We start from the raw sequence: 70,537 nt of genomic DNA on the forward strand, positions 1-70,537 counted from the left end.
ATGGTGGCTTCTCTTGTTGTGGAGCATGGGCTCTAGGCGAGCAGGCTTCAGTAGTTGGGGCTTGTGGGCTCAGTAGTTGTGGTGCAAGGGCTTAGTTGCTCCCTGCATGTGGGATCTTCCCGGATCAGGACTCAAACCTGTGTCCCCTGCATTGGCAGGCAGATTCTTAACCACTGTGCCACCAGGGAAGTCCCTTTTTTCACTTTCTTGATGGTATCATTTGCAGCACAAAAGTGTTTAATCCTGAGAAAGCCCATTTTCTTTCTTTTATTAGTATTATTATTTTTGTGGTACACGGACCTCTCACTGTTGTGGCCTCTCCCGTTGCGGAGCACAGGCTCCGGACGCACAGGCTCAGCGGCCATGGCTCACAGGCCCAGCCACTCCGCGGCACGTGGGATATTCCCAGGCCGGGGCACGAACCCGTGTCCCCCGCATCGGCAGGCGGACTCTCAACCACTGCGCCACCAGGGAAGCCCAATTCTCTTTCTTTTTAACCTCATTTATTTTAGTTTTTAAATTGAAGTATAGTTGATTTGCAATGTTTCAGGTGTACAGCAAAGTGATTCATATATATATATATATATATATATATATATATATATATATATATGTACACCAGTTCAATTTTGTTTGGTTATTCATGCTTTTGGTGCCATATCTTAAAAAACATTGCCTAACCAAGATTTACTCCAATGTTTTCTCCTAAAAGTTTGGTAGTTTTAGTTCTTACATGTAGGTCATTGCTCCATTTTGAGTTTCTTTTTTGGTATGGTATGAACTTGGGATCCAACTTCATTCTTTGCAGGTGGATCCTGTTTTCCCAGCATCATTTGTTAAAAAGACTGTCCTTCCCCCACTGAATAGTCCTGGCACCCTTGTTGAAAGTCAGTTGACCATCTATGTGAAGGTTTCTTTCTGGGCTCTCTTCTATTCTATCCCATTGATCTATGTACCTGTCCTTATGCCAATATAAGGCATAAAGCTTGGGAGTGACTGTTATGCAGCCATGGTAACTGGAACAGGAAGGAAGCAAGGAGCGGAGTGACTAGAAGAGGTCAAGTGTAAGATGGAGGAGAAAGGTGGCTGAAGGAAGAAGAGACAGGAATCTTCCTTGCTCCTTGTTGAGTCTCCTTAAGCCTATCTTTTGCTTAAATTTGCCAGCCTTGCACATGCACAAGCAGTTTCTTCTGACCCCAGGGAATGGGCCATGAAGGCTGCTCATTTCTGGGGAACTGCAATCTCGTGTGTAACAGAACAAGTAGGCCAACCTACAAAGGTTTCAGGCTTGTCCTTCTCCGTCCCATCCTTTTAGCTTGAAGCCTTTGGCTGGGGGCATTGTTAGGACTTGTATAGACCTTGCAAATCTAGCAGATTTGGGGATGGGAGTGAGAGAGGCAGAAGTTCAGTCTTGGGCCAAACAGCCAGGCTCACAGTTACCTCCAAAATGTGTTCAGGGTGATGCTCCCACCTGCTAGCGAGATTAATCTGTAGAGGTAAGCCAGACAGATAAGCTATAATTGCAAACTCTTATCATTTTCCTTCTAGGATTGTGGACATAGGATGTGCCTGAAGACCAGAAACTATTTGTTATTTTATTTTAAGCATCACACAGGCTTCAGTCAAAAAAAAATTTCTGCTTCCAAAGTTCATATCCTTAGCATTCCCTTCCTTCCTTCCTTCCTTCCCTCCTTCCTTCTTCCTTCTTCTTCATCTTCCTTCTCCTCCCCCCTCCCATGCCCTCCTCCTTCTAGTAACCATTTCCCTTCCTCCACTGCCCCCCCTCCACCCCACAGAGGTAACAACTATCCTGAACTAAGTATGTATCACTCTTCTTGCTTTTATATCTTTAGTAACTGTTCAGAAACCCATTAAGAGTATAACACGGTACTTGGCCTATTTGGAAATGTTACAGAAATATGTCATGCTGTACACATTCTTCTGTAACTCGCTTTCTATTTTGGTCAATATTACATTTGTGACATGCGTCTGTCTTGGTTGGTGTAGCTGGGGTCTAGTATCTCTTTGGTTGACTATAAACCAGTTTATTTATTCACTTGCCTGCTCAAAACGCCACCTTCCCAGAGAGGCCCTCTCTGTCCTGACCAGTCATCTAAAGCAGACTCTTTCTTTCTTCTTCTTCCTCCTCTGCCTACTTTTAATATAAACACCTTGAGGAAAAAAAGCATTTTCCAAAATCATACTGGGTGCCTGCTAACTCTGGTCCTAGTCCTCTTTTATAGCACGTGTGGCAGAGGACAAGTTGTATGCGTTTGGGTCGCCCAAGAAGTAGATGCCAAGATGGGATTAGATAGGAAAGCCAGTCGTCGGCAAGGAAGCAGGAAAATGAAAGGAGAGCTTTCAGACCTCAATCAGGTCAGACACTCGTGGAAGGAGAAGGGAAGGAACACTCTCAGAGTGCAGTGTAGTGCCAAGAAATCTCCAGCCAGGTTGTGCAGAGTCTTGAGCTAAAGTCAACCAGTGGAGGAACCCCACATCTGGCCAGAATGAGCGGCCTTTGTACTGCTGCTGTGCGCAGTCACTGGCTGGAACAGCCTCCGACCCCCGGGGAAATGTGGCCTTGGCCTGAACGTGGTAGTCGTTCCAGAGGAGAAAGACAGCTGGGGCCTTCCATGAAATATGCTCCCTGAGCTGCAGGTCTGAACAGTGCGCTCTCATGGCCGGCACAGCAACCCTCCCCAGCAGCTTGGTTCTGGCTGCCTGCCCGCAGGGACTTCATGCAGGGACAGCCTGCTCAGGGTGAGGCCTGGCGGATCAATCCTCCCGTTTGTCCAAGCCAGAGGGCTCTGGGAAGGAGGGTGCTGTGGACTGAATGTTGGTGTCTCCCTCAAATTTCATATGTTGAAAGCTTAACCTTCAATGTGCTGGTATTTGGAGGTGGGGCCTGTGGGAGGTGATTAGGTCATAAGGGTGGAGCCCTCATGACCGGGATTAGTGCCTTTATAAGAGGCCAGAGAGCTAATTAGCCCCTTTCTGCCATGTGGGGATACAAGGAGAAGTTGGCAATCTGCAACCCAGAAGAGGGCCCTCTCCAGAACCCAACCATGCAGATACCCTGATCTCGAACTTCTAGCCTCCAGGACTGTGAGAAAGAAATTTCTGTTGTTTATAACGTCCCCAGTCTATGGCTTTTTTTTGTAGCAGGTCGAACAGACTAAGATATGGAGTGACTTCAGTGTGAGGGGGAGAGACACACCCTCCCCCAAACCAGACCCAAATCCAAACCCCAAACTCTGAACCTGGGCTTTGGGAGGGGCCTTAGTGGGGAGAGGCTGCAAAACCTTTTGGGCCTTCTGTTTGTGACAGAATCCTAAGACCTTTTAGAAAAGGAAGAAGAGTGTTTTAACCTGTCTTCGTTTCATCTCTCTCTGCAGAAGCAGTTATGAGAGGCATTGAAAAAAGTCTGAGATGAAAATTACATTTTTTTCTTTTTTTCCCCCCTCAAACTTATTATTTTGAAATTTTTCAAACCTATAAAAAGTTGAAAGAACACTTTAATATACCCTTTGCCTAGATTCACCAATTATTATTTTGCCATGCTTTTGTTATCTGTGTGTGTATACTCTTTTTGCTGAATCATTTGAAACTAAATTACAGACATCATGATAATTCACCCCTAAACACCCTAGCATACATCGTCCAAGAATAAGAGCATTTTCCTACATAACTGCAACGCCATTATCACTCCTAAGAAAATTTACATTTATTCAATAATATCCTCTAATTTATGGTCTTTATTTCAATTTCCCCATTGACTCTGTAGTGATAGAAACCACATCAGTGGTTGTCTGAGGTGAGGGGAATGTTGAAAGCAAAGAGGCACAAAGGAACTTAGATTCTTGACTGGGAGTGGTGGTTACATGGGTATAAAATTGTCAAAACTCACAGAACTATACATTTAAAATGGGTGTCTTTTACTGTATCTAAATTATACCTCAATGAGATTGAGTTTAAAAATTTCCCCAATAGTCTCAAAAGTGGTTTGTTGTTTTTGTTGTTGTTTTTTGCTTATTATCCAATTTATTAGTCAAAAGTGTTTTATAACTATTTTTTCCCTGATCTAGGATACTATCAAGGTTCATGCATTGCATTTCGTTGTCTTGTCTCTTCAATCTTCTCGAATCTAGAACATTCCCTCCTGCTTTTGTTTTTCATGGCAGTGTTTAAAAAATAGAAATAAAAGAAAGCCAGGCCACTTGTCTTGCAGAATATCCCACATTCTGGATTTATCCATTTCCTCATGATTGGATTCAGGTTCTGAATTTTTGACAAGAACACTGCAGAGGTGATGCTGTGTCCTTCTTACTCTTATTCATCATGTTGGGAGGCATATGGTGCCAGTCTCTTCCTCTACGGGTGAGGCTCACCTTGTACGTTCCGTGCTACACACTCAGGGTCAGCCATTTTTTCAAGCAACCCCTGGTTCTTGATAGTGGAGAATGGTATTTAGATACCAAGAACTTGGTCCTGGATGTGTTCATTGCTACTGAGGTATTAATGTTTTTTAGGCCCTTTTAGTGGGCAGACAGAGCTTGTATTTGTTTAAATACTGAGTTGACAATTCAAATCCAACATCACAAGGTTCTTTCTCCCTTCTGCACATTCCATATTCATACCTCCCTTCTCACACAGAAGTTCCCAAAATTACCAATGTATTTATCATTTGCTCTATCTTATAATGCCTATAAAATACAATTTCAATACAAACATCACTACACGAGATCTGCTAAGTAAAGTTCATGATATCTTTGCAGTTATATTTGTCCTTAGAATATATTCCACTAAGGATGTATGCTCTGTGTGGTAATGTCAATGGGATACAAAGTTTCATTTGTTCCTATTTATATTCAAATTCAGCATTTATCTTTATTCATCTGTTTTTGGTTTTTGAATATTTAAAACATTAAAAACTATATAATAGGTGTACACAGAGTCTTGCCCCACCCCTGACTGAGCTTTTGCCATTGAGGACTAGCATGTGCCATAATTTCTCTCTCTGCCAGTTTTCCCAGTGACCAGGTCATCACCAGATGGTAGAGATACGGAAAACAAATTTAATCTGCAGGAATTTACAAATTGTATGTGAAGAGACAGGATCATTTCAGGGTCTTTTTATTTATTTATTTATTTTTAAGTATACAACTTTTTAGAAAGGGGAAGCATTTATCTAGTGCCTACTACCTGTTGGGTATTGTGCTTGGTGCTCTCATTTAATCCTCACAACTCTGAAAGACAAGTATTGATGCTCATTAAAAAAAAACCAACAAAAACCTTTTAGTGTAGAAAATTTCAAATACAACCCAAAGTAGAAGAGTATAGTGCAAATAAACCCCCATGTACCCATCATCCATTTCAACAATTACCCACTGATGATCAGGCTTGTTTCATCCATACATACCTCCCCCTTCCCCCGCCTCCTGGATGATTTTGATGCAAATCCCAGATATCTTATCATTTCATCCATAAATATTTCAGCATGTATTATTAAAAGATAAGGTCTCTACCAAAAAAATGTTCAGTGTTCCTATTTGCCTGTTTTTCACAAATATTTTCTTTTTTTAGTTTGTCTGTTCAAACTGGACTCTAAGATCCATATTTTGCAGTTGGTATTTCTCTTAAATCTCTTTTAGTCTATAGGTTCCCCCCTCCGTTTTTTTTTTTTTTTCCCACTTACAGTTTGAAGAAACCAAATCATGTGCCTTACAGAGCCTCAATCTGGCTTTTTCTGAATGCATACCCATAATGACCTAACATGTTCTTCTGTCCCCTGTATTTCCTGTAAATTGTAAATAGATCCTAAACATGCACTGTCCAGTATGGTAGCCACTTGCCACATGTGGCTACTGAGCACTTGAAATGTGGCCAGTCCAAATTGAAAAGTGCTATAAAATATAAATTGGATTTTTTTAAAGTTTTAGTAGAAAAAAACAAAAGTAAACTATCTCATTAATAATGATTTTTATATTGATAACATGTTGAAATGGTAATGCTTTGGATATATTGAGTTAAAATATTAAGATTAATTTCATCTGTTTCTTTTCCCTTTTTAAAATGTAGCTACTAGGGAATTCCCTGGTAGTCCAGTGGTTCAGACTCCACGCTTTCACTGCTGAGGGCCCGGGTTCAATCCCTGGTTGGGGAACTAAGATCCCATAGGCCGCCTGGCGTGGCCAAAATCAAGCAAAGAAAAAAAAACCCTCTAAAAAAAAGAAACAAAAACCCAAAACACCTCTAAATAAAAAATGTAGTTATTAGAATATTCTAAATTACACAGGTGACTCACATATTTCTATTGGGCAGCGCTGGTCTAGAGGCTCATCAGTTTCAGGTTCAATCTTTTGGCAAGACTACTTCATAGGAGGTGAAGTGTTTGCTTATCAGGAGGCTCAGAATACCTGGTTGTTCCTTTTTGTGTTTTCTTTCTATTTTCGGTAATGTTGGCATTCATGAACGGTCATTGCCTGGATCTACCATTTCATTAAGGGTTGTAACCTGGTAACACCTTATATTGGCTGTAATACTGTTGTAAAGCAAAACATTTCATGTAGGAAAGGCAGGGAAATGCTTCATTTTTTCCCCTATATTTGCCAGTATCAAATGATGGGGTTTTCCCTATCATCCCTCCAAAGAGATCAATGAGTTTGTTGTTTTATATATACCATTCATTATGAACTCATGGATTTGAACATATTTAATGTTTACCGTACTCCCCCCTTATCAATGGGGGATACGTTACAAGACCCCCCAGTGGATGCCTGCAACTGCAGACAGTATCAAACTCTATACCCAGGGGCTACGATACCGCGACAGTTGATCTGATGACCCAGTTGCCTACTAAGTGACTAACAGGCAGGTAGCATATACAGCGTGGATAAGCTGGACAAAGGGACGATTCACGTCCTGGGCAGGACTGAGCAGGACGGAGCAAAATTTCATCCTGCTACTCAGGACAGTGCACAATTTAGAACTTAGGAATTGTTTCTGGAATTTTCCATTTAATATTTTCAGACCAAGGTTGACTGTGGGTAACTGAAACCTCAGAAAGCGAAACTGCAGATGTGGGTGGTGGGGTAGGGAACTACTTTATATTCTTTGCAGTTATCCTCACTGATGCTAAAAGTGGCCCATATTTATAGGGGCTTCTCCAAGTTGGCTACTGAGTCTGACACAGCCCTACCAGCTTATATTGTGTATGTCCATACTCCCTGCCAACTCTCACTGGGATCAACCATTTCTCAAAGGAACCTCAATTCTCTTTAGTGAGAAAAGGTATTTAGAAACCACAGTCTGGGAGTTGGTGGTGCTCATTTCTATTAGTTATTATTTCTAGGCATTTTCAGTGGACAGAAGGAAACCTTTTTTTTTTTTTAATTCATCATGAGTGCATACTGATACTTCTAATTCAAGTTCAGGACTACACAATTTCTTTTTCTTTTCGTTTCTTTTTTCTTTTTTTTGGCCACACCACGTGGCTGGCGGGATCTTATTTCCCCAACCAGGGATCAAACCCGCACCTTCAGCAGTGAAAGCATGGAGTCCTAACCACTGGACTGCCAGGGAATTCCCAAGGACTACACAATTTCTATTTAACCTCACCAGACCTATATTTGTATCTCCTTTCTCCCATGCTAAAAATCCCAGTTCTTGACCATGCCAGATACTTTTTGCTTCATCTCACGACACAAACAGGACAGTATCAGCATAACAATGCTGACACTATTGCCAAGGATAGGATTAGTGAAAATAATCTAAACCGTTTCTGTACTTTTTTGTCCTTAGGGCAAGGGATTATACAATCACTTTATTGTGTTTTAAAGTCACTTGAAGTAGTTCCTTTCCGTGTGGTTATGCTTCCGACTGGATAGTTAAGGTTAGTTTCACTTTGCTTTTTGATTTGACATTGCTTTTGGTTTATAATTATGTAAACTCTAAAGTCAAATCGGTATTATACGAACATTCAGAGAAGTGAAGCTTCCACCCCTTTTCCTGGCAGCTTGTTCTTCTTTACCCAGAGGTAACCATTTCTAAAGCAATTTAGAGCTAGCTCTCAATTCCTTGTACAGTTGCATAGTACCCACTGTGCAGATGTACCACTGTTACTTCAGACAGGGCCCGGCTGATGGTGATTTGGGTGTTTTCACCCCTTTGCTGTTACACTATTGGGCCAATTTGATGAGACTGAAAGAGGAAGATGCCCAAGTGCACACAGATGCTAAGCATATTAAGATTAGATTTGGTGGGAGTCGTAGAAAAACTCAAAATAACAGTGGCTTCAACAGAACTGTTTAGTTTTCTCAAACATAAAAAGGTAGGCAGAGCAGGGCAGGGCTGGTATGGTGGCTCTGTGCCACTAGGTCCTCAGGTACCCAGGCTCCTCCAAATACATTGAGTGCTTGACTTCCATGCTTCATGGTCCAGGGTGGGTGCTGTGGCTACAGCAGTCACAACCACATTGTAGCCAGGAGGTAGGACCAGACAAAGGGAATGACCTTGACCTTTAGAGGCACCTTCAGAAGAACCATACTTCTACTCTCCACCTTGGTAAGCAGTATGAGTGAATCTATACCTGGGAGCCCGCTGCAGCCAGTATGACCTCATTTATACCATATCTTCACTGTGCAGAGCTCTACACCCAGTGGATGCACTCCCTCTGCTCCCGTTGTGGGGGGAGGGCGGGGGGCGTGTGCGTCTACACCTATGGTACCTCCTCTTTACCCATGGCCACAACCTTAAATGTCTCCTAAACCAAGCCCATTACTTACTTCCCCTGCACCCCTTAAACCTGTGGCTCCCACTTATTTTTTTGGCTTTATTAATAAAATGATCTTCATCCAGGATAGAACCTCAGTTGGTCTCAGGCCCCCCCTGTACCACCAGCACAAATGCAAATACAAACAGCCAAATATCTTGGAGTTTGTCACTGCTTTTATTTGGGCTCTCGGGAGCCCCTTATTACCTATAGAAGTTCAGGCTCACTGGTGTTCCTTCGTTTCGATCATTCCTGCAGGTCTTGCTATTTAGTCTTTCTCTCCTGTTGTTTGAGATGATTTCCTAATAAACAATATCCAGCAAACTGTGAACACTGGTTTTAACTCTGGAGTGGGGAATGGGAGGAAGGGTTGGCTTGGGATGACAAGAACCTCTATTTCTGAAATGCTGGGATTTTTTTTAAAACAATGAAAGTGTATTTTTTTATGATCAAAAAATTAGTAAATCAAGAACACTGTTGGTTCCCTTTTGTCTTCAGGATACATCCCAAGCATCATTTGGTGCTCACCAACAATGGGCTCTCTCTCATTTCCACCTCTGACAGTGCTGGATTTCCCCATTCCCAAACACGGCTCACTTTTCCCACCTGCCAGGTCACAGAGCTTGCAGGTCCCCTCCCTCTGCATACTTTACGACCCCACTCAAGTACATCATCTCCATGGCGCCTTCCGTCTGCTCTGCCTAGGTGTTCTCAGGGTTTATTGCAAGACTGAAAAGCACTAAGGGCATTCTGATCCCAAATGGATTTGATACAAGGAATCAGAAGCTTATAAAATCTTTGGGAGGGCTGGAGGAATGTGAGTCAGGGATGATACTGGAAGCACTGGATTTAAGAACAGTCTGCTGAGGTTGTCATCCAGGCATCACCACAGTCACTACTGTGTCTCATTACCCACAAAGCTGAAGACCCAGTGTTGGAAGGCTGATCGAGTCACTAAAACTGGCCAGCATGTCTCCCTAACCCTTCTTACCAGCAGCAAGTAGAACAGGAAGATGCCTCTACCTCGCTCTGCCTTCCAAACCAACCATTCAGAATCCTAGCGGCAAGGGAGCCTAGTAGTTTTCAGGTTTCTAGACTCTGCACTGAAAGAAGGAATTAAAAGGATGTAGGATGGAAATTGATAGTACCCAACAGGGATACTGCTGCAAGAAGTAAGAGCAGTAGAGTAGCTGAGTGGTCAAAACTACAAGCCTTGACTATTGGGCCAAGCAGGTTTGGACTTCGTGTTAAAAGGTAACAGAAAAACACGAGGTCTGGAGGGAGAAGTGACACAATGGAAGTCCTGTTTCTGGAAAAAGTATTCCTAAAGATAAAGGGTTGGCCATGATGAAGCTACTGTAGTCCATCAAGGTCAAAGGCAATGTAAAAGCCTACTACGGCATCAGAGGAGTTAAGGTTGAGAAGGATCTGAGAAACATCAACATATATTATATGTCTATGAATTGAGTTTTCAGGATAGAACTTCAAATTGTCTTCAGAGTCTCACTCCCCTGAAATCCTCTAGTCTGTTTCAGTTTATAGAGACTATAAATTGCCCTAAAGTTATCTATAGGGAACCGACCATCAACACCACTTTAAAACAAATTGTGACAACAGTAATGTTTTAGGAAAATACATAGGAAACAAGGTACTTCCATTTTCTCCTTTCCTCAACAGGTTTATTGCCTTTTAAGAAAATTTTTGTAAAATATAAATACAAAGGCAGAGAATTTACTTACAAAGTTAAAACACAGATTTCAAACATAAACACACAATTCAGAAAATTTTAGTTTTATGTACAATTTCAAGCAACCTCAACATATTATGTTAGTTTTCAGTATTTTACAGGGTACAGAAAAAAATAGCTCAAAGTCTTCTTTAAATAAGAGCATAAAATGTTTAAACATATAAACAATCCGGTTTGATGCGTGAAAACTAATTTCACAGCTTTTAAATTAGGATATAAAAATTTCATACAATTAGTTGTTGTGTGTGGATATGGTTTGAATTTATATTACACACTACTGGATCACATCCAATAGCACTGACCTGGCCTGAGCAGGTACTCTGTAAACAAAACATAAAGTTACAACGTCGCCAAGTGCCTTCCCCGAATTCAACCCCCCAAACCAACCACACGGTTCTGACCACACTCTCAACAGTTATGGCCTCTGTCGTCGGAGCTTTGTATGAAATTAAGTCAAAGTGTGGAGCTCCTTTTCCTTATTTTTTTTTCTCCTTAAAAAAGAAAAGAAACAATTGTTCCGAGTAAAAACAAACATATTCCAAAGCATGTGTACATTGAAAAGTAAAGAAACTTTATTAACAACTTCATAAAAACTGACTTAAAAGTTTAAAAAGAAAAAAACATGTTTCAAAGTCCTTCCGACTGGAGTCGTGTCTCTTATATAAAGAAGAGATATTTTCATATGTAATAGTGTCCTTTCTTTACAGAAATAGTCGTATTATGACACATATGCACAAGGATTAACACTATGACACACTGTACACGGCGGGCCCCGGCGAGCTCACTAGTAGTCGTCTGAGTCCATGTCTCTGGGGTGGATCCACTCCACGGATGAGCCCAGCAGAGTCTGAAGCTCGTTCGTGAACTCCACCAGATCTAAGAGCTCCTTACTTTCCGGATTAAAGGACTCCAGGTCTTTGGGGCAAGAGAATAAGAGACTTGCTGACACTTGCCGGTAGAACTCAGCCTCCGCGATGGTGACAATTTCCACATTTGGGAAATTGCAGCGGAATATGCGGGAGGACATTTTCAGTTTCTTGAGCAGGTCTGAGAGCAACAGCCAGTTCCGAGGCCTGCACCAGAGAAAGGACGGTGGTTTGAGTTTCCGGCAAAATGAGAAGCGCCCCCAACTATGAACTACCCGACTCCTGGCGGTGAAAGGGCCTGCTGCTTCCACTTTGATTACCCCACCCCCACCCCACTTCTCACTGTCCTTAGAAGATCTACTTCTTTTTTTTTTTTTAATTTTATTTATTTATTTATTTTTGGCTGCGTTGGGCCTGTTGCTGCGCACAGGCTTTCTCTAGTTGTGGCTCGCGGGCTCTAGAGCGCAGGCTCAGTAGCTGTGGCGCATGGGCTTAGTTGCTCCGTGGCATGTGGGATCTTCCCGGACCAGGGCTCGAACCTGTGTCCCTGCACTGGCAGGCGGATTCTTAACCACTGCGCCACCAGGGAAGCCTGGAAGATCTACTTCTAGCGGGGAAACTCTGGACTCATGTGCATGTGTTAAGAGACCACCTAGGGCGGATCAGCCAACTTAGACAAAAGCAGGAGCAGCGCCCCTGAACGAGCCTCGTTGCAGGCCACCCCAGTGCTGCCTTGGCTCTGGCCACAACTCAGGTCACCCCTCTCCAAGTAAGTGCACCCCGTTCTAGTCACTGGGGAAAACCAGTCTGTATGCCAACCCAAGGGAGATGGCAAACACCTCTTTGACCTCTCCTCTCCTCCGGCCCTCACGGAGAGAGCATGAGAAACACTCGAGGTCACCTGGCTTTCCTTTCCTTTCCCACACCTCCAACCCGCCCCTCAATGCTGCCGGGAGTGAGGCTTTTTCGAGAAGGGAGGTGGTACAATCCTTCCTGATACCCTGCCATGCTTTATGATCTCTATCCCGAATAGAATGTCACCACAAAGGCAGACACGTTCCCAGCCTCAGAGTCCAAGGAGGATGCTACTCCTTAACCACTGGGGTCAACACACAGCAGAGCAAGGTCTCCTGATGTGTTCACTCCGAAGGGTTGGTCATGGGGCACAGTGGCCCGACCGTGGGGACAAGACTCGATCTAAGCAAATCTGAAGACACATAAGATCCCAGGTGCCACATATGGCTTTCTCTAATCTTATACGAGAAGAGGGTACATCAGTATCGTCCCGTGGACCTCACGCGCCTTGGAAGGCCCCTACGGTAGCCGTTTGGGGAGGATCCCTTCCCCAAGAGTTTAGTGACTGAAACTGTGCAATTGCAGTCGCTGACTCCCGTGTCCTTTGGGCTCTAGGGGTGTGTTCCAATGAGGGCAGTTTTCTGGGGAGCCCTCCCACCCCCCAAACTTTTCTGGAAAAGTTCTACTGCATTATGTGAGGTCGGTGGACACTTGGTGAGGAATTCACTCACCCCCCAACCCATCCACCCTCATCTGCTGAAGGGGATTTCTAACTCCTGCCACCCCATAGAGCAGCTGGGCTGGCTCTCGACCACACGCTGGCCACGCTCACCCCTGAGCGACGGACACCTGGACGTTATAACACGGCAAAAGGGGGCTTTCGGAAAATTCAAATTCGAATAGGTCACCATAGGCCTCGTTGCTGTCATCCTGGTCCTCCGGTCCTGGGGGATTTGCTAAAACATCGTAACCACTTTCATCATCTGGTTCTAACCGGGGGGGCAAACAAGAGAGAGGTCAGTAAGCTGGAGCAAGGTTCCAGCTGTTCTCCAAAAAGGACCCCGGAAAAATTCTTTCCCAAGCAAGCCCTGCCCACAGCACCAGCACCTCCCCCACCCCCACCAGCCCAACTGAAACGAACAAGGCTGCTCACCACACACAGAGCTGCCATAGAACTCCCAAGAGCAACCGGGGTCACCGTCGTCAGGAGCCTGCAGGTCATTTAAATAGTCTGGAGAGAGAGGGGGAGGGAGAGAGAGAGAGAGAGAGAAACAAGATAACGCCTGCTGGTAAGAGGCAAATGCTGCTGGAGTTCGGGAACATCTCACGCTGGGGCTGGTGTCACCTCCTGACAAGTCCCACTGCACACACCTCCAGGTATCTGACTGAAACCTCCCCACGCGTCCACCCGCCTTCCTGAGGGACTGCCCGCCTCACCGCCCCAGCCGGCCAAACAAAAGCTAGCCTGGCTAGCTAAGAGTTTTCCAGCCACCCTCCCCCCCTGCAAAACTCCAAGTATGTATCTCTTCTTTGACAGACTAACGTTGGGCTGCTTTTCCCAGTAAAGGGTCACTTAGGGTAAACGGGGGGTGGGGGTAGGGGGAACCCAGGTGAAAGGCTGTGAAGTCACCGTCTAGATGCTTGAACAAGACCGTGTCTTGACCTCTGCCGTACCTGTTAAGAACTTCTCCAGAAGTTCGCTGTGGGTCATTTTCATGATGGTTCTACCTGAGTACGTAGCCAGGGTAGGATCAGCACCGTAGGAGAGGAGCAAGCGGACAATTTCGAGATGATCATTCTCGACAGCATCGTGGAGAGGCCTAGGAGAGGTGCGGGGGATTACACCTGTGCACGCGACGCTTGCTTCTAGCGACACGGGGCAAAATCGAGCGTGTGCGGCCAAGCCTCGTAGGCGCGCTATTTCACCGAGGAGGTGAGTGTACGGTCGCTGCGACAAATTACTCTGTTATTTCAACACATAACCCTTTATGGGACAGGTGAAGGGACCATCTCAGGCCTAATTCTTCAATGCAAATCTCTCTTAATGCACGGCCCAAGGAGGAACTCAGGCCACGATGAAAACGTTTCCAATGAACTTAAATAGTGACAGACTGTAAGAAGGTAACGTACGGCGGGGTGGGGGGAAGAACCCCAGCATCACGGAAGCAGATACGACAAGCCATTGTTACACCATTACAAACAAAACCCAAAAAGTGCAGTTTGTAAAAGAAACTAGGGGCAAAGCGGAACCTCTCCTGAAACCAACTTGGAGATGAGTGATCAACCCTCCCGCCCAGAAGCAGTCGACAGGCAGGGCGAGTTCTCAGGAGGATACAGAGTCCTCCTGCCCGGGTCCGCTGGGGTCAGGAACACTGTCCGCAGTCCCATCCAGAAAGGATGCTATTTGGAAACCAAGAACCACCAAATACCTTACGGTTTTGCTAATTTTATGACTGTCAGGGAAAGCCCCAGTGCCCTGCCTCGTGGTGGCATCCCAGGTACAACCAGGAAGATGCTTGGGCTGACTCAGACCTGGGCCTCTGGCCAATAAACCAAGGTCAAGGACAGAGTGGGGGCCAGGCCCGGGGATGTGGGTGGACACGGCAGGTCCTATCAAGCCAGTTGCCACTGGACCTGTCTGTACTCCTGCAACTTTCAACTCACATATATGTTAAATATTGTGATTCAACAGACGCTGGTGAAGAGTCCAGGGTCTTAAAAGAGAACACCCCTGATTATTCATGCAGGCTCAACATTTTCAGGGACTTCTGTCCATAAGAGCGTCACAAAGTTTTAAAGTTCTATGTAAATTTGCCAGAAAGATCTGTCCGATTCCATTCTAGAGGACTCCGCCATCAGTGTGCTTACACGGCACTCACTCTCCATCTTTCCTTCTGGGGTTCCCCACACACCCTGAGAACCACTGCCTATGCCCCAGCAGGGCCAGGCCAAGAGCAAGACCGCCACTGACCTGGTTCCATCCTGGGCACTGCAGTTGACATCGGCGCCATATTCAAGGAGGTGTCGCACGATGTTGAGCCAACCTCTTGCACAAGCCTCGTGCAGGGCACAGTAACCCGCGTTGTCGCGGTGGTTCACATCACAAATCTTGTTCTCCAGGCAGTACAAGACCACTTCCTATGGGGAGAGGAGAGGAGATACCATCAGACCACCATACAGTGAACCTTGTAAGCGTGACCTCCCCAGAGCTTTGGCGGTGCCCACTTTCAAAGGCATACATCCTTGGGGCCAAAAGCCCGCCATGGTGCGGGCAGGCGGCAGGCATCTTGGTGGGGGGCGAGAGTGCGTGCGAAGGGCTTGGAAATGCAGACAGTGTCGTCTAAGGCTCTGCTGCACCAGTGGCCTGGCCATGGGCAAGATACCCTTGAACTTCTCCAAGCTTCCACAGGGCTGCTGAGAGGACGCATTCGGATAGCGATGAAAGCCCTCAGCCCAGGGGCCGATGTGACCAGTACAGAAGTGTCACGGCTGCTAACATCTTAGATGACCCATTGCCAAGCACAGACCATTCTCACTTAATGGGTCCGTTCAGTCGGTGGCAGCGGATGATAACACAAGTTTAGATAAAAGTATGGATGACCAACACTTAAAGAGAGCTTAAATCAGACGGAGAACATTCCCCAGCTTAGAGAAGGAGGGACACCCAGGTCAGCTACATCCTCGCACCCCCTGTTAGGACCCCAAATCAGAACCTGGGCCTCAGATGCTCTTGTTTGTATGTTAAGTAGAGTTAAAGAGAAGCTCTCTCCCTCCATCCTCGAGGAATGACACAAAATGCCTCCAATAACCCCACCCTCTATTTTGCCTCACTCCACCCTCTCGGGGCAGAATCAGTCTAATATTTTCATATTTACTCAAGTTAATGACAGGAACCTGATACACCACAGGCTGCAACCTCCACATTTCAAGAATCAAATAAAACGTTCACCCTCCCCCACCCCGGAGATGTTCTGTGTCAACACTGTGCATTAGAATCACTGTTACTAACCTTATTTCTTTGGCTTGTTAAAATATTAATATGAACCACTCCCTGTAAGCAGAGCAGGAATTTATTCAACGTTTTATTACCTTAAGAAAGTTTTCAGACACGTCGAAAGCATTTGCCACCAGAAAACACGTTATACTGTTTATACTGGGTAAGTCGTGCCCAGCAGAGAGCCGTCAGGTTCTGAGAGCTGGGAGTAGGCAGAACGTGCATGTGGCCCAACACATGGTCTGCTGGGTAAGGGGGCATGCGACGGGGTCAGAACAGGCCTCCTTGTGACATCTCTCAGGTAACTCATCTGTTAAACCTAAAACGGGGGTCATTCTAGCCGCCCATAAGTGCGAGATGGGTTCTGTAAAACCTTTTATGCCTTTTGGAGGACACGCCAATCAAAGGTGACCACTCACTTGGGAGCGAACTAGAACGTTCCATTTGCTTACCACGTGAACCCAATGGGGCATGCTGGTAAACCTGGCCATCGGTGCCCTGTTACTTCAGGTCACTGCAGCAGCTCCCTTCCAAAACAAGAGGAGGAAGAGAAAAGGCACGCCCACGAATGCGTTTCTCCGTTTACATCCCAACCTGCCAGAAAGCCCACAATCCTCTGGGCTCCCAGGCCACCTGCCCCGAGCCCTGGTATCCAGGATACCGCATGAAGCTGCTGCTCTTTTAGCAGGCCCTCACTAGCCAGACTTGAGTGGACGGCTGCAAGCTAATGAGTTGTGTGCCCCAGCCAGGGAGAGGCCCTGTCACGTGGCTCTGGGATCAGGTCTGAACGCCACCAACTGCTGTGCACAGATCAATTTACTCAACCCAGGGTTTATTTGCTGTGACAATCATGGCCTTCACCTGGAAACCTTCATCACTACTAGGGCAGATTCAAGGGTACCTAGAAATGAAAGGCCGTCCAAGCTGATGGGTAAGTCAACTCTCTTCTCCTGGAAGATGGCAGCAAAGGCAGCAGTAGCCCCACGGCCAGGTCAGACTTTTTACCATGTTGATCCCACTGTTTACACAGTGCTTCTCATTTCCCCAGATGAGGACGTCTTCTGTCACCCACAGGAACCCAGGAGATAGCAGGAAAGGAAGGTAGTACTATCCTCATTCAACACTTGGAAACGGAGGCCCAGAGATATTAAACCCCAAGTTCAATTAACATGAAGTACTAGACCTATAACTCAGGTCTTTGGTACCTGGTCAGCTGGGAAGATTCAAAAGGCCCAAGAGGGCCCCAGTTAGAGGGATGCAATCCAGCTGTGACGAGCATCCCACAGGCCTTCTCTGTTGGGGGTCAAGTGGGCTAACTACACTCTCCTAGCTAGGAGGGTGATGGCCTCTAAATGGATGGCAACCGTCGCCACCAACACTTTCTCTAACTGAAAGGTGAAGAGGCGGGGCGAGTCTGTCGACGCAACACATTCCTTGGTTTATTTTCTCCGCTAGAAATAAACGGGAGTGTTTGAAGGCCAGCCCACCCATTCCCAAGCAAAATCCAACTGCTTTTGTTGGACAACTCTCTGTTCAGCGGCTATAAGCCGAATGCCATTACCCGCAAAATGTAACCATCAAGGCCATAAACCCGACGTTGTTAATTAATTAAATGCCTCATTAACTTTTTAAAAAACATGACTTATTCGATTCATAGAAAATTTAACCATCACCGCTAAAGGCACAAGCATGTGGTTGCACACTGGCGTTTTAGCCTAAGAAATAGAAGCCTTTTTCCCAGGAGGGAAAGGTTTGAGGTCTTTGGCCACGCAAGTGATCTAGTTAACGCGGATCTGAGGCCAGAGTGTGTTTCTAAACTTCCAGAACCAGATTATCATGACATAAAGCTCAGACAGCCTTTATACTGCACATGGTATCTTTGGCTAAGCAGAAGAAAATAACCAAGAATGCTGAAGACAAAACTTCAGGAAAACCCTCCCAGACCACACCCTTATCTGGTTAAGCAAACTGTCCTTCAATTTTAAAAGGTTTAAGCTGCCACATCTCCCACTGGGCCATCATCCCAACATTTAAAATTCTGCCCAGAGAAATCCCAGAAAGTTGGATTCAAAGTTGAAAGCATTCAATCTACTTGTCACAATGTTCAGCATCAACACTGGTGATCTGTGTAATCTACATATTGAAATTTACATTTGAAGAAAAAAACAAATCCGACCATAAACATTCCCAAGGCCTCCTGTGCAATCAAAGGCCAGGTAGCCTAAAAAAGTATAGATCAAGTGCCCCTTGGTCCAGGCCTCAGAGCCACCAAACCAAAATGGAAACTGTCTTAGAGGACCAACGAGGGTCTTTTGACGTCTCTGGTCCCAAAGGGAGGCTGCTGGAAATGATGCCAAGTTCACAGGTGGGGCTCGGAGCCCCGCCCTCCACGGCGGGTGCAGCAGCACCCCGCCCCCCCCACATCTCCAGCATTTGCTGGAAGCGGGAGTCTACTTTCTCAACCCTAACCCAAAAGTTGGGGTTGGGGGCTCCCCCACACCTCCAGCGTTTGCTGGAAGCAAGGAGTCTATCTTCTCAACCACGGGGGGTCTAGCTCAGCACTATGTGCAACATCTGCTCTGTCCTCCTAGGCGCCCGCTCTCAGCTCTTGGGAAACCAACTGGGCGCTCCTTGGACTTCACCTGCAAGTAACTGCGCTAACTCCCAGAAAGTGCTCTCTAGCTAATGGAGAGGTCTCCAAGAGACGTGTAGATATAAACAACAGCACATTCAACCCACAACAACAAAAAAAAACACCCCCAAACTAAGCATAGCCCTAGTGCTTCCAACTTCCCACCCACAGTCATGCCTTAGGGCCAAGGCAGGCGCACCTCGAAGGGCTCACGGCACTATGGACAGGGGTGGGGGGACGACGGGAGACGGGGGACGGGGGCATAGAGCTGGCTGAGGGTGTGGGCGCCAGGGCTCCGGGCCAGCCTGGGTCCTGCCACCCCAGTGCTCAGCCACACCTCCACGCTCAGCCTGCTGCGCCGCGTTTTACTGTCACCATTCAACTCCCAGAGGGCTGATGCCAGCACAGAAAAATGCCTTTGCCCTGTGGGCTATTACGTCACAATTGCTACTGACAAGTATGGTGGGGGAACTGCACAGGGCAGAGAGAGTCATCTGTCTCACAGAGGTTTTGAACTGTAAAAAGGGCAATTCCAATATGAGCCAGTCTTGCTGAGGAGCGTGGTGGGGAGTGGTGGGCTGTGGAGCACTGCTGGATTGCTACCCGTACGGGTATCAGCCAACCCCTCTGAGGCTCCGTTTCCTCATCCGAGAGTGGGCTAGTACTCGTTACTCCCAAGTGAAGATGTTAAAAGGGTGAAAGGAGTTACTACAGATCACACGGGCTTAGGCAGACATCAGCTATCTTTCTATGTTGCTCTAGCAATAGAGGCTATCACTGTCATCAGCCGTGCTGGGTTGGGATACAGCAGTGTGGACAGGGAGTTTTGGGCAAGGCTCAAGCCCTGCTCCCCGCCCATCAGCCCTCGGCTCCCGTGCCCTCTCAGAAAGAGACTGCTCAGGTCCGCCCCACTCCCACCCCTACTCTGCACAGACACTTCCCACCCGCTACCCCACAGGGGCATCACTCTACCCGAAACAGCACAAGTAACCCAAAAGAGAGCTAATAACTACTCTCCCTCTTGCTATTCAGAATCCAAAAGGGCTCATTAAAATTCCCCTGGTCGCCAAGCCCTGGGTTAGGTCAGATTTTATATCAGAGATAAGTGAGCCGGACTGGCCGAAGCAGCCTACCTGCCTGAACGGGAACGGAACATCAGAGAGGCCTGCCTTTCTTTTCACACCACGACTGAACAAGCCACCAAAGAGCCCGCGGTGTGAGCGGCGCCAACGCAAACACCCTGCTGGAACACCCAGCCCAGCCCGCCACGTGGAGGGGGCTGGGCTCTGAGACCCGCCCCCCATCCCCAGCCAGTGTGTCCCCCACCCAAGGAGCAGCAGCCGGCGGATCCTGATCCGGGGCACCCACAAGGATGCTCACCTCGTAGCCAAGCCGGGCGGCCCGCTGTAGAAGGGTCTCGCCCGCGTTCTTATTGACAATAAGTCTCCGCGCTTCCGGTGGCATCGGGCGGGACTGGGTGGTCTCTGGAGGGGAGCTTGAGCATGTCAGCTGCGAGGCCTGGGAAGCTGGTAACAATTGCTGCAAACGGTCCAAGGGCTTCTGGTCCTGCTTGGCCGGCGAAAGATCATAGTCGGAACTGAGCTCAGGCCGCTTTCGAAATCTCCGGACGGTCACCTATCACGAAACCAGGCAGCGCACACATTTCAGGCTGTCCTTCCACCACCCGCCTGGTTCGCCTCCTCCCTGAGTTACAAACCTGAGTGGAGGAAAGCACTTTTCCTCCTCTCTGTCTGGGGGAGGCGGGGCGCGAGGAAAGGGTTGCATTTTTACTAGCTGGAAACTTCACCACCACCCAGGAGACAGGTCCCCTAGGAAGGGGCAGGGACCTTTTGGGGGGAGGGGTTCAGGAAAAGGAAAGCTTTGTCCCCAGAAGCAGAGAAGTAGGCAGGCGGGATGTGCTTGCACAGGCCCGGGGGGCGGGGGAGAGCCAGGGGCAAGAGGTACCTTGCCATCCGCATTGTCCACGTAGTAGTCCCCTGGCAGCGGCAAGCCCCGCCTGGGCTCCTGAGGGATCAAATGCTTGGTTTTGCACAGTCGCTTCCCGGATGGTTTCTCGCTGTTGTCGGTGTATTTCTGCGGCAGGGGCGAAGGCTGCCAATCCATTTCTTCGTCCATGCACAGCACATCTGTCTTCTGGCTTTCTTTAACTTGGTCATGTTTGGTAGGCAGTCCTGAGGCTGGCGTGCAGCTTGGCTGAGTCTGCTTTTTGCCGCTTGCATTGGTGGATGAAAGGCCCTTCGTGGGCGGAGAGCCGGAGAACACAGGCAAGGCTGGATCCACAGGAGGGGGAGGGCGGGAGGCAGGGGGAGAAGAAGCGGGCGTTACACAGTTGTAGCCGGTGAGGAAAGAAAAGCCCATTGTTAGCACTGATCGTTGGAGCGGCTTCAGTTTTTAAAGATATACCAATTATGTTTTCAAAGCACTAATATTTTAATTATCCCACATTCAACCGGCAAATAGGCTAACCCACGAAACGCCAAATGGCAAGTCGCTTCAAAGGGCCGCAAGAGAGGGCAGAAGCCAGCCCTTCGTGCGCTCCCGTCCCCACCCGTGGGGGGCCTGGCTGCTCGGGACAGGGCGACTGGGGACAGCCCGAGGCTGGAATGAGGGCACTGACAAGCGCCCGGGGTCACCCAAGACTTCCCTTCCTGCCCAGCCGCGGGCTGGGTGATGAGGAGCAGCCCAGGAAGTCGAGCTCCCGCCTCACTGTACATTCCATAAGGAAGTGTGCAGGCTGAAAGGACCTCATGAAGAAAACTCCCCGCTCGCCACACGCTACTCTTGTCAACTTGGATGGCGCTCAGGTCCCCTCCAGGGCCGTTTCCCACAGAGGGCGGGTGATCCACCCTCCAGGAGCGCCCCCCGCCCCGTGCGTACCTTGTTCATTGTCACTGCATTTAAGGGACTCCTCCAACCAGCTTCTGTTGCTTTTGGCCTCTGCCCTTTTCCTGCCAGGTTTCTCTTCGGAGATGCTATTGCCCTGGGGGGTGACCGCAGGCTGAACCGCCTGGGTCACTTCCTTCCTGCCCTGCCGGCCAGGTTTGCTCTCTGCTGCCGACACCTGCTGCTCCCACCGTTCTCTAAGGTGCAGCAAGTGGCGTTGCTTTTTGGGATGGAGCCCTGTTAATTCAATGCACACCTTCAGGTTGGTCAGCTCACTATAATGTGGCTCTTCTAAGTGGTTAGAGGAACTGTTTGTCATTTCCCTCTCAGGCCAGTCATCTAATGGAGAAATAACTACAAATTAATGAAGAAGCCCCCCGGGGCGGGGGGTGGGGAACAAACTGTCTTACACATCACTAATAGGGGTTGGGGAGGGGAGGGGTGTGGTCACTGTGTTCGCTGGAACTTGTCACCAAGTCTCGGGAGGGGGCCTATTTGCCTTTGGCCACCTTTGGGCTCCAGCCCCGGCACCTGGCTTTGGGGGGTGGGGGATGGGATGGGGGTGGGGGGTGGGGAGGTGTGAGTGGCTCCCCCCAGGGCTCCAGGGTGGGACTGGAACTTTCCATTGCTCCGCTCCAGGACTTCCGCAGGGTGCCCTGCGGGCCCGAAGCGAAACCGAGCTCACCTTTGGAGACCCGTCTCCGCTTGGCTTTCAGCAGAGAGTCCTCCGGGAGCTCTTCCACAGTGGTCTCAGTGTGGTTGCTATCGCCAGAGACCTTGCGCTTTCTGTTCAGCCGGAGGGTGGGGCTGCGTGGCGCGTCCGGGGCCGCCTGGTCGGCGGGGGGCTCTCTGGGGGGCTCCGTGTCCATGAAGTAGTCCTCAGGAAGATCATTGTCCTCTGGGGCTTCGAAGGGGTCAGGTTTGCTTCCATCATAACACTCCCCTAGGGGAGGGGAGACAACCCGGAAAGGAGGGAACAAAGGTCACCAGGAGCAGGCAGGACCCCCATGCCCAAGGCAATGTGCTACCAACAGACTCCCCCTTTGGAGACCAGGGGCCTCACACGCTGGAAGCACAAAACCCTCAGAAAGACGTCCCAAAGGAAGGACAGCTGAACACAACCAGCAAAGAAAGCAGAAAATGAGGCGTGTAGCCCACTCACCACCCATCCTTCAGGGGTCAAGGTGAGGCATCTACACCATCCCTCTACAGGCGTGTGAGACAACTCCCTAACTGCTTAACTCTCCAAGGTGGCTTACTTTTAAAGGGAGGGTGAGTGACCTCACAGTAAGATCCAACCAATCAGGGCAGAGCTACAAATTACTATGGAAACAGTTGCTACTACTTTGTAGTAAACAAAAAAGGCTGATGTCATCAAGAGACCAAATAGCCCCCAACTGCCATCTACACAGACATAGCACCAATGTTCACTTGGGTCAGCAGGGGCGAGGGTGAAGAAAGAATGGTGGGAGGCTGGGAAGCTGGGGAGACCAAGGGAAGAGGAGCCTGGCAAAGGGAAAGGAAAGGCTTCCTGGTGCACACACAAGGGTCAAGGGCAATTTCAAAGAACTCAACCAGATTGCTACAAGTCCGTCTGTCCTCTTTCCACACCCGTGGGGGGAAAAGCATTTCACTGCCATCACGGGGCTGCTCCTATTTCCTGTCTAGGAAGAAGGCCCTCAGTGACACCAGTCACCCACCTGGCACGTCTCCACGCCTTCCTTCCCAGGCAACAAGCATCTAAGGACATTCCAAAAGACAAGACTCCAACCCCCTTCATGGGGGGTGGGGTGGGGGGCGCGACGGGCAGGGCTGAACTGCTCACACCCCAGCTCCGCCTGTGTCGCTCCTGCCCCCTCTGCTCAATCTAGCATCCACTTGGGGCTTTTCCTCCAATCACCCCAGCCTAACATCACTCCTCACTTTTGCTCTAGCCAAAGAAACAGTTCAACTGCTTTGCTAGTCACATTGTTTCTAACACACAAATAATTCCATAATGATCACTGTGCTGTTAAAGAGTTCCCCGAAGATGACCCTGTGTCCATCACCGGCCGGGGGTGGGGGTGGGTGTATGAGTTTGGTATTTCGTTAACACCTGAGCTAAGCTCCCACAGCCCGTTTTTCTAGATGAAATCATGGACAGACCCCTCACATGCTGCTCGCATTCCTCCTCCTCTCCCTAGACCACTTCAAGTATCACTCCCACTTCTGCCCAGCCGGCTGGTCCCCTGATCAGCCTCTCTTGGGGGCATTCCCAGCATTTAATGGCAGTCAGTTGTGGGGATGAACCTCACCCTGGCCTGGGCTAGCCTGACCTGTGTTCTCAATGGTGGAACACACTTAGCTTTTCTCCAAGGGTATCCCAAGGTGGGACAGATCCCCATCTACTCTTGCCGGAATGGTGGAATCACCCCAACCGCGAGGGTCTCCTGTCATGGCAGCAGGAGAAACCCCGAACTCCTGGCCTGTGCGTACGGGTGATGCAGCCCAGGCTACCGCAGGCCCGGTGAAGAGGGCGTGCTGCAACTCTCACTCGGGCTGCTCTGTGACCCTCTTAAACACTCGGGCAGGAATGGCGCCGCTTTACAACTCGGCCCCCTTCACTTGTAAAGTGGGAATGTTACTGCTAGCCTCCCCCCAGGGGTGGGCTTCATAATCACGGGCCGGGCTCAGCACAGAGAAAGGCTGGAAAAATCCCTTTAACCAAAAGATGCCAAGACTTTCAGACCAGCCTGAATTTCAGGCCTGAAATGTACGAAATTTTAAGAGGTGAGCCCTGCTGGTTACACCATTGGACTTCTCTGGTCCAATCAGCCTTCCCTAAAAGCTCCGTGGGAGGGGATCCATGGAGGAATGGAAGGGCTACCTTAAGAACCCCCATGTCCAATTTTAAAGTTTCTTTTTCCAAACTAGGTCCATCCACCCTTCCCCCAACCCCGGAGCCTTTTAGGGCAAAGATCTCAATTCCCCTCAGCTAAGGCCCCCCCAAGACCTTACGCTAGTGTGACCTGACCCAAGCCAGTAATAACCCTGAAGGACACCCACCCCGACTGCCCAAGATACCCATGGCCACCAGCTATGGGGTAGAGGCTCCGTGTCACTTGGAGCTTCTCAAAGACTGTTCTAACCACGACCCACAGGAGGATGACCCTTGAGGGCAAAGGAGATGGGGAGATAAATAGATACACGGGGACCCTAACCATCAGGCTTTGCCATCATTGCTACTTTTGGCCCTTCTAAAAGTGGGAAGCCATGTGCCCTTGGTCACCCAGTCTAAGCAAGATGTGAACGTGGCTATATTGTTTGAGGTTTAATGCTTGCTCCCTGCAGCATGGTCATATGACTCACAGCACATATATCCCAAATTCATTATGGTTGTACCATAGCATCACCTCACAGAAGCATCACCACAGCAACATTTACAAGTCACTGTGGCAACAAAGCACCCTCACCACTGTTGAGCCATGCCCAGTGAGGCCTAAACAAGGTGAGAGGGTTCTGAGTTGCTGGAAGGCTCCCCAGGATTAAAATCCCCTTCTCTGTAGCTTAACTATAGCACCTCTAGTCAGGGCTAACCTTGTTAAAAGTTACACCCGCTACAGAAGGAGTGCAGGGGATCTCTGTTCCAAAGTAGTTTACAAACGTGCAGGTGCTCAGCTGGAAGAGAAGTTCCCTGAGCAAAGAAGTTTCATGAAGCCCCTTGACTGAGGCTTCCTCCAGCCCCTGGCCAGGCACTGCCACTGAGCAGGTCCTAGGCCTGTCCCAGCCAAGTGGTTGGCAAGGGAGATGGTTACTCCAAGTTTGAGAAGGAAGGGACCAATGCCTCCTTGCCCCGCCCCATCTTCAAATGCCACTGAGGGTTCCTAGTAATGAACTTCCAAGTCTGAGGAACCTCCAAACTCATTTGGTGGACTTCCAAAATAAAAATTTCACTCAGCCACCCATGTGATCATAAAGAATAAATGAGTATCTCGGCCACTGTGTTTTCAATTCCTTTTTTAAACAAGCCCCTAGCAACAAGATGCACCCGCACCAGGACAACCAGGGCCGCGCAAACAGCACCCACCACCTTAGAAGCTCCTGGTCCCTCCATGGGTAGGGGCTGCCTCAGAAGGGGGAAGGCATCTTGAAGGCGTCCTGGACCCTCTTTGTGACCCCTGCCCGCCCCAAATCCCCGCCCCAGCTCCCATGTGCTCACAGCTCGGCTCTCGGCCACACCGACACCCATGAGAAGGACCTGAGCCCGTATCAGCTCAAGACACGATGGCCCAAGAACAAGAAGGCCCATTCATTTCCAGCTGAATGGAACGAACCCCTGCTGTGCCTTGGCTGTGGAGGCGGCAGTAAGAACAGTGGCCCCTTCAGGTGACCTTTCCTGACCAGCTATTTACAAACCCCACGTCTCTACAAGACAGAGGGTGGATGGGGAACCCACCTCCGTTGCCCCAACCTTTCAAACGGAGCCCCTCACCTTCCCCAACCCTTCTCCTGCCCTCCCATGGTGGCGATTCATGGCTCACTGGGCCATGTCCCGGGTGCTCCAGGAAGAGACCCGTCGGTCGGTCTGAGATGGGAGGCAGGCGGTGGGGGGAGGGGGCTTTCGGAATCATCTGGGGCTCAGGCCCTGCTCCCCGTCAGCCACACCGAGTTCTCGTCTCCACGCTCAGCAGGCAAGACTGGGAAGGACGCACACAAACGTCTCTGGGAAGAAGGGCGGGTGAGGCCACTGAGACGTAAAGGGCAGCGGCCACCCTGGGTTTGGCCACGTTGCTGGAGAAAAGGGCGAGAAGACTCGAGGCCGGTTAACTGCCCGCTCCCTTCCTCCAGCCTCCCTCACCGTCCACCCAGAACGGGCAGAGCCCCTCCTCAGAAAAGTGCATCCCCGTGAACTTGGCCTTGCCCACTTTCATCACATCTCTCTGAGAAACTTCCCCAGGAGCTGAGTTATGAGGCCATTCAGGAGGGTAAGGGCTGCATGTCGGCTGTGAGCATAAGCAAGGAGGGAGGCCTTCTTGCTGCTTCACTCCAGGCTGGCCTGGACCCTCCGTTTTGCATTCCAATCCCGAGGGGGAGGAGCTCGGAATCGTCGACTCCAGGCACATCAAGAGCCCCATCCCTCGGGTAAGGCCGCCACTGACTAGCCACAGAAATCCCCTTCTACGGGAGCCACGTAGCACAAACCGGTGCCGGTGTGGCTTACCCAGAACCCTGGCCACAGGCCTTTGTCTGACCCCAAAGATGAGCTGGGGGAGGGCAGTGCCCCAAGCAGCAGAGAGAAGCACACGCTGTTGCTGACCACAATTTTCCCGAACTGCATCAGGCACCCACGACCTAAGCGTGCGGGCGAACGCCGACCCTACGACTGGGTCCAAGGGCCTGGACCTCCCAAACGAGCCCACCACCCCCGACTGTCCTGTCTCAGGAGGATTTCACGCCCACTCTGTCCTCGAGGTTCAGCTAGATGCCCTCACTCACCATCACCGGTGAGGTTTCTGGGGTCCGGAGCAGGCTGCAGGCCACAAGCACGCACACTGAAGAAAGCGGGAGAAAGACCTCCACTTGCTGCCAACACATCTCATTAGCCCAGGAAGTCTCCAGGGCAAAGCCCGAAGTCAACCCCAGTGGGGGAGCAGCTGATGGGAGCGCAGAGTGTGACTTGAGGCAAACACTAGCTTTCTCTCCAATTTTGCCTCCAAAACATAATACACCCCGTCTGGTAGGAAGAACGCCCTCATTTATCCCACGCCCTTGAAGCGTGCTGTCAACTCCTAATGACTGCAAACAAGCCTGCCACAGAAAATAATTATGCTCATCTTTCTGGTGCCTTCATCAGCCCTCATCTCATTTGAACGAAACCTCTGCCTTTGGAGGGAGAATCCGAGTACTCTCCACTCCCTCCCATAGGAGACTGTCACTCTGGAGGGTCTGGCTCTGGCTGCAAGTGTCATTCCACTGCTACCAAAAACCCGTATCCGTACCTGCTACAAAACAGCATACCTGCTACGCTGGAGGTCTTGCACTGCCATTCCTCTGCTCTGCTGTATCAGACTATTACTAACTACAGGACTAGCATTTCTCCGGACAAAGGAGATGCGTGCCAGGAAACAACATTTCATAGGTGCTTCACTCCTGGATGCCGCAACGCTCAAAAGGACAACCAGCCTTGCAATCCACAGCTGGGAAGGGTGGCCAGAGCAGCCCGTTCTCCGAACAGCCAGCACCCAGACGCTGGGCCGTCGGAAGCGTACTGTTTCCTCTCACCTCCCTCGGCACTGGGAGCGGAACCGCCCCGTTCCCACCGACGTGGTACCACACGCGAGCCGCCTGGGTTCACTTACATCTCTCACTGTCGTTCTGGTCGGCAATGGCCTCCTCCAGGGCGACCGACTTTGGCTTTTTGTCCTGACTTCCTTTCAGCCTTTCCCAGTCAGCGGGGCTGAATTTGCACACCTCGGAGTCTTTGGTCGTGGGGTGGCCACCTTCTCGCTCTTTCATCTCCAACTCTGAGAAGCGCATCATTGCACGCTAGAAAGAGAACGGAGATGGAAAAAAGACACACCTTACCACCAAAGCTATTTCACTGCCCTTACCTTAAAGGAAAGTATCTTCAAAGAAAAGTTTGCCCAAAACCAACCACAATTTATGATACAACTGAGATATTTTAAAATTTAACGATAAAAATGTAAGAGTGTCTATATGTAACTAGTCACACACTCTTTATTCGTAAAGCCATATGTATGTAGAGATATATGTGGTGTGTATGTATAGCCATACATACACTGTGGCATAGAGACAGACATTCTCTTTCGAAGGTAAATAAAACAAAACAAAAACACAACGCAAAGAAAGCGAAACAAAAACACAACAGAAAAGAAAACAAATGCACAATGAATAAAGACGACCATGGCCCACAAACTTCCCTTTGTATATTTGGAAATGAAATTTAACTCAAAAGGTTTATGTAAGATTCTAGTAATAAAAATTTGAAGAACTGACCTCACAGTAAGCAGCGGGTAGACATAAAATACTGTCCTCTTGTAATCCTTCCATCTATGTAATTAAAATGGGCACTCAATGGATCATTTAGATAACTTCATCCATTTTTATAAGCATAAACCAATTTTTTTCTTAACATTGCAAAACAATTTGGCTTTATTTATCTTTTAATTAAAAGTAAAATATCTTAAGGAAATTCCTATACAACATCTATCATTCACTAGCAAGTTAAATACATACTCTATCCCTTTAAGCAAGGTTTGTTTTTTTGTTTTTTTTGTTTGTTTGTTTTTTTGGTGGAAAAAAAAAAATTGCACGAATCTCACAGACATGCGGCCGCTACACACCTCCACCAAGTATCACGTAAGGCATTCTAAGCAGCGCTTTTAGGTATATTTGTTAACGTACAGTAACGGCAGAGAAATCAAAGCGATTGATAGGTAAATGTCATGCAGTCTTTTAGACATCCTTCGCAATAATTAAAACTTCCGTTATCAGCATTCGAGTGGAGTTCGCTTAAAATCTACAGAATAACTTAAAGTATCCACTTACGTCCCCTTACTGGACACATTTCAAACATTTAAATTATCCTAAGCTTCATTAACCAAATCAGCCCGGTGTCCTGCCCTATCATACCCCCAGCCCCCTCCTCTTCACACATTAAAAAAACCTGACAACTGGTCAGGCTCCTGAAATTCGGGTGGGGGGGCTCACCTGCAATGCCCGCTGCTCCCGGCTGAGCTGACTGGAGTCTGCGTACAGTTCGGTAGTGACACACTTGAACCGGTCACCCACGTAACCAGCGGAGTTTGCGATTCTCTTTGCCAGCTTAGATGGCTTCGGTTTCAGAACTTTGCCATCGGTTGATTCTGCCTCGTCAGCTCCGTCTTTGGTATAGGTGGGGGTGACGTCCACACTCGGTGGGGCACTGCCCACGCAAAATGGTTTGGGATCCTCTTGGGTTTTCCCGAAAGTGACCGCAGAGCCATCGCTCCCCAGGGTCGGCTCCAGGAATGGAGTTGAGACCGGCATCGCCAGGTTCTCCTTGTTGGTTCCCGCTGGAACGCTCTCCTTGCTTAAGCCGAAGACTGGCTGGCCCGGAGCCTGTTTGAAAGTATAGGCTTCGTGGAAGTCACTGATGCGCCCCAACTCCTCTCTCAGGGCAATGAAATCCCGGTGTGGCTGTAGGGCCGGGTCAGGCGGGGGTTTGGTGGGCTCGGCACTCTGGCTGACACTCTCAGCTGTGAAGCCGGGTTTGGACACGTTAGCGTCGGTTTTCGCATCTGGCTCTTCCCGGAGGAGGTCTACATAGACGAGCTTGTCACTCTTGGCGACGGTCTTCCCTTGATTCCAGCTGGGGCTGGGCTTTAGGTTCTTGTCCGCGGGGACTTCTGGATGTAACTTGGTGCTGCCAGCTTCCAACATCTCAGAAAACCGGTTCCGGAGGCTTGGGTCCTCGTAGCGGGTCCTCTCGTGGGACCGGGACCTCCTCTCCGGTTTCTCCTCTTTAGTGATCTCGATGGGCGTGTGAGGTATCAACATGGGATGCACCATGCCCAACCCCAGCGCGTCCTGGTAGGTCACAAACTCCGGCCTGCCCGTGGGTAGCCCATAGGGCAGTCCTGGCTTTGGGGCGAGGTGCCCAGGAAAGAGACTGCCATTGGGCAACAACACCGGGTGAGGGTAGACAGGGCCTTTGCCGTGTAAGGAGAGGGGACTTATGGCAATGCCCTCGGGCGCTGGGTAAGGCAGGTAACTCCTGGGGTAGGGGATTGGTGGGGACCTGAACGCCTCGTTTGGTGAGAGAAATATTGAGCTCGGCGGGAGGCCATTCTCGTTCGCTTTGAAGCTCGGTTCTGGGTTGCTGGCTTTGGCGCCCTTGCTGCCGGTGCCGCCGCCGTGCTTGGCAGGTGTGGTCGGGGGCTGGCCCACGTGCTGGATGACGGATGGCGTCGTATCCACGGAGCTCCTGCTGGTCTTGCTGCCCTCGGCGGTGGCATTTGGGGCCGGCGACGCAGAGGCTGGGCGGCCGGCGCTCGACACTGACCCCGAAACGTTAGTGACCACGGCGTCGGTGGCGCCCATGCGGGGACACGAAGAACTGCGCTGCTGCGGGATGGCCCAGTCCAAGGCCTTGTTTTTCAGCGGCAGGCCTTTGCCATTGTTCTCTTCGTTAGGACTTGGCCCGGGCACCACCCAGGACGAGGGAGCCGTGCTAATGATCTCAGATCTATAGATAGCACAGCCATTTCCTGGAGGAGATAGAGTTTCTTTCGGAATCTCACTTCCGGAGAGCACTAGGCCGCTTCCAGCTCTGCTGTGAACCAGGACGGTGGGAGCCATCTTTTTCATGTGGTCAGCTTTGGAAGCATCTACATCCACCACTTTAGAGGACAAGTCTAGTGGCTTATCGGTGACGTCTTTGGTAACCGTCTGCTTCTCCAAGAGAGGAGGTGAGCTGCCATCTTTTCTGTCTTGACCTGCTGTTTTCCGGGTGTGCCCGGGAGCTGGCTGGGTGCTTTCGGCTCCTTCGGGAGCCTTTGGATACTTGCTGCTGCAGAGCCTGGCCGCGGGGAACTCGCTGCTGACCGTCATGTATGGCTTCGACAGGGTGACCGAGGGCGAGGTGGAGATCCTGGCATAGTGCTTATGGAACTCGGAGTAGGTGTCCGCAGCGGGCTGGGAGGGAAGGTGGACGTGGGGTGAAGGCCGACGCGAGGGGGGCAACAGGAGAGCCGTGTCCCCCGGCAGGCCGCTGGTGACCGCCTTGGCCGAGGGCACCCTAGGCTGCTTACTGTTCTGGATGTGGGGAAACGAGTGGGAATCGACCGGGTTCCCAGGACTGACGCCCATCTTCCAGGGCAGGCTTTTGTCTGCGCAGTGGACCAGAGGCGGGATGGCTGGTGAGGCCGAAGGCGTCGAGAGTCTCATGGGCGAGGCCAGGGATGATGGGATGTGGGGACTGACGTAGTGAGGTGGCGGCAGGTAGAGAAATCGCTCCCCATTGGTACAGACCGGAGAATACAGCGGCTGGGCCAGGCCGTAGGACTGCTGAGGTAGCAAGGCCTTGTACATGTTCAGGGAATACTTATTTGGCGAGTCGAGGAAAGGGTAGATGGCTGGCGTGGCCCCCTCCATGTAAGGATTGACCCAGGGCAGCCGCAGGTAGCTAGCACCATTGATGTTGAGCGGGCTCTGTTTGTCGCTGGCAGGTCTATCCAAGCCCAGTGTTTCTGCCGTGGGGACAGCACTTTTTTGTATTCCGGGTGGCGTTTTGTATATAGCACTGAAGCCATTTGGGGGTTTTCCGGAGACAGCAGAGGCCTCCACCGTCTCGGGTGTATTCGGCTTGAACTGCATCTCTGGGTTTCTTTCGGAAGAAAACCCCAGACCACCTATGGTTGTGGCAGCCTCCCGCCCTTTCTCTGAGCCCAGTCCACACAAGCTAGAATAGACGATGTTTCCGGGGACACGCAGCCCTTCCCGGATCAGGCCGGTGCGGTCCATGCTCAGCGCTGCCAGGCCATCGATCCGATGGGCCGTGGTCGCGTCCACCTTCGCAGAAGAAGAATATGGGTATTACCGAGGACACGCCTTCAAAGCAGCCCATCCCAAAGAGAAACCGCGGACTAGCTCAACAGGACATCAGCCTCAACATCTGAGCCGAAACGGTTAAAAACTAAAGGATTCACAAGGTCTTTGGCCCCCTCCCCGCTTATCCAGAACCCTCCTCTGCCTGCCGCCTCACCTTTGTCCAACTAGTATCCTGAAAGCACGTAAAACGTTGGTCCCTTTAGACTTGAGGCCCCTGCATTAATTCAGTCATCTATTAACTCTGGAAGATCCACCTTCTCAGCAGAAATTCTTTGCTGCAACTGAGGTGATACCAACTCCACTGCTCTCAGAACCGCCCTCGTGGGGTACAGAACTCGGACTCACCCTCCCCAGGCCCCAGTCAGGTTGGGGCGGGGTGATGTGCACTGTGTTTTTCCCGGATGTGGCGGGGAGGCATCTTTAACATAACAAAAACCAATCTTCAGGGGGGCAGTGAGGAATGAAGGACTTGAGCTGTCTCATTTCTAAATCAATAAAGAGGCCACGGGTCAAACTGTGGTTGTGTCTTTTGACTTCCTCTCCCTGGTATCTGAAGACAGCTCTGTTTCATATTTTACTGGGAAGGTAAACCCTAAGGGTCTACTTGGAGGCTACAAATTTATCCAGCTGGGAGCACTGATGTGGCACGTAGCTTATCGAAGAAAAGGCGGCACGTATCCCACCAGTCACCAGGGGACGAGGACGTAAATGGCGAGCACAGCCAAGAAAGCGAGCCAGGAAGAAATTGGGTGAGGCTTCGTCCTGCGGCCTAGGCTTTCTACTCAGCCCTGCCCTGAAACACCCCGCCCCGCCCCCAAAAGGCCCTTTAATGGTATGCAAATAAATGCACCATTGATTACAGATCACTGATACTCAGCACATCAACAGAAGCCATTAATCTCTTACCACGTTGTGATTCAAGGGATTTTCTTCCCTTAGTTCCAGTCTGGCCTTTGAAGCGTCACCATCGTTTACAGGAATTTTCCTATTTAGAAGGACACACCAACTTCATGAAAGCATTCCTCACTTAATCCATCTTTCATAGATTGCCCCAGAATAGACCAGTTTCTAATAACTCCGTTTTTCCAACTGCCCTTAAAAAAAAAAAAAAAAAAAAAATCCTCCCCAATGGCCCATATTGAAACTTGTCCCCGAATGGTGATTCACCGGGACTGGAAAAAACAAAGGAAAGGCAGGGCAACAGGGATGTGAAATCACAAATACGTCCTTGAGTTGGGTAAGGCAGAAATTCTGCACAACCACGTCACCCTCACAATTTTTTCTCCAGAGAGGCCGGGCAGGACAGTCCGGGCTCTGCTGTCCTAGCAGACCCTCATAAGCTCTACCTGAGGACAGGAATGAAGTAATACAATGTCCAAAACCAAAGTGGGGACCTCAAGGCTGGAGTCTGCGAGCTGGCTACATCAATCACTTCTGTGTTACCCGTGAGGACAGGCTTTCAAAACTTTTCCCCAAACAAAGTTAGGTACCATGTCCTACGAAACTGGTTTCCATGGTGATAATGAAGCCATATTTGACTGCCTCTATCAAAATGATAGGGGATAACACACTAATATCATACAAATGTCAGCTGCTCCAGGGGAAGCCGCACATCTGTGCCAGGCTGCTGCGGCTGCCCCTGGAACTTGTTATCAGAGAGCATCGATAAAGAAAGTGCTTGGTGCCAACTTCCAAATCCCCAGGATAAAATCACTGACAAGCGGCAGAGAAAAGTTTCATCATTACCCGGAAGAGCAGCTTCAATTATCTACTGCTTAGCTGCCTCTACCCCGCACTCCAAAATTACTGATGAGGAAGCATAACAGAGCTGTCGGGTGACTGAAACCAGGAGCCAGTGGCCTCGCCTAACAGGCGGCGGAGGACGCAGAGAAACCCTGGGCTTCAATGACGTGAAGGGTGGCTATCGCCCCATTTATTACTGAGCAAACTATTTGTTTTAAAAGCACATCGAATGCCGATCCACCTGGGCCCACACTCCTGACATTTAGAGTTAAAGCAGCATATAGACTGGGATTAATTCTCCTTCGTAAATATGAAATAATAAATTAAGGACGAAAGTGCACTGAAAGGCCGCTTTAGGGGCTAATCTCTTAAAGGGCGGCAATGCTTCGCTGAGCCAGGTTGCCTGTTAAAACTGTAAATCAAGGGCCGCCAGCTAGGCAGGAGATCTCCCCCCTACCCACTTTGGGCCCACTCTGGCTGTGAGGACGTGAAGCGGGGGCTCTGCTCAGGAGCCCTGGGGAAGGACCCACGCTCTCCCCAGGCCTCAGCCGGACACGCGCATTTACCTGTCGTCGCTGATCCCACACATGCGGACCCTCTCGCTGTTCATCCAGCTGTGAACGTTCCCATACAGGGGGGTTGCTGAAAGCATGTCGTCTTCTTGGATGGCAGCTTTTCTTCAAGCGTCTAGTCTGTTTAAAACAAAAAGAAGCCCAGGAGGTTGAATAAAAAAGGAGCCAAAGAGGGAACAAGAGAAACCCTCCTTCTAGGCACTTCATACAGAATGCACTTGGGAAGGCAGACCCTGCTCCACGTTCTACAGATGGCCAGGAGCAAAGGAACACACCTGAGCCAGAGGTTCAAGGAGGGAGGTGGAACTTCCCTGGCAGGAGGCGCTGGGGATGCAGAGAGAGTTCAAGAGCCACAGGCCACACCATTCAAGGTCCAGCACGTGTCACCCTTAACCTGCCCTTCTCCCTTCTCCCTTCCCCTTTCCCAGCCTTTTGGAGAACACACTTGGATCGAAAGTGGACGGTGCTGGATTCCAGGGAGCCCCACATTGACTCTTCTTGCGGCTGAAAGGATTGGGGACGGGGGTGGGGTGTGGGATAAAAGGCACAACAGTCCGGTGTGGCGGCCCAAACTACGACTCACTTCCACGGCTGCGGTGCGTGTGACTTACAGGTGGAGGGGTAAAAAGAGTCAGTGGGCTGGCGAGCCACCCCACCCGAGCCCTAGATTAGATTAAGCCCCAAACCTGGGTGGTTTGGCCTGGGAGCTGCAGAGGGAGGCGGCTGAGTAATTCAATGACGCCTGCTCGCTGGGGACCAGCAATCAGGAGCGAGTGCAGAAATCGTAGCAGCCCAGGCTGCCGGGCTGGGGCTGGGGCTGCAAGTTTCCGGCCCGCGGGGAGCAAGCAGAAGCCACCCGTTTCCCGTCTACCGGGAGGAGGGGGGAGGCTGCTGAGGCAGAGGGGAGAGCCCCGCCCCCTCCTTAACTTCCCGGCCCACCAGCCCCACCCACACCACATTCTAGTTTGCTGCATGAGTGAAGGGTCAGGACAAGCTGCATTTTATTAACAGGATTATCACGGCGCGTGATTTATCCTCGTGCAGGATTTTAATTGCTCTTTGGAGGTTGAGCCGTTTCTTTTGACTGCGCTTCAGCCCCATATCCTGCTGTTAAATGCTGGGTTAATAAGTAGGGGAGCCTTTAATGCCTGGGACCGATGGCCCTAGGCAATTCCCCTGCTCGCAGACTCCCTTGTCCGGGGCGGGGTGGCCGGGGAGGGCCCCCCCCCCAGCCACGGCCTCTTTACACAGGACCCAAACCTGAGTGGGAAATCACTGGTGTGCAGTTCATGGGGGGAACTTTTCTTTCTCCTCCCTCACACACCCACCCACACAGTTTCCGAAAGCCCAAATGTTCCCCAAGTCGACACATTTCCTTTGTTAGCAGGAAAAAATATGCAAATGCTTGCTTTTACACTTTAGCACACGGAGCTGACTGCCAGGTCTGTTGGGTGGGAGCCACCAAGGACTGGGGACTCTTTTTCCGAGAGTGACTAGGGGTGGGGTCGGGGAGCACCTGGGAGACCTGAATCCCAAAGCCAGCCAGGCTATCCCTCTGCATTTCTTTGTCCTAACACAGGCTTTTGTCCACCAGCATCCCCCGTCGGCCCCTATACAGAAGAGAACACCGTCTGTTAATCAAGAGCCGCACGCCGCAGACACACGGCGCGTAGTTAGAGCTCAACAATGAAGCTGGAGGAGAGGCAGGGATCTCCCAGTTGTGTCCGGCCTGGTGGGATTCTAGAGAAGCTATTTCTTTAGGAAGCGTCCCTTTCTTTAGACAGACTGGGGCATTTCCAGTGGCTGGCCACAGTGCCCCGAAAAGGTGGACTCAGATGGACTTGGGCATCAAGGAAGGTTCTGTGGGAGGCTCACGGGCTGTTCTTCCGTGTTTCGAACACACAAGTCAAGTTGGGGGCAGGCCACCACTAGTGCAGGGCCGACCAGAAGGCACGTTCAACAAAGTGTCCCCTCCCTAACCCCTGCAGCCCCTTCTAACAAAAGGAAGACCAAAAGGAAGATGTCCAGGGAAGCCTCATCTAAAAGGTGGAGGAGCAACATTCCTCGGTGCAAGTGTCCTGGCCGTGGCTGCAGCGGGAGGACCACACCATGCCACCCCCTGGCTGGGTGTCATGATGAAATTTGGACATTATACCAGAAGCCAAAGGGTCACTCCATCAAACCCTTAAGAAAAGGATGAGGGACGAAGCGTGTGTGCCCTCGAAGCCCCAATCTTCTGGTGCTCCAGTCTTCAAAACTTACACAAGCTGCCTCTTACATGTCTCCTTTAGTTGTCACCTTGGGACAAGGACCTCTGAGCACCTGACTGAGGAAACAGAAAGGCCGCTGCCACAATCATCCTACTGAACCCTCTCCCCTCCCCTCAAAAAGGGCCAGCAGCCCCCTTCCCTTGAAAGGGCTTTTCTTTAGAAAGGGCGGCCTAGACTTAGCATGAGAGGGGAATGCAGTTTAGAGACACCTGGGACCACGGGGTGCTTTCAAAGCCTCTCCCCGCCCTTGCAGGTCTTGTCTGGTGGGGTTTTCAATATTAACGCCGCACAGATAAATAACACCCAGTGTCAGGATGAAGTGTTCTTACGTGCACAGGGTCAGATGGAGGGTTGAGGCCCCGAGCGTGGTCCGGTGTCATGTGAGTGGGGGCGGGGCGGGGGGCTGGCCGTGAAGAAACAAGAGGAGGAGGAGCAAGGCTCAGTACTGGATCCTGCTGACTACACCCCACACACACCCACACCCACACCCCCACACACACACACCCACACACACACACACACACACACACACACACACTCTTTAGCTGCCCCATGAACTTTTTGTGAACTGTTTAAAAGTGGAGGTCTGTTGAACAAACAGCGGCGCCACTGCCAGCCGTAATTTCATTGCAACGAGCTAAAGGCTTTTAACTCTTCAGGTTCCGGGCCAAAGATGGACCTGAGCGGAAAGGGCCAAGGAGCCGGGGGCCCTGCCTGGCGTGAGGCCCTTCTCCAGAGTGACAGCCCAAATCCTGGGCAGGAACACCCTCATCCTGGGCAAAGGCCGTACTGCGTACACCCCACCATCCCTGAAGAACGGGCCCACCCCCATCTCTCTGGGATGTAGGACTAAACTAACTAAGGGGATCTTGGGCGCAAGGGACACAGAGACAGGGTCAGAGACACCGCCACGCTCACCCCATTCCTCTTCTAGAAGCGGCTATTGAAATAGTTGGGGGTCTTTCTTACTTTCTTCTTCTTCTTTTTTTTTTTTTAACCTCCAAGGGAAAGTTCTTCAAAAGTGACTTCCCTGACCCTTGGCTGTGGGTCATGCTGCAGGGGGCAAATGATGTGATTTAGATGACAGACAGAGCAGGCGCTTTGCTGCTGTATGTAAGAGGCTCATCTGCCCTTATTTCTCAACGACTCCCCCCCTTTTCTTCCACAGGTGGGTGATGCTTCTGGAAGTGCCAAGATGTGTGAAGTCAGTCATGAAAATCACTTTACAAGCACCAACCTGTTTCCAGTGGGAGCTGCTAAGCTACACCTTGGCTCTGGGTTTTAACCCTTTTTTCCAGCAGTGGAGAGAAGGGGGCAAGGATGTGGGATAGGGATGAAGAGGGAAGGTGGCCAAGAGAAGGGGTCAGCCGGGGAGACGGAGGAGCGTCTGGTTTCTGAAGAACAGACCAGGAATTGTGGTGGCTGCCCGCTGAACACCCAGTTCTGGGAGAGACCCGGCTTGCAAAATGCAGACTCGCCGTGTGGTCCCCGGCTTTCGGTCTGGCCCTAGGGGCAAGCACAGGAGAGCTTGAGTCTCCCTCGACAGACTTGGGCAGTCATCTGGTCCGGGAGCCAAGAGTTATGATTAGCATCCGAGCTTGGCCTGGACGCTGGGGAGAAGAGCCTGATTGGCAGAAAGAGGTCAAAGGGACCAAGATTAGGAGCTGTCCCCCCAACCTCGGCATCCCTGAGTGAGGGCACCTTGGCCCTCTGTGAAAAGACACGAGGGGGCACACGGGTCCCCAGCTGCACCCACCACCGTTCTGCCGATTCCTGCCATGAAGACACCATTATGGAACGAGGAGAAGGAGAGAACGTTTGTTTTGTTCTTTTTCTTTAAAGGCGACTTCCCTTGGCAGGCAACAAGCAGGTTGCAAAGGAAGGAGCAGTGGCCGTGAGAGGCTGGCGTGAGCGCAGGGAGGAAGGCAGCACCAGGCCACTCCTGGCACCTCTCCTTTCTCTCCACCCCAGCTCCTCCTGGCACCGGGCCACTTTCCACTGCCTCCGCCCTTGAGGCGCTGATGGATTGGTTCAAGTCTGCACAGCACGCTTGTCAAGTGACAGCGACGGAATGGGAAGCAGCGCCACCAAACCATCCCAACTGCACTCCAATACGAACGGTGCCCCTTCCTAGGGCCTCACTCTCTAGGCACCCCATGCCGCATCAGGCACTTATCCAGTTAGTGACCAAGAAGACCTGGACGGGCTTTGGGGAGCTTCCGGCTCAGAAGGCCGGGCGGACGGCAGGGCTCCCAGCCAGCATGCCATGTGCCACAGTCCTCCGTAGGCTGGGGACCTCTTCGGGGAAGGGGTGTCTCTCACTGCACAGGCATGGCTGGTTCTCTGTGGAGGACACGTGCGCACGCAGTCACCACAGCCTCCCAGCTCCCACTCTCATCCACGGCGTGTCTCTGGGCAGGTGGCCGGACCTCTTCAACTTTGGCCCCCTCATCTGTAAATATTTGGCACCGTGTTTTCCAGAGGATTAAACTGCACTATGGACTTGAGTTCTGCCTGGCAATAGCTGGTGCAGGCCACATCTAACCCATTAAACAGCATCTGACTCCACTAAACATTCTACGTAACAAACCAACCCCAGAATGGCTACATAGTTTCCTTGCGGCAGAGGGAAGGCTGAGGCAGGGACACAGAGGGGGGCCAGGGAGGGGTGACCTTCTGCAGAGTGTGTGGCTTTCATGGAAGCCCAAAGCTCATGGCGCGGGAGCCCTTCCTGGGACTGCTCCAAGCGCAGACTGAGTCACACACAGGCACTTCTCTACTGGCGTCAAGGAAGGGAGGGATGAAGAAGTTCCTATTTTAGGACTGGGGGCCGCGAGGAGGTGGGAGATGAGAAAAAGCGGTCCAGGGTGTGCAGCGTTGGGGCAAGTCCTCCTGGGATGTTTTCCCCAGTATGTGTAGCAGTGGGGAGAAGGGAACCCCAAGGATGCCCCCAGGTCGGGGGGAGGGTCGCAGGCTTCCTGGGGTGTGGCTGAAGGAGGTCGCCCGACTGGGTCCTGCAGCCGGGCATGGGTGCTGGGGGGGAGTTGGGGGTGGGAGGAGTGATCCAGCCTGCCCAGGCGCTGTCTCTTGGCACACTCCAAGTCATGGCTGTCGCCGCCTCCAGAGGCGTCCCCACTCACGACCCAAGTTTTGCATTAGTAACAGAGCTGCGGAGCAGGAGTGCGGGTGTGACGGGGTGGGGGACGGGGAACTCACGCGGCTGGCCCTGACCTTTTGAGCAACCAGAACCTTCCCTGCCTCCTCCCAGGGCGCCAGGATAGCGCCGCGAGCCACTCGGGTCAGTCGGGAGTGAACTTGGCCCGCAGCAGCAGCAGCAGCAGCGGCGGCGGCGGCTGCGAGTGGGGGAGGGGCGCCCCCTCCCCCGCCTCAGCCCCGAGCACGGATCGGTCGGCAACAAAGGGATTTTCTCTCCCACCACACACACCCGCGCTGCCGCAGGCTCCTCGCCCCTCCTCCGCCAGGTCCCCGCGCGGGGCCGCCCCCCCACACGCACCCCTCGCCCCTCTCGGCCAGCCCCCGACCCCAGCTCACCGCGCCCGCGCGCTCCTCTGGGCTCCCCCTTCCCAGGCGCCTGCCGCTGAATCTCTGACAAAAAGCAACTTTGGGTGGGCGCACGGAGAACCCAGGATGCGCGGCGGCGCGCCCCAGGGGAGTGGGCACTGACTGGAGACCGCTCCGGCCCATCGTCCTGCGCTCCCTTCGGCCAGTGTGGAGTGTTCTCTCCGTGGACGCCTCCCCCACCTTCCCCGATTCAAAGATGCAAGCCAGGTGTAGCCAACTGTAAAAAGGGGTTCGGGGACTTGGGGAGGGGGGCACCAGCAAGGATCGACCGGGAGAGCCGCTGCCAAACCGGGGCTGCCCGCCACACACCCCCTTCCCCAAAAACAGAGCCGTGGCCCCCCGTCAGCTCTTGGACCAACCTCAGACACTTCCCCTTCCCCCCGCCAACCCGCCCCCCCGACGCCAGGCCTCGGCTTTTTGTTCCTTTCACTTTCTTTCACGGTTGTGCCACACACAACCACGCGTGTATGCAAGAGGGGGCCCCATTTGGAAGCTGGTGTCCCTCAACAGGAGGCAGCAGCCCAGGACAGGAAACCTAGGTTGAATGCAATTAATCAGCCTTACTCCTCTCCTGCCCGCCAACCCACCCTCCACACCCCCTCGGGTCTGGTCCCTACAGGCTGGGTTCCCACTTGGAGTCTACACAACCTGGAGGCAAATCCAGAATAAACGATCCATAGATCACGACTCTAGAGGGGGTGTCACTGCACTGCAGCCTCCATCAGGGCTTTGTAGAAATAAAGTGAACTCACTGCAAACTCCTCCCCCCACAAGGAACAAGCTATACCATAAAGCTATTAACGACAGCTATCATTAGTACACACAGGAAGCACAAAGGAACTTTTTACGAATAAAAGATGCATAAAACACAGGGTCCTGTGATCTGCACCCGGCTTCCCTGCTGATTGTGTGCAGCCTGGGAGTCCTGGGAAGGCTGGGGATGAGGGTCAGAGGAGGACAGGGGCTCCCACTTTCTTTACAAGGAACAATAGGAACCCCACGTCTGTTCATCTTGGAACCCGGAACACCCCAAACAAAGCTGTGGGAAAACTGCGGTAGACGTGGGGGCCCGTGAATTTTTCTAGCTGTTCAGAGCTTAATTACTCCTCCTTGATCCGCGGGACCAGACACGACACCACCAAGGTTAAAATGCCCCAAACAGCGCCGAGCAGATGTGAGCGAGCTGGCAGACGCGCAAATGAGGCCTGCCTCGGAGCACGATAACAAGTGACTAATACATTGCATATCGTTGAAAGAAAATTATTTTTCTCTAATTTGCATTTGCTTGGGGGGAAAAAAAAGCCAACCAGAGTCCCTCTTCACAAGCACGAGTCTAATCCTGGAAATACAGCCCGGCTGCTTTAAGAGAGCTGGAAGGAGGGAAAGACTGCCAGTGTTTTGGCGTTGCAGGCTTGTTTATCTTTCCGCCTTTCCTCCAAGGCGAAACTCGTTTTGCAAGCAACATTCCTACAGAAAATGGCACACGTCATAAAAAGAGACCAATTTATAGAACTGGCACCGAAGTTCATGTATCATTCCAGAAGCATCTCCCAGCTCCCCACTAGGGAACCCAACTAGATGTAGAAGTCCACATTATAACTCAGAGAGTAGATCTGGGGGCAGGGGTGGGGGGGGAGGTGGACCCGTAATTTGCAGATATCCTGCAAGCTGTACACTCAGGGGCCGAAGTCACACAGAAGGGCAGGATATAGAATTAAGTCAGCTCTAAATGATCCTCCAAAGCCCGGGGGGCCAGGGCTGCGGAAGCCTCCAACCTTGAGGTTGGGGGGAGTGGTTTTTACACCCAGCTTGCCCCAGGACAGCCCAGGGGCAGGCCCATCTTCCGGACCATCCTGAGCCCGCCAGCTTGGACCGGCCCAGCGGGGTATTGCTGCCACCCACCAACTGTTCTCCCTCCCACCCTGGCGCCTCCCCGCAGTGCCTGGCAGAGGACCAGGAACTCGGAGAAGGCCGGGCTGTGGGCATCTAGTTGATTAAGTCACAGAGTGGGTGGCGCTGTGGGCAGACCTCAAGACAGCACCGCTGGTCCTGCAGCTGAAAGGCAAGTGCGCTCTTAAAAACCGGGAAGGCAAAGGGAGGCGGGTGATCAAAAGCCGACTTGCACCCCTCGCCACCCCCATTCACCCCCCTTCGGGTCCTGAACCTACACACTTGTGCTTCCAATCCAGGAAACAGGGCCGAGGGCATAGAACACAGCGGCCGCCCGTCTCTTGAACTTGTCTGAATAACAGGGCCATTTCAGAGGAAGAACAACGGCCTTCAGAGCCTCTGCAATTTCCAGAAAGCCTTCAGTTAATAATACATTCTTTCCAACAGGCTTGCTTTAGGGCGGAAAGTTATTTTCCCAAATCTTAACAACCCGGTCACAAGCCACTGAGGCCCCAGGTCAACAGATCCCGGCCAAACCCCTCCAGACAGTTGACACTCATGACCCCGCAGGCCTTCTCCTGCCACCTCTGCCTAACAAGTTCCCTAAACCACAACACACCAGCCAGCGCGCACGTCCACCACGATCCCAGGAGCCAGAAAGATGCGTGTCGCGGGGGGCGGGGGGGCGGGTGCCGCCGCCGGAGGGCTCTCTCGCAGCGCATCCGAGGGCTCCCGGGCCAGCAAGGGGCGGCCACCTCTGCAGCTCTCCGCGGGCCTGCATAGTGCGCGCTTTGTGTGAGCGCCGAGGAGGCACAGCGCTGCTCGTGCACCAACAGCTGTCACATTATTTGCACTCGCTGTAAACAGCCTTCACATTCCCCCCTTACCACATAGTTAAAGCCAGACTAACAATCCACAGTTAGAGATCAAACCAACAACAGCAGCATTGTGTCTGCCTTCGCACCAAGCCCAGCAGCTGGCAGGTTTCTCCGGAACAAGAGACCACCCTCCCCCCACCCCTCCAGGCTCCAGCCAAGGCTGGCCGAGGCAGCAACGCGTGTGTCGCTGCTGATTGTTAAAGCAAGAGAACACAGCCATTTCGCGCAGAGTTCTGTGCGGTTCATCAGCTCTCCCAGAGTGTCCTCCTCCCAGGCCCCCTCCCCCATTTCCTCAGCTGGGAAGAAAGGTTGTTCAGACTCCCAGGGTCGGTTTCTCTGCTCAGCAAAGCGTGGGTCGGCCTGCCCCGGCCAGGCCTGGGGTCCTGCAGCCCTCTCTACCGTGGTCCCAGAGGCTACGCAGCTCGGCACTTTCTGCAGCCCAAAGCCTCATGTGTTTCGGAAAACCGTCCAACTCCCTGAATCCTTCCTGGTCGCCCCACTGATCAAAATGTCTCCTTTATGATTTTTGGTTAAGTCGAACATTTCCATAATCGTCATTATTAGCGCAAATTACACGCCTAATCGGTCCTTAAATAGATTTTAATTAAATAATCATACAAGGCTCATTTTATGACTTAAGAAAGGCATTAGTTTTCGTTATAAACTTTCCACCAGGATATAGAATAATGATAGCAGACAAATACTTATTCTTTGCAAAGTACCAATAACTGATGGGCAGAGTATTGGGAAAGCAGACCCTGCTTCACACCTTCTGGAATCGAAGTGGAGACGAGACAGACCACATCTGCACGACTTTCCTCCGGAGAAGGGAGAGAGGATTTCTTCCTCCAAAGCATTACTTTTGTCTTCTCTTTGGGGCCAGGAGAAAGGAACCCCAAATGTTCCTTTTCCTTGCCCATCTGAAGAGATTTCTCCAGCTTAGAAGTCTCTTCTAGAGACCACTCCTCGCCACCCCCAACTGTTTTCCACCCCTCAGTCTGCTGAGAGCCGTGGTGGAAAGCAGGCAGGCTGTGCTTGTTAAATGCTGTGTAAAATGCTGTTAATAAAGTAATAAATACAAAGAATGGAGGCTGCTGGTTCCATGGGTGTTTTGACTGGAAATGCCTTGGCACTTGTCATGTGTTTATGGGAGGGCAGACAACTCTAGGATTTACATAGTTTGGACATTTCTGTACTTCATTTATTCTTTCCTAAATGACGTAGGCCTAGAGCTATTTCAAGTTTGCATTTGTACAGAACTGTTAAATGCCTAAGAGTTTCTCCAATTAAACCAAGTTTTAAATCAGACCCAAGGCTGGAACGTACTCTCGGCCTCGCCCCACTCCACCCCTCTGCCTCTGTGGCTGGAGAAAACAAACAGACCCTCAACAACAATCCCCTGTCCTTGCTCTCCCCACCTTCACCACCCCCACCCCCGGGGGGGCACCTAGGGCAAAGGTTAAGGTGTCTTCAGATTACAGGCAAGGCCCTGGCTGCACACACTGGAAAGCACTGCAGCTGGGCGCATCCTGGGCATACTCGAACCTCTAAAATAGTGAGCTAAGATGGGGGGAAAACTGCTGGCCTGGTAAAACCCACTGTCCACAAAACAATGTCAGCAAAGGCTGGAAGGCATTCTTTAGAGAGGTACCAGGGACTCATGCCTACTGAAGCTCTTTCAGCACAAAGGCTTTTAGGGGAAGAAGGGAAAAGGGGGGTGGGGGGAGGAGAGAAAGGGAGGGCTCCTGTTTCAGAGCAGGCATCCCCAGAGAGTCAAGAACCAAGTGTAGCTTCAATCAAACGCTGACTTCCCCTCTGGGAGTCTAGTAGGAAACCTGATCACAGTAGCTTACTACCGGCCTGGATCCATACAGGTCTGGTTTTCTTCTCATGCTAGTAATTTTTTAAAATACATATCGATATAAAAGAAGCAATCCCTGACAGACTTTTATTGAAAACCACACTGAGACCTCATAACATCCGGACTTAATCCCTATCAAACAAACCACAGCACCTCTGGCCTCTGCAGCGGGCCAGACCCTTTCACCTCTTCCCACCAGGTCTCTCCCCTCCAGCCGCTGCTGTTCCCTCCCCCCGAAAGAATGACGGGAGGACTTGCCAAAGAGCACCTAGATACCGGTTCTGGAATCAATTCCTAACCATATAAATGATCCCACTTAGGGGGAGAAAAAAAAAAATCCCAGCCTTTTCATATGGATTCCTTTAAAGCCCAGAATGCAAAGAACTGTAACAAAGGGAAAGATGAACCCACGGAGGCAGACCTGGAGGAGTAGCCTCAGGAATACCCTTGGAGGGGAGCTCAACCTGCAGGTTGGTCCCCAGACACTGGCCTACGCAGGTCTTGGGTGGGTGGGTGGGGGCCGGGCATCTCAGGGGCAGCAGGGAACGGAGAAGCAACCTATAGGAATCTGACCAGTCATTCAAAGCAATTACTAATCCTCCAGGCCTACTATGTGCCAAGTATTCTTTGATCCTAAAGGTGGAAAATTATTCCCAGTCTTACAAATGAAGAAACTTACTGAGGCTCAGAGGCCATAAATAACCTGCCCCCAAGGTTACACAGCTAGTAAAAATGGGCCACGGTCAAACTCAGTCCTGGAGTTGCGGAGAGGAGCCAATTATTGGTCAAATTGTGCCATCCAGAATCCCCAAGAAGTTCGGAAGGCTTCCTTAGCCCTTGTACTCCAATAGAGTGTAAAAGGATAGCACTTAACACCTATGAAATTCGGTCCACAAGGAGCCCGGACCCTAGTTTCTCCTACACCCAGAAATCTCTTGGTCCATGTGAAGTCTTTCGAAATTTCTGCCAACATCCTACCCATCTCCCTACACTGGAACACCCTGGTGTGAGGCCAGGGGTTCCCAACAAGGCTCCACTTTCGCCTCCTCCAGGAGCCCAGAACAAGCAGTGGGAGGTGGGCGCTACTCTTAGGTCTCTGTAAAAAGTGCTGACACCTGGAACTAGAACAAGGCTTGCCACACTAGTTTTGCCACATAAAGCAATAAATCAAATTATCTAGACAGAGCAAAAGCCCTTTGGAAAGAGTGCCTGCATCTACCTTTCCTAGGACTTTAATGAAAAACCCAGGGACTAAAGTGGGCTGGGGAGGCAACTGAGGGGGAAGCGGCTTGCAAGATGCTAGACCGTCCTGGACTCCTGGGGGTCCCCACAAAAAGCCAAGTCCCGAGACAAACCGGGTGTTGGGGTTCTCTCTCCTCTCCCCAACTTCTCATCCCAGCAGCGCAGGGTCAGCGCTCAACATCCCCTCCCCACCCCATCTTCAATTTCCTGGTCTGCCCCGGGCTTTCAGAAGCTCCGGAAACCATCCACACCCGATGCCACAGACGCCACAGGCTCCACGACCGAGGGCCGTCTCCAGCTCAGCTCGGTGGGAAGGGGAACGGGCAGGAGCGCCGGACACTCAGCCGCCCCTGCGGCTTCCCGGCCCCGGGCGGGTGGCTCCTCCAGTGGCCGAGGCTCCGGATGTGTGAAATGGCTCCAGGAGCGCCTGGGGCAGGCCAGGGCCTCCGCAGCGGGAGGGACCGAGGCGATGGCGGAGCCGGGTCCTCACCCCTCTAGTCAGCCAAACACGCCCCGGCGGCCCGGCAGCCCCTGGCTCGCAGCCAGTGGCTTTCTCTCTTTTTTAAACTTTCCGGCCTTGGCGATCACCGCCGATTGGGACAGGATTTCCAGCCCCCGCCTTCCCTCCTCCACCCCCTCCGTGCAGGCCCTTCCAACCTCCAGGGAGGTGACCCCCGCCCCCGGGCACCGTGAGTCCCTGGCCCCGGCAGACCCTCCCCCGCCCCCGCCACTTGGGCCACCTGGAGCGAGCCGCTTCCCAAAGCGATCGGCGTCCGGCCGAGTCTGGGGCTGCTGCTGCGTCCGGGGAGGAACTCCCGCAGCCTCCAAAGGTCCAGGCCTGCCCGCAGCGGCATGCAGAACCGCCCCCTACTCGCGCTCTCTTCGAAAGACCAGACGCGGGGGGGGGGGGGGAGTTTACGGCCCGTCTTTAAAAAAAAAATTAACTCTTCAGATGCAAGAATTTGGGTGCCCTTGGCACGGTTATGAGCGCTCGGGTAGAACAATAGAAATGGGGGGTGCCGGAAATGGTGCAGGAAGACCCCTATAACCCTATAAACCTCTCCTCCCCCCTCGCAGTTACTATTAGCATTAAAAGATCCCAGTGCCTTCAATGCAATAGTGCCTGTTTATAACTTTTCCCTGCTGGGTCCCCATACCCTAAACAAGCCCCCTCCTCACGTTTTGAAATCACCAGGGCAAAGATCGCTCCCAAATCTGTGACCTCCCGGAGCTCTTGGGCCTCTCACCTGCTCTGCCCCTGGCACCCTGACCTCACTCACCCTCTTCCCCCCAGTAGTTCCTCTGGTTTGCACCTAGACAATAAATTTAGTTTCATTTAGCTTCCGGTCTTTAATTTTAGCAGGTCTCCTTTTTGCATGCAAATCAATATGGCAATTACCATCTAAAAGCTCGCCCAGCCCCGGGTCAATGTAAATTGATCATTGTCCGCCTTCCACAAAATAACACCGGGAGTCTGTGATGCATAATGAGATTATACTGGAAACTGTCTTTTAGATCAAATTATATTTTATGCTGTCAGGATCTTCTCCTAGCGGACTTCCCCGCTAGTCTAATCACGGGGCGCCGGAGCCCATGGGTGCTGAGGGGCGATGGCTGGCCGGGGAGACGTGGTTCTAAGAAATAACAAAGTGCGGGGACGCCCCCCCCAATTCCAACACCCTCGACTAGGGGCCGGCGGAAATGAGCCTGCGCTGGTAAAGGGGGCCTGCTACAGAAACGTTGCGGGTGGGGGGAAGCTCGTTGGTTAATTCCCATCCAACAGAAAGTGAGCTATCCCTCCCGGAGGAACACATGGGGGGCAACCAGCGAAAGCCGTCGGGCCGGGCTGGAGGTTGGGAGACGTCCCCGGCCAAGTGCTCGGGGCACAGGCGGCTTGGCTGCCACGGGGGTGGCCTGAGAAGACCTTCCACTCCTGCCCCGGCTGCTTCTCAAGCCAGCGCCACCATCTAGGCCCCGGCAGCGCAACCAGCCTTGCAAACAGACGGAATCCTGCCGGCCGTACACTCGGGCGAAGCAGCCCGGTCGGGCCAGGCCGGCTTCGGCCTCCCCTCCCCTGACTGGGCGAGGCCCCTCCAGGCCCGAACCCTGTGAGCCGAGGGCTGGAGGCCTCCAGCCAGGAGAAAGTCCTCCCGCCCCTGCGCGGCCCCCGGGGCACGGGTGTGACCCTGGAGCTTAACAAAGGGCCTTCAGAGCTCCTTTCGGCCTCGGGCTGGCGGGGGAGGGGTGGGGCCAGCGGGGAGAGGGGCGGTACGGCGGCCCAAGTGGACCCGTGAGGCCCCCCGCCCCGCCGGGCTGGGTCTGCCGGGCCCGCCGCCCTCGAGGAAACCACCGAGGTGGCATTGCCGGGGCCGCTGGGCACTCCCGAGGACCGTCCTGGGGTTCGGGCGGCTCGGAGGCCGGCGAGCCTCCTGCCCAGCCCCGCGGCCCGGCTGTCGTGCCCGACCCAGCGCGGGCTCCACCCGAGTGCGGTCTTCCCAATAAAAGCTGGAATTCCCGGCTGGGCTCAGACAAAGAGGGACCGCGGCAAATCGACGCCGCGGGCAAACCAAACCCAAGCCGAGTTTACGCGCGCGTCTGGGGTCACAGAGGCGCTTGCTAATCCTCCCTACGCTGGCCGTCCCCGCACGGTCTCCTCAAGGGGGAAAAAAAAAAAAGGGGAAAGAAAGCATACCTCCCCTTGATTCCGCCCAGAGGCCGAGCTTCGCACTTCTTTCGGTTCAGTCTCTCTCAGTTCACTAGGCCCTGCGCCACCTTAGCAAACAGGACTTAGAGGAGCGCAACATCCCTTGCTTCCGACCCAGAATGCAAAGCTACTCCTCTTTTTCCTCCACCATCCATCCTCTCAGGGTCCAGAACTCAAAAATCTTTCAGAAATCCTCCTACCTGCTCAAGACATACTCTCTTCCCCACTCTAGATGGGAAGAAACTATAACCAGAAGCAATCTTAGTAACCAAGGGCCACCCACCCTTAGCTAGGCACCGTCGCCCTCAGTTTCCCTCTAGCCGAAGACACAGTATTTCCCAGTGAATGAGTGTGCGAATGTGGTTGTGTGGCCCACACTTCCGTGCCCTGCTCTGTCTCGCTGGGCAGGAAAATCTTCATCAGGCATTGAGGAGTTTTTGTCATTCAGCCTGTGTATCTAAGCATGGATGTATGCATGTGAATGCTTTTTGTGTTTCCAAGTGACCCTCTTCACACCTTTAAATGGGCTTTTGTCTCTCAAACGAACTTACAGAAATTCTGCTCCAGTTTCCAGCTCAACAAAGTCTGGGATTTTCTCCTAGAATCTCGCTCTAGGTCTCAGTATTTGCATACCCATGTTTACATTCCTCGCGGCCAGTTCTTTATCTCTTCTGTATCTCTTGTTCCATGTGGGCACCAGAGCCCAAGTGTCTTGATTTGTCTCAGCACATGTCATTCAGGCGCACATCTTAATCTGTGCATTCCTGTCTAACACGTACACCTCCCCGCGACTTACATTCTTGCTTTGCCTATAATGTGGCTCGTTCCCAGACCAATATGGGTTTGCAGTTTAATGTAACTAGAGGATCCCCTAAGACGACAAACCCTAAAAGGAAGAGGAGGGGGAAGGAGAGAGGAGTGTGACTAACGATTCATTTCTCTATAGGGTAACCCACCCACCAATTTCTACCTCAGGGAGAGAACGAGACCAATGCCTGCAGAGTTGTATTAAATTTTTAGACCAATTCAATGTTGACCCCATGGATGTGTGTACAAATGATCGATCTTGTACACATCACTGTCCAACTCCTGTTTGGAGGCTGCCTCCCTGCACATATCTTATTTGAACTCTCCACAAGTTCATGGTTAAAAGTGTTTTTATTTACATAGACAACTCAAGGACCCCTTTGCTCTCTCCGACGCATACCTGTACGCACTGGCCAGGCATTTCAGGCTTGGGTCTTTGGTGGGCAACACTCTCGGTCAGAGGCCCCACTGACTAAAGCTCTGAGCAGACCTTCACATACTGGGCCGCTGGGAACGGTAAGGTCTAACCTCTGCATCTCCCCAACTCAGTTCCTTAAGTGAGGGTGCCCACTGTGTGTGTTCACACCTTCCCCATTGAGAAGTATCGGGTCAAATTAGATCACCTAGCAGCTGCGTTTGGTTCGTCGAAGAATCGAGCCCAACGTACCAGGATGTGAGATTGCATACACAGAAGAGAAAGGAAAACCCTAAGCCCAGACTCCCGCCTCCTCTCCCCAGGGGGCTACTTTGCCTCCAGGAATTTCGACTACACTCCCCACCTCCACTCTCCCTATCGTCTTTAAAGGGTTAAGAGAAACCCTCGCAGCCTTCCCTCCACCCTGGTCGCTGGGCCCGAAGGCTCGCTCGCTCACGGGAGTCTGCCGCCGCCTCCGCGGCCCGCCCCCCCCCTTCCCGTCCTTCAGCCGGGAGGGAGCCTGCATGCCTGTCTAGACCCATCTATCACAGGCACACCAACAACACCCGCGAGAGCGCGGAGACCCTACCCAGGTCCCCCTGCCCGCACGGTTCCCGGCGGACAGAACCCTGGAGCGTGACCACGCCTGCAGGGTCGGGGTGGGAGTCTACGGGCTCGGGCTGCCCCGAGCGCACAGCGGGTCCGCCCCGGCCCCGGCCCACCGCGCTCCCGCCAGCCCGGCTGCCGGGGCACAGTCACAGCTCTGCGCGCTGGGCAGTCCTATTTTTATCTTGTCTAATCCCAAACTGGGCGGGGAGCACAGGCGTCGTGCTTAGAGAACAAGAGATAGGCGAGGGAGGCGGGGAGGAGCAGCCAGGCAGCGACGCGAGCGGGAGCGAGTTAAAGACACAGTCGAGGCGACCGAGAGCAGGAAGAAAGAGCGGGCTGCGCGGGCCTCGAGGCGCCGCACGCAACGCGCCGCCCGGCGAAGTTACACTCGCCTCCCGGTCGCCCCTCGCTGCCCGTCCCTCCCCACTTCCCAGAGGCGCTCTCCGCAGCCCGGGCCGCGGGGCCCCGGCCTGTGTGGGAGGCAGAGGCCCGGCCGGCCCTGCAAAGGGCTGGAGAGAATCGCTAATGAGCTGTGCGGCCCATTGATCCGGAGAACACTTCCTAATTAACTCTCAGTCACCTACTGGTGACAGCGCCTCAAAGGACAGCGCTGGGGCCGTCCGAGCCCCAACCCCGACCTGCCCGCGGAGCGCCTGGCGCCCGAACCCCGCGCGCCCCCCCACCCCACTACCCCAGGCAATCCCGGTGAGTGGCGGCGTAAACCCGCACACTAAAGGCCAGCCTCGGATTAAACCTGGACGGCATATCAATCACCGCCATCTCCCCCCTTCCTCCTCGCGGTGAAATCATGCCCAAAATAAACACGGGAACCAACACTGCAAAGCCCAGACCAGATAACAGGTCGGGGGTGGAGTGGGAAGGGTCGAGAAGCAAATGTATTTTCCAAGTGTCCACGTACAGGAGTCTCGGAGGTCGACAATTAAAATGCCTTCCACACAAGCAATTAATTCTGTTGGCCAAACCGAATCCAACACCTCGTAAGGATTGATTTCGGCCCGCGGTGTCCGTTTCCAGTGCCACAGGAAGTGTCAGATGGCTAGAAATACCCAAGTCTGTCTGCGTTCACCACCCACCACCTTCTGGGGTGGGCCATTTCCTCCTCGTTTTTATTCCCAAGTCATTTTAAGGATTTTTCTCCAGAGACTACCCCTAGAATCAAATACCACTACCCCTCCTCTGGCCTTCTCTCAAAAAAGAAAAAAACAACAAAAAAAAACAGCTAAAACCCTGAGCTGTCTACTCTAGACACAGGAGGCTGTACGAATACCTATTTGAAGCGCACTGGTTTCTTTTTTTAAGGTTTGTTTTTAAATACACGTAACCCTCCCCCCTCCTTCGCTCTTCCATCCCCCCAACCCCCCAACCCTTTAGACGCCGGCGGCGCGCGCCCTCGCGCGCGGGCACTCACAGCCTCTAGCTGGAGATCGCGGACTTTCTGGAAAAGATTCATTAACTGCAAATTAAGCCTCGCCCCGGCTTCGGCCTACACGCGGCCAGGCTCAGCCGTCTCAGGGACCCGGGGACGTGCCCACTCGAGAGTGCAGGCGGCGGGAAGCCCGCCGGGACCACGCGTGCCTCGAGCCGCCCTACTCCGCACACGGCGCCCCGGGGCTTGCTTGGTAAACAGCAGGAACACGTCGCCGCCGCCCCGAGCCCCCTAGTTGGCGGAGGCTCTGCAGCGCAGCCGCCCGCCTGCTCCGAGCGCGGGCCCCGCGGCGCAGCGGCGCCTCGCCCTCCCCGCCTCGGCCGAGGATCGCGCCCGGGTGCGCAAGTTCCTCTTCGCCCTCAGCCTCTGCGCCGCACGCCCTCCGAGTGGGACCAACTTCCTCCGGCCGCAGACTCGCACACGCCCTACAGGGCTTTCCACCAGACTCCACGCTACCCAGAGGAGGACCCAGGTCTCGCCCCCCCGCCCGCCGCCGCCCCCGCCCCCGCACGATCTACCCCCACCCCTGGGGTCTCACAACTTAAAACCAACCCCACGACGTCGCGGGGAAGGTGGGGGTGGACCAGGGTGGCAGATTAAAATTTTAAAAGAACATTTACAAAACAAAGCGTCTGACCTGACTGGCTGGCTGGCGGGCGGGCCGAGTCGGAACCCCTCGCTCTGCTCGATTTCCTAGTATTTTTTTTTTAATCCACGTGATTCACGCTTTGGAGCAAGCCAAAAAAACCCAAAAAAACAAAAAACCGGGACTCCCTTCCCGAGTCGCACGGCAGCGGCGGCAGGTCGAGCTCGGCTCGGCCCGGGGCGCCCGCCACACACACCCTCGCGCACGCACACGCCGTCGTTCCACGAGCAAGAACGAGCTGCCCCCGGAGAGGCGAGACGAGGCAGCGGCGGCTGGGGGTTTTTACAGTTCTTTCCCGAGTCGAAAAAGAAAGCAGACGGGAACCCGCCGCCCTCCCCTTCCTGCTAGCGAGCTAACGCCGAGCCGAGCTTCCCAGCTTCCAGCCCAGCTCACCCCCCCGCCCCCCCCCCCGCCCGACTCGCGGCGCTCAGCGACGACCGCGCTCCCGCGCACACAGGCACACACTGCCTGCAAACTTCCACTCCGCGAACTCCCTGCTCTCCTCCCAGCCCCCAGGGGGGCGGCAGCCCCCCCCCCCCGCCGCGCCCCTCCCTCCCCGAAGCCCACGCCGGGCCGCTTAGGTTGGCTGCATTTTTAATAACTTACAGCTAGGAAATAAAAACGAAAGCGAGCAAAGCAGCCAAAGTGAAGCGCGAGGCACAAGCTTCGAGGGGTACGCGAGAGAGTCAGAGGAGCCACCCGCCGCTAGTCTGGGCCCCGAGGGAGGGGGCCGGCTGCAGCCCGCCGCACGCACGCCCGCCAGCCCGCGCGGCCTCCGCGGGGAAAGGTGTTCCGGGCACTGACCTGAAATCCCCAGCCGGGGAGTAAGCAGGGAGCCTGCGATCCGGCGCTTTGAAGTTTTCCCCGGAGCAGAGTCGAGGCGGCGAGGAGGAGCGACGGGAGGTGGGGTGGGTGGGGAGAGGTGTGCGGGGTTGGAGGAAAGTGGGGTGGCGACGTTGGCGATGGGAGAAGGGGCCGGGCCGGGGAAGCGCGGCGAACAGCAAAGTTTGCCGTCCCCCGCTGCCCGCAAACCGCTCGCGGCGCCGCGCTCGCTCGCCTCCCTCGCCGTCTGCTGCCAGCCGGCTGCCCTCGGGGTCGGCCCCGCCGAGGGGTGGGCTCTGGGCCGGGTGGGGGCGGGGCAGGGCGGGGCGGGCTCAAAGCCTCCGGGCAGGTGGCGACAGCCCCGCGCGATCCTCCGGGCTCCGGCGGCTGGGCCGGGCTCGGCCGGGCTCAGCAGCTCTCGCGTCGCCGCTGCTGCCGCCCGCGCTCGGGCAGGAGCCCCAGCGCCATGTTGACGATTAGCCGCGAGCGCCCGCTCGGGCTGGGTGTGTGAATGTGTGTGTGTGAGTGTGTTGGCCAAGTCTTCCCTGCGCGGCGACAGCGCGGCTTGGGCTCCCCGCCCGGCAGCTCGCGGGCTCCCCCTCCGCCGCCGCTGCCGCCTCGCTCCCGCTCTCGGTCGCGGTCTGGGCTCCGGCGCGTCTTCCCCGCTGCCGCCGAGCTCGGTCCGCGTTCAGCAAGGAGCGTAGCTCTGCTTCACCTCGCCGCTGGGAGCCCAGGCTCCGTCTGCCGCCGCACGCCGCGATCCCAACGCGTCCCCCCTCCCTGGTTCCCTCCTCTTCCTCCTCCCCCTCCCTCCGCCCTCTCGCCCGCCCTCCCTCCCTCCCTCCCTCCCTCCCAGCAGCCGCCTCCCCTCCCCCCGCAGGCGCAGCGCTCGGGCGACAGCCGCCCGCCCGCCGCCGCCTCCAGCTCTCGCAAGTTTGAGCTCCCCCAGCCTCCGCTCACCCTCCGCTCACCCTCCGTTGCAGCGCCTGGGCGGTGGGGTGTCGGAGGGGTGATTCCCCAAGAAAGGTTTGCCCGAGTTTCCCCAGCCGTCATCGATTCCCGGCGCGTTTCGCCTATCTGGGTCCGAACCCCAGACCACTTGGGTGGCGTCGCCCTCGCCCCTTGTCCTCCCCTCCCCCGCTTGGACCGAGTTGGCTGCGCACACCCCGCCCGGGCGCGCGTCCTGGGCGAGCGAGAGACCGACTTGGGCGGCGGCGGCGGCGCGGGCGGCCCGTTGATCCTGAGCCGAGGGGATGGGGGGCGGCGGGGGCGGCTCTCCCAGCCGCGCGCCGAGACTCCCCTCGCTACCCAGAAGGCCAGTGGAGGACCGCAATTACCATAAAGCGCCTAGCACTCGGCTCAGCCAAAGCTGTCAAACCCCAGCGGCAGCCGCCGCTGCCTCCTCTCGCCACCAGCGCTGCGCTCTCCCGGTCGTGCGTCCCCTCCGAGACCAAGCAGAGCCTGGCGAGTGCGCGTCGGTGCCCATCCCCACCCTGGGTCCCCCCTTCCTCCCGGAGAAGTCCTTTACCATTTCGGTGTCAAGAGCTACCTGAAAACACTACCTTGGGCAACGGTGGCCGTTCCGCCCGAACTCCGCGCCCGAGTTCCCCGGACGTTTCGATTGTGTGGGAATTGTTTGGAGAGGCGGGGGATGGAGGAGGCAGCCCGTGGGGCACAAGGAGGCGGGAGTGGGGGCGGCAGGGGAGTGGAGATCCACCAGAATTTCTCCCCGTTCTCGGGCATTTCACAGTCTGCATCTCAGATGATTAGAGGGTCTGTCCTGGCCCCTCACCCCTGCCTTGGGAGATTATCTCCCGCGTTTTATTTTCCTTGGCAGGGAGCAACTTTTGGCTTACACCGTTCGCTCCATAAATTTCCACTCGGTAACGTCGTGCTGATCGGAGCTCGGCGGCGGCGTACAGCCTGCGCCCGCAGCACTTCAATTCAATTGACACGTATTGAGCTTCTCCAGCGCACCCGGCGCGGCGCTGGGCGCGGGGGGAGGGCAGGGGCAGGCAGGCGAGAGGGGGAAGCGGAGAGGCGAGGTTCCGGCCTCCCCAGAGCGCAGAGCCTCTAGGGCGAGCCGAGAAGCCCCAGTTCGTGAAGCGGGCGGGAAGGGGCGGGAGCGGGGGAGGGGTGTTCCGGCCTAACCGGGCCCGGACACCGCCGCAAAAGGTGACCCCACTCCGTTGCTGGATAGGCTCTTTTTATGCTGAACGTGGGGGAGTCTCTTTCTGCCTAAGGACAAGATGGTGCAGGCTCGATGAGAACATCAATCCGAAATGGAGGTGGCTTGTAAATCCACACGGAAAGTTTTAAAATATCCTGGAGTGTCTCCATGCCAAAAATAATCAAAAGCATCTCAAGTTGATTACTAAGTCAAGGTCAAGGCCAAAATCAGCTCTAGCTAGCAGATCCCTTTAAAAAATTAGGCTTAATACTGACTGCAGGACTGGTGTTAGGTGCGATTTTATTTATTCTGTTTTAGTTCTCAGTACATAGTTATAAAAACAGCCCTTTTCAAAGCAGAAGTGAAACATCTCTACCGTTTGAAACCCGAAACTTCGGGCAGAATTAAATCTTCATGCTCCAGAGCTGCTTAAAACAACTGATGCAAAAGACAGGCGGGCAAGTGCCCCTGTGAGCAGTTCCCAGCCCTGCTGGGCCGCCACGGCTTCCAGGACCCGTGCCTGCATAATGGAATGTACGCCTTTTTCTTCCTGGTCTCTCTGGAGGTGGATGTCTCTGAAGGCTAACCCACACATTTTTTTAATCTCCGGTAACAAGCAGAAAGACACCTGGACTATTATGCTGTAAAGCTATTTTTTATAAAGACATTTTAGGGCCAGACATTAAAAGTTATTAGACTGAACGCATGCAAGTTACAGACACAGCTGGAGAAAAGGCCTCTGGTTGTGTGTTGTAGCAACATTTCTTTTTGAAGCAACTCCTTTTATTCAAAACAAATCTAAAATAACCGGGAAGGCTGAAGTCGGGTATTTGTGGGGAAACACTCTGAATGCGGTTCCAGGCAAGGAGGCCGCTGTGCCACTGTGGGCCGAGAGGGAGAGCTGGCCTGGGTGAGTGCGGAGCCGTGCCAGGCTCTTCTGGCTCAGTTAGGCCACCGCAGAGACCCTGGCCCCATGCCCGGCCACCTTCTCTCCCCTTCCCATGCCTCCCCAACTCTCCCCCCAGGCACAGGCTTTTCCCGGAGTTGAAAGTTGCGTGTAACCGTCCAGAACTTTTGGAAAATCCAGGAACCAAGTTAAAACACGGATTCTGCTGCCTCTCCGAGTCCTGTGGCCTCCCGGGGCTGCTGACAAAGGGGCCTGTTTGTCTAACTTTAAAAGTTAAAATGAATTGGGGAGGGGGGCGGTGCCGTAAATGCGAAGGGGCCAGAGGAGGGCTGACTGTGGGAGAAATTTGATGCTGGAGACAGACCAGTAAATTCGCCTTTGACGTAATTTGCAGCATGCGCGCGCGCGCGCGCGCGCGCGCGTACACACACACACCCCTTTTTAAGGAGTCTTGCCTCCGTGGTATCCTTGGTGGGATTAAAAGGTTTCTCTTCCGTCTCCGAGGGATATATTTTGCAACTCTGTGGGACTTTAAAAAATATCTTATTAAGGCAGTCCTAAGAGGCATGAATGTACGTGGGGGGGAGGGGGTTCATGACTCACTGGGGATTAAAATGTGAGCTTTTTCCTGAGGTGCTCTAAGGTGGAGGGGGGGAGGGAGTTCACACCTATTGGCCCAGTTAGTTGGCATTATTCCAGGGAGGAGAAGCAGAAAGCTCAGGAATGGCAGTCCCGTCTTGTGTCCTCACTTGGGAAGGGGCTCCGGGAGTGGGGACACCGTGGAGCCTGCAGCCTGTGCGGGCCCACTCCTGCTCCCTCCTCCCCTGCCCTCCCACGAGTCCCTCAGGAGCTGACCTGGGGGTCAGGCTGCTACACTCGGCACTCAGCAAGGGGAGGATTTCAATGAAAGCAAAGGAGGAGGCGGCGGGAGAGAGCCAGCGAGTGAGCGCAAGGGAGGGGAGGCCGCACAGGCAGCGGAGAAATAAAGAAATAGGCACAGAATGGCGAGGTGCTTCCAACTGAGCCGCAGGGCCACTCCTCTCCCACCTGCCTCTTGTCCCCTGGGAAGGGTCTCCCAGTTATAACCTATGGCTCTCGGGCACCCTCCTGCTGCGGATTCTATCCAGCCTCTGCAACTGGAGACAAGCAGGTTGGCACTTCCGGGGAGGAGGCCTGGAGCCTGGTCGCCCTTTTCCTGCCAGGCTGACTGTGTAAGGTCTGCCAGGCCCTCTTCCACACCTTCAGTCACCGCCCAAGGCCTAGGGGAAAGGCCATGCATCCCGTGGTGCGGTTCTTACCTGGTGTTTGGGGGACCCTGGGGCCCTAACATGGTGCGTGGGGTTTGTTTGTAACATACTTGCAGGAACTAAGTCATAAAGCTCTGTAGGCCCCGATGACGCTCTTCAGAGACTGTTCTCATGTCTATGCCACTGGTTATTGGAATAGGTGGGATTTGTGTGATTACAGAGAATGCATTTTTACTCTATATAGTGTGAGCTAGCCTGTTAATGTTAACTATTTTTAAAAACAAACACCTACAATAACAGTCTTCCCTGGTCACTTTGTAAAAGAGCTCTGGGCTTACCAAGTGGCACTTAGAAGACCCACTGGCCCATCTTCCAAGCACAAGGCATCCTTGTCCCAGGGATTTCACTTATCTGGAAACATCTAAAGGTAGCTGCCTTCCCTGGTAGGAGTCTGCTAGACTTCGGGGTCTCCAGATTGAAGACAGTTGCTCTTTCTGTCTAGTCTTTGAACGGTTACTGGGCGTTTGTGGGAGGAGGGTCCAGAAGGCAGGCCCAACATGGTAGTAGCAACTGCCTCTCAGAATTTCTGGTCTGGGCTAGATTTCAGGCTCTGACCAGGCATCGGTGGGTGAACTACCGCTGACACTGAGGGGCTTGCTGGGTAGACGAATGTCAGCCGAATGAACATAAATACTGGCGGCTTGGGGAGGCCCCGTCTTGCGCCCCACCTGGCCCCTGCTTAAGAGCCCTCGAAGCCACCGAGCTGGGCTGGATGCTCCTGTAGATAAACTCAGACGCCACGTCCCGCCCCGGCTGCTTATTTAGCGAGGTGCCTCCAGCTCATATTTTACCCAGTCGGGGTCAGTGAGTGGGAACCGCGGGGGGAGGGGGCGGAGAACACCAACTCCTCGCTCGCAGACCCAGCAGGGCGGCCTTCCGCCCGAGCCGTTTTATTTGCAGCTTCCCTCCTCGGTGGCCGCGGGACCCCTGCGGACACGCACCACCCTGAGCCCCTTCGTGGGCACTATCCCGGGGACTGGAGGGATGTGGAAGGCTCCGCCAGCCCCTCGCTCGGGGCAGGAAGGGAGTACCGCCCAGCAGATGAAAACGCGGCGCTGGCCTGTCCCTAAGTACCTCTGAGGCCACCACAAAGTCGGGCGCAGAGGTGAGTGGCGCGGGGCGGTTGCCCCGGGAAGGTCAGCCAGGGAGCAAAGCTTGGGGCTAGCGCAGGGCTGGGGATTCCAAACGGCCTAATCCGCTGCACTTCCCCCCCTCCCTCCCTCCCCCCTCCGGGTCCAATCTGCTCGGCCTTCGCCCGCGATGCTCCCCCCCATCCCGGCGTCTCCAGTACGTTTGGCAGTCGCGCAGCCCCCGGCCGCGAGCGCGGGGGGTGGGGGGTGCACAGGGTGGTTTGTTTTGCGAGGCCTGACAGAACCTTCTGTGTGCGGCGGAGGGAGGAGGCTAATGCATAATGCACAGCGCCTGGAAGCCCGGCCATTAGCGGCCTGTCGGTGACACAGACAAACGACTGAGAGGGAGGAGATCCAGCTCGCTCTGGAGTTTAAATATACCAGCGTGGAGGGGAAACGCCATGATTTAAAAGTGTGTGTTTGCAGACACTCGCATATATTTTAATGATTTCCAGCAGGCCATGCGTCCCAGCCTTGCATCCCCCTCCCCAAAAGGGGGACGTGTATGGGGGGGGTAGGAATGAAGGCAGAGTGAGAGGCCTCAACCCGAGACCCACCGCTAGCTTCTGAGGGACGAAGGGGAGAAGAGGTTGGTAAATGCACCGCGGAGAAAGTGAGGCCTAGGGAAGCCACACGACCCAAGGCCATCCCCAAATTTTCTATTTTTTAAATCTGGCCATAGAGCCTTCCGCCCCGGACTGGACCTTCTACGTTGTACTAAAAAGAAAGGCCTGGGGGAAAGAATAAACCCTACTACCCCGGCTTCCCCCCAGGCGCCCACATTTTTGAATCTTCCCTTTCCACTGACAATCCAGAGACCTCCTTCCTCCCCGTTTAACACACCAGTGTTTTTTAGCAATTAAGGCGAGAAGGGGGTGGGGATAAAGATAAGCCAATTTTTTTTTTCCGCCATGCAAGTGTGAAAGATAAGATAACGCTAAGCTGAGGCAAAGCGGCTGCTTACAACCTCCCTTCAGCGATTTTGATCGGTCACTTCTTATCTCACAAAAATGCTCCTTTCGAAAACTGCATCAAAAAAAGAAAAAGGCTGAAGGAAAGCATTTTCATTTGGAACTGACATTTAAAACTCACCTTCTCTACACCAGCAACCCCTCCCCATCCGCGGGGCTCCCCAGGAAAAGTCGCACCTCGACTACAGGGTTCCAGGCTTTCTCGTGGGGGGCAGGATTACTAGTGTAATTAGGCTGAATAAAACCAGGGATGCGTGATGAGGATTTATCCTGCATCCAACCCCAGGCTCGCAGCCGGGTTTTCCTTCTCTGAGTTCCTGATCGCTGTTTGTGTTTCACCATCGCGCTCGTGTGTTAAAACTAAACAGGTAGTTATATCTGGGAGGATCATATAACTATGTCAACACGAAGCGGTTGTTAATGCGAAATAATAAGAAACTCTGCTGATTTTTACAGGCCCCTGTAAAGGAAGGAAAAGGCGTCATGCGCCCCGGACCCCGAGAACTCTCAGCCGAACCGGACTCTCGGGGAGTCTTATAAAATTCTTTTCTCGCACAAAAATCTCACCAAGGGGTTTCCGGAAGACTATGTATTTGTTGAGGGAGGTTTCGGTATTGAACTCCAGGCCCGCAGGGCGGCCTGTAAATCCCCCCCAGCCCAGCCGCTGGCCCCAGATCGCAAACATCAAGGCAGGCGCCCCAGGCTGAGTTGATGAACCTCTGCGCCCACCTCCGGCTTACAGCTCCCGAGCTCCCACTTCTTCACCCCCCATCCCGGGTTCGCAACTCGGCGCTGGGCGCACACCGAGTCTGCCCTCTCCGGGCACGACCTAAAGCCCGGGGCTAGCCGCGGCCGGATAGTCCCCGGGGAGCCGAAACCGCCGAGCGGGGAAACCCCTCCTCTCGCCCTTCCGCGAAAAGCCTGGCCCCGGCGTAGGCGCCAAGCAAACGGGCATCCGCTGACAGCCGGGCCTCACGTAAGGCCCACACGCGTCCCATTAGTCAGCCTGAGTTCCCCTCGGGCGAGCAGTCTGGCGCGGCCCCAAGGCCAGGCGCGGGCGGGGAGGGGGTGCGGGGCCGCGGCGAGCTGGGAGCGGGGCGGGGGCGCGGGCTCTGCGGGGCCCGGCCGGGCTCGGTTCCGCGTTCCTGGGCCCGCGGGTAAGCTGAGCCGGCGGGGCAGGCCGCTCCCTGGCTGGCGCCGAGGCGCCGAGCTGCGCTTCACGTGCCCGCCATATCAGCGGCGGCGGCGGCGAGGAGCGGGGGAAGGGAAGCGCGCCGCAGCTCCCGCGGGGTCTCCGGCCCCCCTTCCCCCGCCCTGCGGGGGGCTGGGTCCGGACCACCCCGCAGCCCCCATCCCCGCGCCGGCCGAGAGCGGCGCTGCCAGACGCCGAGAGGCTTCTAGGGCGCCGTTCCGAAAGCTGCGCGGCGGCGGCGGCAGCCAGGGGAGGGTGCTCCTCGCGGCCGCCCCGGGAACTTCCCAGCCGCCCCGCCGCCGCCGCCGCAGTCACCGGGACCGGAAGCCCTTGCGCCACCCCGAGCGGCCTCCGCTGGCCCCTAGGGCTGTTCCAGACAAGGGCTGGTCGCGCGTCACCTTCGATCCCTCCTAGTCCCAGGCGGCCGCCCTCGCCCTGGGGCATCCCCATTTAAACCCGGAGGACCCTTCTCGAGGTCCAGCGGGACCTTCCTCTATTACCGCCATCAGCGCGGCTCCCCCGGCAGCTGGGACAGGAGGGGCGCGGAGCCGCCACTCCGGCCGGGCAGGAACACCTGCTCCCGGGCCCTGCAGCTGGGCGCGTGGTGCCGGGAGAGGCTGCCTACTGTTGTGTGCAGAGATCGCGGAGGAGAAAATGGGGCTCCGAAGCTCAGGGCCAGGCGCAGCCGCGCCCTGGCCGCCCCCAACTCCCACCCTTTCTGTGCGATCAAGCCCGAAGCTCGGGGACTCGGGTCTCCCTGAGGGTCGAAGGGCCGCCACCCCTGGGATCCAGCTTCTGGCATCAGGAGGTCGTTCGCAAGATAGATGGGGCAAAACCTGTTTTGGGAGTCTTCCCGGTGTCCGCCCCCGCTCTCCAAACCAGACACACTCATCTCCCCACGGCCCCCATTCTAGCCTCCGGCGGGGGACAAGAGCAGGTCATGGCGGCACTGGTACGGGGTTCGGACTTTGCCACGCGGCGTGGGCAGGGCCGATGGACCCTCCCCATCTCCTGTGTGCCCAGAGGAGATCGGGCAGCCGAGATGACCTGCGCCGCTTGCCCTGCCTCACCCCCCCTCCCCCGTCCCGCCCTCCCCGGAGCTCCTGGCCCAGGGCCCGGCCGGGGAAGGCGTTGTTTTGCCAGCGGGAGCCGAGCGAGTGCGCAGAGAAAAGCCTCCCTGCTCTAATGAGAGTGCACACAGCGCTGCAGCGAGGAGGATGATTACCCGGCGGGCGGGGGGGCGCGGGGCCGGGCCGCGGGCGGCGTGTGCGGCGGCCCCGCGGGCCCGGAGTCCCCGCCTGTCTGGCTGCTAATCGCACGCTTTCTGCTGTTACGGAGGCAGGCGGGAGCCGGCGGCCAAGCCCAGCGCCGGCGACTCGGCGGGTGACACGGAAACATGGCGCAGCGCCCCTCCCCCGCCCGCCCGCCCGCCCTCCCCGCGCTCCCGCCTCCCGCCTCCCGCCTCGCACTTCCTCCCGCCCGCGAGGCTTTTGCAGTTCTAATGCTCTGCTGTCCGCCCGGCACCATTACGCTAGCAGCCGCTTCTCGGCCGCCGCGCGCGTCTCTTTCCCTTTTGTTTTCGGGGTCTATAGAAAACGTTTGCTTTTGTCCCGAGCTCTCGTTAAACCAAACTTGTGGTGGCAACGGAAGGCGGTGCGGGCGGGGAGGGGCCCGGGGATTTTGGCAGCAGCCGACCAGAGCGTGGTGGAAACTTCTCTCGCTGGGTTCCCCGCCACCCCGCCTTCCCCCTCCCCTCTCACACACAGGCCAGTCGGCCTACCAACGCTTGCCCCCTTCTCCCCCTGAGAGGCCTCAGCGCTCCAGGAAGGAGGTCTGGGCTAGAGGGACTGTGACCAGGGGTGAAGAGCCTAGGGTGCGTGTCCGTGGGCCCCGAGTTTTTGGCACTCGGTGACCTCGCTCCTTGAAGTCTTGACTTGCCTCTCCCTCCCTGTGGTCATTCGGGGCTTTGTATCAGCCGATGGAGAAGGAAGGGGGGGGGAAGAGAAGAAAGTGGTTCGCGTGTGTGGTTTTTATATTAAGGGTCTGTTGGAATCTCTCACCTCCAACTGTATAGCCTTTTTATAGGATCTATGGCGAGAAGGGGGAACGTGGGCCCCACGGGGGAAAGGGTCAGAAACCTAGGCCTGGGAGCTGGATCTTACTCTACCGGTCGGCTCAGCTACAGCCCGGTCCGCAAGCGGGGTGGGGGGGGGACATTGCAGAGTGGGGAACGGACAGGAGGGCCGGGCCCCTCGATCCAGGAGACGCCAAACCTCCCTCCCCCGGGCGAGAGCGCAGGTCCCCCTGGCGCGCTCCCCAGCCCAGAGCGCATGCCGTGGCTCCGCACCGGAGCTGCTCAGGCGGCAATTTTTTAAGCCTGCAATTAAGCGAGGCGTCGCCGTGTCCTCTGCTAGTGTCGATCCTGTCAGTCGCACATGGCCTTGGTGCTCCGGTCCGAGGCCCCGCGATTAGTCACAGGCTCGCTTCGCTCCTTCCCTAATCCGCCTCTGCAGGCAGCCTGGGGACGCGGCCGACTTGGCGCTGGCAGGGAGCCACTGCGCGCGGGGCGGGCCGCCTGGCCAGTACCAGACCCGCTGTGCCCGAGCCGGCGCGGGTCCCGGGGTGCAGGCTTGGGACTCCCTCCTCCCTTCACAGCCCCCAGGCTGGGGCGGCAGCGCCCCTCCTCCTCTCGCCCCACTCCCGGGCCTGCGAGATCTATTTGTGTGGTGTCATTTGCATAAAAATAGGACAAGTGTTTCAGTGCGTTCGAACGCGGGAGGCGAAATTCTTATTGATGTGTCTGTGTGGAGCCCTCGGTTGTCGGAGCGGTTTGATTTAGGGTGTTTGTGTTGCCTTCTGCGAGAGATGAGAGGAAATCCTGCGCAACGCCTTCGGCAGCCCAGCCCCCACAGAGCATCCCCCTCTGCACGGCCCGAAACGGTCCACCGCCTGGACCCCGGCGCGCCGAGTCCACAGCTATAAGGCTGAGGGCCAGGCGGGCGACCCATTATGACTCATAAAACTGGGCGGCCTAATCACCAGCTGCCAACCCGTTTACGTGTGGCGCTTCTCAATGTTCCCTTCGCCCGGCCCGGGCCTCCAGCAGGTTCGCCCCGGACACGGCTAGAGCCGCTCAGTGGGGGCTAATCAAGTGGTCGCTCGTTCCCGTCAGCAGCGCGGCTTCCCTTCCCGGGCGACCCCCGCGCTCCCGGCCTTTGCGCTGCTCGCCAGCAACTCCTCAGCTTGGACAAATAGCTGGGAGGGCGCCGGCCGCGCGGAGCCAGTAAATCAATCATTAACTCCCCGGCGAGGCCTGGCCAGGGGAGGGAGCGGCGGCCAGAGCCGAGTCAGCGAGGCGAGAGCGAGGCCCCCACCCCGGGTTTGGAGCCGTCCACGCGCCAGCAGACAGGGTGCGTGAAAGTGGGTCCCCCCGGGGCCTCCAGATCCCCTCCAGAAGCCTCCGCCTGCCGGGCCTTTCAAGCCCGCACCTCGCCTCGCCAGTCAGGTCGGGTTACTGTGCGGCCCCCGGGCAGGCTGGAACATTAACGAGCCGCCCCGGGCCTCGCGGCCTGCTCTCCCCAGGAGAGCCTGCCGCGCTTGGGCAAGCTCCTCGGATCCGGTCGGGCTCCTCCAGACACTGGCTTGCCAAACCAAACCGATCGCCCCCGTGTCGACTAATCTCCCAGCGGCACCCTCCCCACGGAGCCCACCGTGGGGCGGCACGCAGGGGGTTAAAAGCTCCGGTTCGCCCTGGCTCCTCCGCGGCGCTGAGGAAACGCTGATCAAAGTGCTTACGGGGAAGGAAACACACGCACACTTGGGCCTGGGTCGAAGAAGAGCGACTGGAGAGACGGCTCGGGAGCCGCCTGCCTCGACCCGCTTCCCACACTCCCGGGAACGCGACGGCGGCGGCGGCGGCCCGCGCGATTCTCTCCGCGGAGCTCGGCGCGGCGGGGCCGGGAGGCCGGCGGGGAGGGGGATGGAACGAGGGGGAGGGAGGCGAGCCCGGGCTGCGCGCCAAGAGGCCCAGAGCCGCAGATTAGTCACCGCTCGGCTGGGCGCTCACGGGTGCGCCCGGGAACCGGGAGGGCAGGCGTCGGCCCCGCTCCGCCGGGCTCCCGGGGGCTCGGCGCCGCGGCGCGGGTGCCCCCGCCCCCACCCCTGCGCGCACCCGGCGCGGCTGGATGAACTCTCGGGGGCTCGCGCTGCGGAGATCCACTTGTCAGTTCAAGGGCAGGACAGAAACTCTGCAAGCAGAGTCTTGCGAACAGGAAATTTCTCATTGACAAGGTGCTGCCCCTCCCCCACGCCCGGCTTCAAAACAAAACAAAAACCCGGCGCGAGCGGTCAATGCACCCAGCCCGGGCCCTCCATGGTCTGCGCCCCTCCGCCGCCTCGGCGACCCCCGCGGCTCGGCCCCGGTCCGGGGAGCGGAGAGCTCGCCGAGCCCCGGGCCCCAAGCTCAGGCGGCCGCCAACAAACAGGCCCGGCGGGCAGGTTGGGCTTGGGTCCCGCCGAGGGCGCCCAGCTGCCACCCTCCGGGGCCCTGGCAGGGTCGGGCGGGGGCGCAGGGCCCGGGAGGTTCCGCGCCTTCTCGGGTTATGAACCTGGCGGAGCGGCTTTGCGGAGCTGGAGGCCGCCAGGTCAGCGGCTCCCCGGAGGCGTGGGGGCGGGGAGGCCGCGCGGCGCCGCCGACTCGGTGAATCCCGCTGCGGGGACCCGGGAGGGCGGCGAGCTCGGCCTGGCAAAGTTCCTGTAGAAACTCCATGTTTAGAAACTCCAGCGGCGTCACGGGAGGAGGGGGCGAAGAGGGCGCGCGGGGCACGCGGGGGCGGCCGGCACCCGCCTTGCGCTCCCGGGGAGGGGTCCCGGGCCCCCAGGCCAAGGCGAAGTCTGGAGGGCGGGGACGGCCGGGTCCCCGGCCCGTTCTTTTGTGTCTGCCCCTCTCTTTTCTCCACACTCTAAAGGAGATATTTAAACCCGTTTCATTTATTGAATTCAGCCAGGAGAGGAAGGCTGCCTTTTTAGGGACCCTGATATTCAGGGTAATTTCGTATTTGACACATGTAAATACTTAGTACTCTCAGGTAAGGTCAAATTATTTATCATCTTAATTTATATTTCAATAGGCCTACAATTTAGAGGCGCGAAATGCCTCCTTATGAATCATTATGGTCTATTAGGGGAAGTAATGTATAAACAGCACTATTTGGGAGGGAATCACTTATGTTGACATTTAAATGGCTCTTCAATAGTTAAAAAAAAAGAGAGAGAGACATTCGAGTGCCTTTGATTAAATATACAATTTACACGACCATCAGCAAAGCCATCAGGAATATAAATTCTTCTTGGGATTTTAATTTATTTATTTCCCTTCTTCCTTCCTTCCTTCCTCCCTTCCTTCCTTCCTTTTCTTCCTTTCTTTCTTTTTCTTTCTTTCCTTCCTTCCTTCCTTCCTTCCTTCCTTCCTTCCTTCCTTCCTTTCCTTTCCTTTCCTTTCCTTTCCTTTCCGCCTTCCAGGGCGTGCATGTCATTTAATCCCTATAGGAAAATCCACAAATTCCAGGCAAAATATCATTCTCCTCTCCTCCAGCTAATGGTTTATCAAAAACCCAGGGAATCACCGGAAGTGTGAGCAAATTCCACCAGCAGGCACCCAGTGGGATGTTTACAGACCTTTATACCTCAGTAACAGAATCAACCACTTTCTAACAATATCACAACTGATTTGTGAAACATTTTAGCTTCCCTGCTGGAGTGGAACCTTCCTGAAGGCCTGTGTCCATTCATGCAACCTGCTGTTCCCACAGCACTCAGCACAGGGCCTCATACCATTTTAAGTCATCCTCCTACACCTGCTAAAATATCACTGGCAGAGGCTCTTCCTGACTGCCTCCCTCCCCCACCCCCATGCACTCTTTATTGAATTACTCTGTTGTATTCATTCCCTTGAAGCATCTTCCATCTTTAGAATGCCCTTCTTTAGCCCCACATCTCCTTCCCTGGCTCCCTATTTATCCGTTCCCCTGCACAGCTGTAGTTCTCAAAAGAGGTGTCTACGTCCATTAGTATTTCCATTTCCTTACCTTGTGTGCCCTCTAAAACTCAGCTCGTTTTGAAGTTATTCTAAGATATTGGGATAAATTACAGCTTTGTTTGTAACAGCATAAGATTAGAAACAACCTAAATGTCCAGCAATGACATTGATGGTTCATGCATACAAGGGAACATTCTGTACCTCTTTTAAAAAATAAAAATTTGCTCTGCAGTATTGATAGGGAATGACCCCTAAGGTCTATTGTTAGGGGAAAACCATAATGTGCAGAATGGGTGTGTACAGTACAATTTGGGTACCTTACAGTTTGTGTAAAACACAACGTAGAGGGGATACAGACACATATTTGTCAGTACATTAAACAACTTCAACACTGCTGGGGAAGATTAAACATCTTCAACACCCTCACTACCACTTTCTTTATTTTCAGAAATGGGAACACACTGCACAAGCTATTCCATACCTTACCTATAAAACTTATTGCTACATGTTACAGATCATTTTCTATATCAGCACTTGGAGATGGGCTCTGTCTGTGCCAAGGCCTGTGGAATTTCACTGTATAGATGCATCATTTATCACACTCTTCAACCTCCACCCTCCCTAGCTATTCTGCAGAAAGGGCTCAAGATCACCTGCCACTTCCTTGTTGCTGGAGGGTGGGGATGTGGGGTGGGGGTCAAGGCTTCCTTGGCCTTGGAAGCACTCAACACCCCTGACCACTCCCCACTTGAACTGCTCTTGGCTTCCCAGATACCACACACACATGGTTTGCATCCTACCTCTGAGTCTCTTTCAGTCTCTTTCTGGACTCTTCTCTATGCTCTACTAGTTGCCTTGGACCTGGGTCCTTCCTTCTCTCCCCCCTGCCCCAATCTCATCCAGGCTCATGGCTTTAAATACCACCTACTTGCTGATGACCTGATAACCCTTCAATTTGTTTTTCCAGTTCCAGACCCCCATATCAAACTGCAGACCTGACATCTCAATTTGGCCATCTACGACCAGCTTCATGATAACAATAGTGAACACTTGCAGAGTGCTGGCAACTCTCTTCTAAGGACTTTCTAGAAATTAACGATTCATCCTTACAACTACCCTCTGAGGCAGGTAGAATTATTATCCACATTTTACGGATGAGGAAACTAAGGCAGAGAGGTCACAGAACATTCCCAAAGTCACTCGGAAAATGGTGGAGCTAAGATTCAAACTCAGTCAGTCGTAGAGTCCACATTCTTTGTCACTCTGCTTCATAGCCTACCTAAAACTGAATTTTAAAAAAATCAATTCATCTACAAATATTTGGGGGTATTTACTAAATGCCAGGCCCTGCAACAGGTCCTGGGGAAAGAGTGGCAACAGGACAAACTGTCCCTTTAAAAAGAGACCTGCTCTTCCCTTGGGACCTGCCCTTTGTCCCAATTCCCTTCCCTATGGCAGAAAATGTCTCAGCCACTTAGGTGCTTAAAGCATAATCTCGGGGGTGGGAGGGAAGGGGTCATTCTAGACTTGTCTCCTTCATCTCCCACCTCGCCTTCCTCCAGTCTGATGGCAAGGCTAAGCGATTCTACTTCCAAATGTTCTGTCCAGTCAACCTACTTCTCCCCATTCTCCCAAATCCACCTTGGCCAGGGCACCATCTTCTTGCCTGGATTAGCATACAGGATTACTAGTCCCACTGTTCTCTGTGCTGCCACTCTCACCCTCCCCCAACCCATCCTCCACATGGCAGCTACAAAGTCTTTTGAGAAAAAAAAAAAAAGCATGTCACATGTCACTACCCCACTAGTTCCCACTGTACTTGGAACAAAACCCAAACTCCTTAACAAGGCTTCCAATCCCTGCCACCTCATGGCTTGCCACTGTCTGCCTCACCCTCTGAGGGCCAGCACACATGGCCCTGTTGTTAATAGGCTCTGAGCATTCCTCCCTGGGCTGTCATCTCCCCAACAAAACTGTACGCTCTGTAAGGACAGGGTGCGCCATCACTGTGTATTAAGTTTGCATCAATATCCAGGAATGAACATGTAGAAACATGCTGTTCTCATAATGTTGTTTGCGGCACATTTGTGGCACAATGCCTGGCACATATAGATGCTTAAAAATACACTTCATTTATTTTTTACTTTTGGCCTTGCCACGCGGCATGTGAAATCTTAGTTCCCCGACCAGGGATGGAACCCGTGCCCCCTGCAGTAGAAGTGTGGAATCCTAAACACTGGACCGCCAGGGAATTCCGCCCCCCCCCCAAATACTTGATAAAGAGTAAATGAGTCACTGAATGCTTCATACGTTTTTGCTAACTCTAATCAATATTCTATATCATGGCCAGAAAAGAAACCAAATTCAAGAGAGCAAAACAAGGGACTTCCCTGGCCGTCCAGTGATTAAGACTCCGCCCTTCTAATGTAGGGGGCACGGGTTTGATCCCTGGTCGGGGAACTAAGATCCCACATGAATCACTTTTTTTGGTGCAGCTGGCCAAAAAAAATACACAAATAAATAAAAAAAATTTTTTTTAAAAGAGAGAGTAAGATAATTACGGGCATGTGCTTCAGGAAAAGCTGGGTGTCCGGGCTTGCAGGGAGTAGCTCTGTAGTTCTGGTGAGGATCAAGACCTAAGAAATTAGGAAAGTAAAGCATGAGGCCAGAGGAGCCATTATCGCCTGGAGAGGCTCATGGGAGCATGGGATGCAAGTATACAGGCTTTTGTCAGAGGAGCCAGAGTTCCTGGGTGCGCACGCTGAGGGCGGGCCTTGGACATTCCTATCCTTGCTAAGTGCCACAGAATATCAGCCCCAGGAGGTGAGAGAGGGACGTCCTAGCCAAGAAGAGGAGGACAGAGCCCAAAACTCCTTAGAGTATTTTGCCTGTTGCCAACCACTTGGTCCTTACTTGGTGGCAAAAGATTGAGACCACCCTTCTTCTCCAGACCCTCAGAAACCAGAAGAGTGGGTTCTGGTCACAGGTAACCTTGGGCAGTCGGAGTTCTTCTCTCAATCCCATGCCGCCGTTTGAC

At 53.8% G+C, this 70,537-nt stretch overlaps 1 protein-coding gene across 1 annotated transcript; it reads right to left on the reverse strand.

Annotated features, from left to right (window-relative positions):
- Positions 1–10,498: 10,498 nt before the first annotated feature.
- BCOR (BCL6 corepressor) lies at positions 10,499–38,180 on the reverse strand. The gene is made up of 18 exons (XM_079727588.1): positions 37,802–38,180; positions 37,213–37,286; positions 36,769–36,939; positions 36,130–36,223; positions 34,608–34,733; positions 33,205–33,283; positions 29,419–32,259; positions 28,705–28,758; positions 28,047–28,233; positions 22,394–22,651; positions 21,703–21,945; positions 20,770–21,095; positions 20,185–20,439; positions 15,150–15,316; positions 13,853–13,998; positions 13,332–13,409; positions 13,011–13,167; positions 10,499–11,590 (listed from the first exon to the last, which is right to left on the reverse strand). Exons 5-18 carry the CDS (start codon positions 34,691–34,693, stop codon positions 11,302–11,304), a joined length of 5,166 nt encoding a protein of 1,721 aa, XP_079583714.1. The 5' UTR covers positions 34,694–34,733; positions 36,130–36,223; positions 36,769–36,939; positions 37,213–37,286; positions 37,802–38,180; the 3' UTR covers positions 10,499–11,301.
- Positions 38,181–70,537: the final 32,357 nt, after the last annotated feature.

The sequence above is a fragment of the Hyperoodon ampullatus genome (assembly GCF_949752795.1).
Source record: "Hyperoodon ampullatus genome assembly, chromosome: X".
Taxonomy (NCBI): Eukaryota; Metazoa; Chordata; class Mammalia; order Artiodactyla; family Ziphiidae; genus Hyperoodon; species Hyperoodon ampullatus.

Excerpts from the sequence above, each read along its gene's own strand:
- BCOR (XM_079727588.1), bottom strand. The coding sequence starts at position 34,693 with ATGCTTTCAGCAACCCCCCTGTATGGGAACGTTCACAGCTGGATGAAC. Across the intron at positions 13,999-15,149 it reads AGTGCCCAGGATGGAACCAG|GCCTCTCCACGATGCTGTCG; the intron begins GTCAGTGGCGGT and ends CACCTCTCCTAG. Across the intron at positions 13,168-13,331 it reads CTATGGCAGCTCTGTGTGTG|AACCAGATGATGAAAGTGGT; the intron begins GTGAGCAGCCTT and ends CCCCCCGGTTAG.